At 32.3% G+C, this 71,152-nt stretch overlaps 7 protein-coding genes across 13 annotated transcripts; 6 read left to right on the forward strand and 1 right to left on the reverse strand.

Annotated features, from left to right (window-relative positions):
• Positions 1–6,383: 6,383 nt before the first annotated feature.
• On the forward strand, positions 6,384–9,270 carry LOC107938211 (F-box/LRR-repeat protein At3g03360). Its single transcript, XM_016871293.2, has 3 exons — positions 6,384–7,621; positions 7,896–8,069; positions 8,752–9,270. The coding sequence occupies exons 1-3, from the start codon at positions 6,482–6,484 to the stop codon at positions 9,127–9,129; spliced, it is 1,692 nt and encodes a 563-aa protein (XP_016726782.1). The 5' UTR covers positions 6,384–6,481; the 3' UTR covers positions 9,130–9,270.
• A 2,572-nt stretch (positions 9,271–11,842) lies between these two features.
• LOC107938209 (bifunctional riboflavin kinase/FMN phosphatase) lies at positions 11,843–15,339 on the forward strand. Of its 2 annotated transcripts, none has more exons than XM_016871290.2 (11): positions 11,843–12,062; positions 12,286–12,396; positions 12,701–12,887; positions 12,981–13,111; positions 13,185–13,254; positions 13,381–13,446; positions 13,983–14,137; positions 14,233–14,328; positions 14,549–14,700; positions 14,791–14,874; positions 14,982–15,339. In XM_016871290.2, the coding sequence occupies exons 2-11, from the start codon at positions 12,327–12,329 to the stop codon at positions 15,129–15,131; spliced, it is 1,161 nt and encodes a 386-aa protein (XP_016726779.1). In that variant the 5' UTR covers positions 11,843–12,062; positions 12,286–12,326; the 3' UTR covers positions 15,132–15,339. The 2 variants fall into 2 exon arrangements, with proteins under 2 accessions (XP_016726779.1, XP_016726780.1); XM_016871291.2 differs by having other exon boundaries at positions 11,856–12,062; positions 12,286–12,378.
• A 1,424-nt stretch (positions 15,340–16,763) lies between these two features.
• On the forward strand, positions 16,764–20,968 carry LOC107938210 (telomerase Cajal body protein 1). 3 transcript variants are annotated; one of them, XR_005927151.1, is made up of 15 exons: positions 16,770–17,020; positions 17,107–17,169; positions 17,264–17,319; positions 17,422–17,502; positions 17,607–17,680; positions 17,845–17,927; positions 18,181–18,287; positions 18,365–18,507; positions 18,596–18,643; positions 19,149–19,201; positions 19,541–19,625; positions 19,720–19,786; positions 19,882–19,992; positions 20,177–20,303; positions 20,598–20,968. XR_005927151.1 is itself a non-coding variant. In XM_016871292.2 (14 exons), exons 1-14 carry the CDS (start codon positions 16,821–16,823, stop codon positions 20,239–20,241), a joined length of 1,236 nt encoding a protein of 411 aa, XP_016726781.1. In that variant the 5' UTR covers positions 16,764–16,820; the 3' UTR covers positions 20,242–20,529. The 3 variants fall into 3 exon arrangements, 1 of the variants encoding a protein (XP_016726781.1); XR_005927150.1 differs by having other exon boundaries at positions 20,710–20,927; XM_016871292.2 differs by lacking the exon at positions 20,598–20,968 and having other exon boundaries at positions 16,764–17,020; positions 20,177–20,529.
• Positions 20,969–24,239: 3,271 nt separating this feature from the next.
• Positions 24,240–25,784, forward strand: LOC107938216 (F-box protein SKIP27). 4 transcript variants are annotated; one of them, XM_016871304.2, is made up of 4 exons: positions 24,240–24,570; positions 24,702–25,001; positions 25,104–25,178; positions 25,284–25,784. In XM_016871304.2, exons 2-4 carry the CDS (start codon positions 24,714–24,716, stop codon positions 25,476–25,478), a joined length of 558 nt encoding a protein of 185 aa, XP_016726793.1. In that variant the 5' UTR covers positions 24,240–24,570; positions 24,702–24,713; the 3' UTR covers positions 25,479–25,784. The 4 variants fall into 4 exon arrangements, with proteins under 4 accessions (XP_016726793.1, XP_016726794.1, XP_016726796.1 ...); XM_016871305.2 differs by having other exon boundaries at positions 24,242–24,570; positions 24,691–25,001; XM_016871307.2 differs by having other exon boundaries at positions 24,243–24,563; positions 24,691–25,001.
• A 6,459-nt stretch (positions 25,785–32,243) lies between these two features.
• LOC107938227 (vacuolar protein 8) lies at positions 32,244–34,782 on the forward strand. The gene has a single exon (XM_016871320.2). It carries the CDS (start codon positions 32,827–32,829, stop codon positions 34,552–34,554), a length of 1,728 nt encoding a protein of 575 aa, XP_016726809.1. The 5' UTR covers positions 32,244–32,826; the 3' UTR covers positions 34,555–34,782.
• An 8,788-nt stretch (positions 34,783–43,570) lies between these two features.
• Positions 43,571–46,780, forward strand: LOC107938226 (sugar carrier protein C). Its single transcript, XM_016871319.2, has 4 exons — positions 43,571–44,042; positions 44,143–44,465; positions 45,453–46,082; positions 46,169–46,780. The coding sequence occupies exons 1-4, from the start codon at positions 43,901–43,903 to the stop codon at positions 46,646–46,648; spliced, it is 1,575 nt and encodes a 524-aa protein (XP_016726808.1). The 5' UTR covers positions 43,571–43,900; the 3' UTR covers positions 46,649–46,780.
• A 3,300-nt stretch (positions 46,781–50,080) lies between these two features.
• LOC107938230 (vesicle-associated protein 4-2) lies at positions 50,081–53,567 on the reverse strand. Its single transcript, XM_016871325.2, has 7 exons — positions 52,941–53,567; positions 52,420–52,490; positions 52,134–52,215; positions 51,863–51,981; positions 50,917–50,994; positions 50,573–50,692; positions 50,081–50,472 (listed from the first exon to the last, which is right to left on the reverse strand). The coding sequence occupies exons 1-7, from the start codon at positions 53,200–53,202 to the stop codon at positions 50,413–50,415; spliced, it is 792 nt and encodes a 263-aa protein (XP_016726814.1). The 5' UTR covers positions 53,203–53,567; the 3' UTR covers positions 50,081–50,412.
• Between the last annotated feature and the right edge of the window lie 17,585 nt (positions 53,568–71,152).

Raw genomic sequence — 71,152 nt, forward strand, 5'->3', positions numbered from 1 at the left:
ACTTTTCTTACCATTTCATTTAACCATCTAAATCTTATAATTCAACCTTCACTACCCAAAGTAATATGCATATTCAAGTGACTATATAACACCTATGTACATGCCACCTTTACCCAAAAGAAAAATATACATCACCAAATTTGTGTTGGAGTCGGGAATGTTCTGGATGCTGAACCGGGACACTTGACTTCTACTAACCTGCGCACGGAAACAACCGTACGCTGAGTATGGATATACTCAGTGATATTACCATAATTCAAATTATATCAACAATAGTAAAAACATAAATATTAAAATACCTAACAATTAATGTCATATGTACTAATTCATAAATCAATGTATTTTCTCAAACTTAAATTTATATCACTTATGAATATACATTTCATACTTTTCTCTTATTATCACAATTCCAATTTCAATTCGTAATTCAATTTATTTTTCTCGTTTCAATGCCTCAAATTCACATTTCAATTTTTTCACCCTATTAAAGTAACTCGGACTTTGGCGGATACACAGATCCAACCAAACACACCAATATGGCACCCAGTGCCTCATCGGATAGTTCGAAGTAATAGTTGACACCCAGTGTCTCATCGGCCTAGCCGAAGTAAAGTTGGTACCCAGTACCTCATCGAATCTATCCGAAGAAATATAGTGACACCCAGTGTCTCATCGACTCGAGGTCGAAGTATCCCTGAACACTTCCAATCCTATGGCATGCCAACTATATCCGACTTAGCCCGACTAGTTAATAGGGTATTCAATTCACTTTCTCAATCCTATATCACTTTCAATTCACAATTCAAATCACCAATCATTTTTCAATCAATACGCTTTTCAAATAATTACATCTTCCATAATTCACTTATTCAATTCAATTTGATTCAATTTGCGTCACTTTCATTTTCACTCAATATTCATATAAATTTCACATACTTACCTCAAGTCTTACTTACCATACATAACAATAAAAAAAATTCAGCAATCAATAATAATTAAAATTCGAATTATAGTAATACACACCGTAATTCTCCCGTTTTAGTACTCGATGACTTTCTCCTTTCCTTTCGATGCTGATGCTTCAGGTTCTTTGTTGGCTACGAAAATAATAATTTATAATCATCAATACAACATGATTCAATTTAATTCATGAGCCTAAACATGCAAATTTAACCATTTTAATGTATATATATAATTTCACCATTAAGCTGTCTACTTGAGTCATTGTTACTAAATTATTTATATCTTGAGCTACGAAACTCCAAATTAATATCAGTAAATTTTCCTTAAAACTAGACTCATATATCTTCTAATCATAAAATTTCCAGAATTTTTGGTCTAGCCATTTAATACAGTTTATTCGTTAAATACTCCCCTGTTATTTCATTTGACAGTTCTGACCTCTCTCTACTAAAACTAAATTATCTCATTGTACAGAACTCGAATAAGGTTCTTGTTTATTTATTTTGAAACTAGATTCATTAAGGAGTTCACATATATAAATTACACTCCATAATAATTTTTGTACAGTTTTTAATGATTTTCCAAAGTTAAAACAGGGCATCTCGAAATCACCCCGAACCAGTATTACAAAATTTCAAATATCTCTTGAGTCATCAATTAATTGTTTACACTGTTTCTACTATAAGAAACTAGACTCAATAAGATTTAATTCCATATTTTGTTCATCCTCTAGTTCAATTTATAAAATTTTTAGTGAATTTTGAAAGTCAGACCATTGCTACTTCCCAAAACTGTTTTGATGAAAAATGTTAATAACCAAATTTATAACACCAATTCACACCTTATTCCTATTCAAATTTCATTTAAACTCAAATTTAACTATTAAATTTTCAACATATTTTCTTAATTCCGAATTTTCCTCAATCTAGTCCCTAAAACACAAAACTTATAGCTTACTTTGCAATTCAATCCTTATATCTATTCTAACTTGAATTTCGTTCAATTAAACCCCTATTTCATCATTTTATTCAACATGAACTTTGTTTAAAAACCTAAGAACTTCCAAACTAACAACTTAATTTCATCAAAAACTTGTTTTAAGACTTCTAAAATATCAAAATTATGAGAAAATGACTTGATTGAGCTTACCAATTAACTCCAAGCTTCATAAACCTTATTTCCCCTTTTCTTTCTTCTTTCCTTTCTTTCTCCCCTGTTCTTCTCTGTTTCGTTTGCTTTCATTCTGTTTCTTTTAACTTATTTGTTTCTTTTATATATAATAATAATATAATATAATATAATATAATATAATATAATATACTTAATTATTAAATAAATATATATTTTTTAATCAATAAAATCTTTGATATTTTCCACGTTAAACCGCCTCAGCTATAGGAAATGGTTTAATTTCCTCTTAAGTCCTTCTAATTTTTCTTTAATCTATAATTAAACTTTTACTCTTATTCAATTTAATCATTTTTACTAATTACTCTAAATTAAGCTAAATTTACTTAATTAAAACCTAATTAAACACACTACTAGACTCATAAATATTTTTAATAATTATTTTCGAACTTATTTCACTAAGACGGAGGCCCGATAACACACTTTTCTGGTGCCCACGGATTTTGGGTTGTTACATAGCCCGGACGGGTGATCCTATCCTGATATAGCCCTCCCGAAGAATATGTGTAAAATGGATTTAGCCTGGACGGGTAATCCGAATTAGGGTCTGAATTTAGCCTGGACTGGTAATTCAGATCCAAGCTCATTAGAGTAATTGTCGTTGCAGGGGATTTAGCCTGGACTGGTAATACCGACAATACTCTATGAGTTTATATTACAGGGGATTTAGCCTGGACTGGTAATCCCGCTGTAGGGATGAGGTTCGCGGGAGTGTGCTTTCTGAAATGAAATGTGTAAGCCCATGGTTGAAAGACACCATGGCAACATGATATGAAATGTGTAAGACCATGGTTGAAAGATACCATGGCAACAAGATATGAAATGTGTAAGACCATGGTTGAAAGATACCATGGCAACAGGATATGAAATGTGTAAGACCATGGTTGAAAGATACCATGGCAACAGGATATGAAATGTGTAAGACCATGGTTGAAAGATACCATGGCAACAGGATATAAAATGTGTAAGACCATGGTTGTGTAAGACCATGGTTGAAAGATACCATGGCAACATGACGGGAATGAATAAGACCATGGTTGAAAGATACCATGGCAACCTGACAGAAAATGGGAGTAAGACCATAGTTGAAAGACACTATGGCATCATGTCAAAGATAAATAAGACCGTGGATGAGAGACGCGATGACATCTATTGAACAATTGATATTCAAGTAATATGTATTAGATGACGAATGGTTATATGAAATAGTAGTATGAAATGTTTACAAGAACTGGTAATATGGAAATGTATGTACAAAATAGTTGTATGAAATAATTATGAAGATAGATAAACGAAATAAGAATAAGTACATGGAATATAATTTATGTTAAGTTTGATATAAACTTTACCGGAACAAATATACATAAAATAAATGGAAACGATGGAGCATGAAATATTGATATAATGAAATGATTGATATATACTTATGAAGAAACGGTAAGAGAATGATATGTTTCATGACATGTACATATATGATTATCTTTGATATGTTGATACAAGGAAATTATGTAAGTAAAGACAATTGTTAAACTCAAGCGTGACATGTCGAGAAAATAAGTATATCAATGTTGAATTTATATGAAATATGTGCAAGTATACTAACAATGATGTTGTTTGACGCTTAGACAAGTGTCAAGCTATTGATTGAATGGTAACATGTTTAATTATAAGAAGCATTGAAATGGTAAGTACTTAGATGAAAATATTTAAGATTTTGCAAAATTTTTTATGATCCCGATTTAATTCCGGTTAGTTTTTAATGTATGTTTGGGGCTTCAAGGGCCCAATAGAGAGACGTTATGATTATTTTCAAAATATGAATAATAAATGACTCAGAATTATCTGAAAATGTTCAATAAACTCCGGTAATGCCTCGTACCTATTCCGGCAATGGATACGGGTAGGGGGTGTTACATGGAAAGCTTAAAAACCCTAGCCATGGCTTCCCCCATCCTAATTTCGGCCTCCGTGAAAAAGATGAGTCAATTTTGGCTTTATTTTCCCTTTTTATTTCTTTTAATTACCAAATGACTAAAATGCCCTTAAGGCCTTTCTTTAAAATTTTGTCCTATTCATGCCCATTTTTGTCCAAACGAAATAATTACCATTTAAGGACCTCCTCTTTAAACCCCCATTTCAATCAAGTACTTATGAATTAGAACACATATTTTGCAACTTTTGCAATTTAGTCCTAAAAGTCCAATTAAGCACTTTATCAGTAAAATTACTTAACGATATTTTTACACAATATTTTAATCAATAAATAAACCTTAAAACTTAATCGAAATAAATTTTTTGACTTCAAATTCGTGGTTCAAAAACCATCATTCCGTTTAGGCCCTAAATCGGACTGTTACAATAACTTCTGCAAATAAGCCCTAATAGGCAAATTAAACATGCAATCTATAAAATTTCTTATCAATACTCTAACACATGCATCTAATCACTCGGTAAATCATAAAAATTAATCGAAATAAACTTTTCTATCTCAGATTTGTGGTTTCGCAACCACTATTCCATTTAGGCCCTATTTCGAGATGTTACATCTAGTAACCAGAATTTGGGATTGACTAATAGACTTGCTACCCGAACCTAACTCATTATCGAGTTTTTTCCTTGCTCAACAAGTTACCTTTCACATCCTCAATTGAGAGTTTATTTTTACCATAAATTAGGGTATTCTTGAAATTTTTACATGAATGAGGTAAAGAGCATAATAATAGCTTAGTCTTATCTCCATCATCTATATTAACCTCGACATTCTTCAAATCGTTCAAAAGAGTAACAAATCGATTGATGTGACGCTGAAGGTTCTCACCTTCTTCCGTACTGAATGTGTATAGGTGTTGTTTCAACACTAATCAATTAGTCATAAACTTTGTCATGTATAAAGTTTCTAATTTTCTCCATAAGGCTGTTGACGTTTTCTCTGTAAGCATTTCCTAGAACACATTGTTTGTGAGGCACAATTGAATTGTTAACAGAACTTTCTCATCAAGCTCTTCCCATTTTTATTGCTCTAGATTTTCAAGCTTTTGCCCCGTAACAACCCCTTTAAGTTATTCTAAACTAGAATTATCGTCATCCAAACTTGCCACAAACTGAAATTTGTGATCCTGTCAAACTCCTCAATATTGAATCTCATTGTTGCCATTTTGAATGAGGATCTGTGAAAGTTGAATCATGCTCTGATACCAATTTGTTGAGGATAAACCCAAAAAAATAACGAACAATAACAAAAAGAGAATAAATTTGGGCACACAAATATTTATGTGGAAAACCCTCAAAGTGGGAAAAACTATGTGCAAAAGAGGTATCGAATTTTCACTAAATGAGTAAATAAACGAAAGTACAATATGGAGATAATAAACGTAAATGTACTAAATATATAAACCCAAACCCCGAAAGAAAAAAGTCTTAACTCAATAATGAAATTCTCTCCATAATTACCACAGAACTATCACCAAAATTCATATGCGACTACGTCTTGCCGCCTTCAAAGAAAAGCCATTGCTAAATGGCATATCCAAACAGGGATATAGTGGCCCCTTTAAATAGCCTATGATTAGAGTACTAAAATATCTCTAGAATAATCAGAGTCCAACTGGGAGAAGTAATCCTACTTGAAGTTTAAAATGCGACTGCCAAATTGGAAAACATGTTGTGGCGTGCCAACTCTCATTGTCACAATGTCGATGCCACATTTGTCTGGGATTTACATCGCGATGTCCCGATAAGCCCTACCTGCTCGTCACGACGTCGGGCCCGTGTTGACCTTTCTTTGGCTGTTCGTTGATTGTTGTCTTAAATGTCTACAAATTTCTGATAAATGCGAGGCACACCCAAATAAAATGAGAAATATTTTCATAAGTATCTCGGGGTAAGTGGGATAAGTTTACTCTAAACCCGACCTCAACTATTTTTTAAATTTAATTCACTCTAAATTTGATTTCAAAAATAAATAAAATCGGTTTAAACTCATCCGTTTCAAAAATAAGTATTACGTTAAAGTAACGCTTAATCAAGAAACTTCTTACCACTCTGACTTGACAACTAGGCAAATTTTAGAGGTTTTCTAGAGGGTAAAATAAAACAAGGAATCTGGTATTATTATTTACATTAAATATACAATTCATTTATCCAACCCATATATGACACGTTACTTTGACCTCCTCATGAAAAACCAAGGGCATAAAAGCTTTAACAGGTTCTATTAAAGGGAGAAGAAAAATAAAAGAAATATTTCCTTTTCTTTTATATATTTAAAAAGAGAAAAACATTGAAACTACTCCTCTGTACACTCTCATCTCAGTACTGAGATTAATCAAAAATGGAAGATCCGAAGAGTTTGGTTTCTTCGGAGAAAAGCACCGGTTCTTCGAGCTCGGTTTTGGGCACGATCCAAGGCCTTCCCTATCGGACCACCCAAATCACTGATTCTTTCAATTCGGTTCTAGCCATGATTCAGGGCCTTCACAATCATCATCATGATCATCATCGTTCAAATCGGACCAATCCCAGTTCTCCTCAGTTCCCTTCGAAACAACCCAAATATTGGCCAATTTTCGGTCCTCCCGACGAGGACCTGATTAGCAGTTTACCAGATTCCCTGTTGCAGGAAATCCTTTGTTTTTTACCCATTGAAGACGCTATCAAAACCAGCTTTTTGTCTCGACGATGGAGGTCTCTGTGGACCCAAATGCCCACCCTTTCATTTACTCGTGAATGCTATGCTTCCAAGCACGCTAAACGTGCTGCCTTCGTTAACGAAACGCTGGCGCGCTTCATTGGTCCCAAGATTAAGAATTTCCTCATCAACTTCAAATTCGATGAATTCATGGATGCTTTCTTCGATGAATGGGTCCTTTTTGCTACATCCCACCATGTCGAAAAGCTCTCTCTGCTTCTCGATGGTGGGTTCCTTTATGCCCCGTTTGCTGAGTGTAAACCTTACAGTTTGCCTCAGTTTCTGTACGTGAATTTTTCTCTGAATGAGTTAATTTTAAGACAATGTGTTGTCTTACCCACCAGCCAAGTTTCTTGGCCAAGCCTTAAGGTCTTATCTATAAACTATTCCAGGTTGGATACTGAGGCAATTGAATATGTTCTGTCTGGCAGTCCCAATTTGCAGAAATTGAAATTGCATAACTGTGGAGGGGTTAATCGAATCAGTTCCATGAGTTTGGAGGTTCTAGTGGTGGATGCAATCTATGAGCCTCATGAGAAAAATGAGTTAGTGACACAGATTTCATGCCCAAATCTTCTTTCATTGAGCCTGTCGGGGTATATGTACCGTCGAACATTTAGACTGATGCATGCTTCGTCTTTAACAAAAGCCAATCTGAGTTTTGTGATGACCATTGACAAAAAAGATAAGTATGATTGCACAAAGCATCGGTCCATCTTTAGGGACCTCCTAGAAAAGCTTTGCCATGTTGAGGAATTGACCGTCGGGACTTGGTGCCTTCAGGCAGGTTCACTGGCTCACTATTCTCTGTACATGCATGCTCTACACTATACATATTCAGTTGATTTAACTATGTACAAACATCTTTAAGAGTTGAAAGTCCAAAGAGATCCTCAAAAAGGCTATGAACATTGGGGATTTACCATTCGTTCTTGCTTTGTTGATGTCATGTTGCTTTTCCAAATTGGACTGTCATCGATCAACATGTTTGTTTTCATCTTGATATAGTTCCATTACATTCTAATGATCATTTTTTCCTTTTGTCTTCTTGTGAAAGGTTTTATCCATATGGGAAATAAAGGGCATATCTTCTCCATTGTCAAAACGCCATTGTTTGGTACTGGAAACTGAAATATGTGAATGGGATATTCCTGGGATCGTGAATCTGCTTCACAGTTCACCTTATCTGAAGAAACTGGTGATAAATTTGAATTACTGTGACAACTCTAAGGTAAACATCATCGCTTCTCTTTCATTGAATATATCAGATATGCTGCATATTGAAATATGGGAAATCAATGAACACTAAATAGTGGATTAATGAGCTTGATTCAATCTGATAATGGATTAATGAACATTAAAAGGTTTCCTCATTCAATGCAAGATTTAAGACAAAACCAAGAAATGGCAATAAACTTCAAAGCTTTCTTGTATCCATACTTAACAATCTGAGAACATCTTTTATATGATGTGCTTCAAAAGACATCAGATATTGTCATTCCAATTAAACTAAACTTGCAAGTTATGTTCTTTCTACATGTTTTCTAATTTCATTATATGTTTCCTTCCTATCTTGTTTGAATACAATTTCTGCTGATGTTATTTCTTTATGTTTTCTCATTTCTATTTCTTTTGACAAATATAATGTTTTATTTCTTTTCAAGTTCCAAGCACTGTGAAGTATGAACAATAGGCCCTAAGACTTGGGCCAATTTAAAAGACAAAACAAGAAATTGAAAAAGCCCACTGAAAGTGGGTTTACAACCTAACAATTAATGGAAGATTAGAATTACATGCTCTTTAGAATGCATATTATGATTGATGAAAGACACATAGCACCTAACAACACACACGGTCTTGCTTGAAATTCTCTAATTGTGAAGACCTAATGTGTACTTTTTGTCTGGTTGTAGTTTGAGTTTGATCAGACCTTTTTTGACTCTTATGAATTTGATGGAGTGGAATTCCTGGCTTCAACTAACTGGATTTTCAAGTGTTTTCTGCAAAGTCTAGAGAATATTGAGCTAACTGGTTTCCAATTAAGTTCTTGGGGATCCGAATTTTTAGTGAGGTTCATGAGATTTCTTCTAAACAACACAAAAGTGCTCAAGAAGGTGACTATCTATGAACAGGGTGGCACTCTTCTTGAATCCTGGCAATTTTCTGGACCAAACATGAATCCTGAATTGGAAAGTGCTAAGAGAAACCAGATTCTATTGATCCTGTCAGGTGGCTTTCTCTTAAATGCCAATATCCCAGATCTTAATTATTTCAAGGATTTCCTTTTATAAATCCAGGTTTTATCAGAGTTGGTTCTTTTGATAGATGAGATTTACCAGGATCAGGATTCAAATCTCAACATCTGCAATTTATTTGCCTTTTACAAGTTAGACTAAGTCTCCTTTATACCATAAAAAGAATAAAATTCCTTTTTTCTTTTTCTTCTAAATTACACTATAGATACAGTTTCATTTTCTTTAAAAAAAATAGTAGTTTAGCCTGAACTGTGGAGTTAGAACTCAGAAGAAGCATATCAGGATGCCAAACCATTTCTTGGTATGTTTGTAGTGTTGGACAATGATGGGAATGTTGAACCTTAGCAATATTTTAAAAAAAAAAACTCTTTTTTTTAATTAGAGGGAGTATATTTCTATTTGAAAGCACAAGTATTTATTTATAGTAATTGGTCAAAGAAACCAAAAGAGGGATATAAATTATGAACCAGAAAGAGACGGGCAATAAAAAGGCCAGACAGCAAACAGAAATAGCCTGCCCTGTTGTAGTATTCTTAAAATTCTAGGTTCTGTTGTGACACATCTGCTTGAAGGCTTACGTGGCTTGACAAGTAATTTATTAGCAGAAATCTCCAAGAGAAGCTCCAAATTGAATGAAGCCGGTGGTCTGTTCTGTGATCTTGCTTGTATTTGGTATACTGATTCGTGGTTTTTTACAATGAAGTCATTTTTATTCTTGGAAAATGAAAAATATATATATTTAAAAAAATTATTTAGTTGATAAATTAAAAAAGAAAGAGTTTTGGAAAATGAAAATATAGAAACTAAAAAAAAAAAGGTTAAATCGGAAAATTTGAAAACAAATGTTTTAAAATTTAATTGATGAATATATATTTTTTCAACATCCAAAATCCTAACTTGATTTCAGTCCACACGAATGAAGGAACTTTTTTAACAATAAAATTTATTTTATTTTATTTTATTTTATTTTTATGTGGTCACTTATGTTTATTTAAATTAATTCTATTTTATTATTTAATAAAATATACTTTAACTAATTACTGTTATTTATCAAATTCTGATTTTTGGAAAGCTCACAGCAGAACACAACCAGTATGCCAAGAGATGCTGACTATTGTAAAAAAACTTAGTACTAAAATTTTTCATGATAGAAAATAGTTTTTTTTTTCCTTTTTCATTTAATAAACATATTTTTAGTTTTTAAGAAATTTAAAATATAACTCTTAAATGAAAAAAAAAACCCACAATTTCTTTTTCAAATCAAATGTAGCTTAGATTTGAATTTCAGGTCTTTCCAAATATTTGACACAAAAATCTGAAACTTGGTTCTCCTCTATAGTATTGATGATAAAAGTAAAGTATTGGTCGTTGTCTAATGTCCACTACGGGCATATGTCCGATGCCACTACGAAAGTTAGGCATATGCTAAAGACGAAAAGAGAATATACCGTCTAATATTTTCTATCCACATTCCAAATCCCATAATCTATGTTAGTAACATATTTTATATACTTTTTCTTTTTGCAAATAGTAAATGTATCAATTTGAATTTAAGTTGGGTTCATTTTTATTTATTTATTTTTAGTTATTTAAATTTGAATTGCAACAATGTTACTTGTTGTAAGGGTGTGTTTGCAATGAATTTTATTCAACAAAATCATGTTTAAGTATATTTTAAATATGCTATATATTTTTTTTATTTTCTTGAAAAGATTATTTTCACATTTTTTAAATATATCAGGTTCATGTTATATATATATATATATACAAAACCTTTTTCATTTATTTTAAAACATTTCAAATATATTAGGTTCATAATCTTTTTTACCATTTTCTTTTTCCTTATAGGAAGAAAATAGGTTGGCATTAAAACGAAGAAGGTCGGTATTATAAATGTATATGATGAAAATAAACAAATTTTAGTACTATAAATATATACTATGAAAATAAATAGATTTCACAAAACTAAACACATTAGCCTAATTTTAGGGGTTTGTTTATAATTTAAAAAATTAAGTAATGAATTTAAGATATATAATTTCTTTGGTATATTATTTAAAATTATATTATCAATTTAAAAAATTAAATCATCGAAATATTAAAATAAAATAAAGTGAAAAAAATCTAAATTTAGTATAGATTGTTAACAAATTAAATTTTTTGAATTTTTCAATAAACTATCAACTTGAGATTGAAATATCTAGAAAAGAATATATAGGGACAATTACTGTCTCAATGCCATAAAAAAAACAAAACTTTATTCGTGCTAAAATAGGATTTGTAGAAAGTAGTTAACGATTTTTCTTTCTTTATAAAATACAAACGGATGATGTTAAAATTATACAATAATTTTAATTCAATTTGTAATTTGATATATAAATTTTGATTTAGTGTAATTATATATACAAAAATTTTGATTGTAGTTCAAATGTGTAAGTGAAACTTTAATTTTAATCTAATCATACATATTTTAAAAAATAAGTACGTCAATTTATTTTTATATTAAATTAATATAATTATTTATGTATATAATATACAAATATAAAATAATATTGTATCAATAATTATAATAGTAATATATGAGAGTTGAATTAAATTAAAATACATATATAAAATTACATGGAATCAAAATTTATTTATAAAATTACATATAACATCGAAATTTATATATTCCCTTGAGATTTTTGATGAATTTTTTAGAAGAATATTCCAATAAAGGGAAAAAATATTTCATTTTCTGTTTTATATTTCGTTGACGTGGATTTTTCATATCGAAAGTCATAAAGTTCTCTCCGAGCGACCAGCCAAGGAAAGAAAAAGGCAAAATCCTTACCGAATTTTCTGGCCATTATAAATAACCAGAAACACAGGCCTCCGTGAATTGAACTCACCACCATTAACAGTCGACTACTACACCGCGCCTCCATTTCTTCTTTGACCAGCGCCAATTAACTCTTCAATTTTCTACCGTAAGCTTTTCTTCTGCAAATTGTTTTACTGGATTTTCCTTTAAAATTTATCTTGATATCTAAAAATATAGATAATAGTAATATTTGCAGTTTATCTTAAATTACAGTTTTTTATTTTCCTTTTAATTTGTGAAATTCTGGCCTAAGTTCAATGTTTTTCTTGTTAAGAATTGATCTATTTCGATTTGCAAGGTAATTAATAAGTGCTTCTTTCGCTTTTCAGTGGTAGTATTTCGAGATTAATGTCTGATTGCTGAAACATCGATGGCCAAACCTTTGAAGAAGTTCGTTTCATGTGTTATTCTTGATCTGGATGGTACACTTCTTAACACTGGTAAACTTAATTTCTTCATATTTCTTTGAAATTTTGTTCTTTTCTCTTCTTCTTAACACGTTTTGGGTTTATAGCTTTTCTTCTCTTCCCCCCTCCCCCCCTTTAAATGCATTTTCAGATCACCCGCTTTTAGTCTCAATTATATGAAATAAAAGAATATATGTGCGCACAGACATACTTTTGGGTGCTCCGATTATGGACCCAATTTTAAAATATTTGAGACTATTGCTTTCTTGATGTTTTGCAACTATTTGCTTTTGAGTATTGATTTATATAGTAATGATTTGTTTTACTTTCATGATAGATGGTGTAGTAAGTGAGGTTTTAAAAGGATTTTTGGCTAAGTATGGGAAACAGTGGGATGGAAGAGAAGCTCAAAGAATAGTAGGAAAAACACCATTGGAAGCTGCTGCAGCTGTAGTGGAAGAATATGGTCTTCCTTGTGGAAAGGAGGAATTTCTTGCAGAACTTCAGCCAGTATTCTATGCACAGTAAGTCAGGTTTTATGTGTTTTCTTTTAGGCGTGGAAATAACTTGAACTGGTACAATGTTGAGGCTCTCATTTATGCACTTTGTAATTGTAGGTTGTGCAACATTAAACCTCTTCCAGGTGCCTGTCGGCTACTTAAACATTTGAGTGGTCATGGTGTGCCCATGGCTTTAGCTTCAAACTCTCCAAGGGGAAGCATAGAATCCAAAATTTCTTATCACCAAGGTTTTCTTCATAGGAACTTCTAGTGACTCTTGAATCTCTTATTGGAGCTGTCTACTTAACCTTTACTTTGCAGGTTGGAAAGATTATTTCTCCGCCATTGTTGGTGGTGATGAAGTGACTGCAGGGAAGCCAAGTCCTGAGATGTGAGTTGCATCAGTATATGGTCTGATCTTCTGTTAGATATATTTCTCTAACGTGCAAATAAAATTCTAGCTTTTCTTTTTTGTTTTAGCTTATAAAAGTCTAACACTCTCGATTTCCTATTACAGATTCCTGGAAGCTGCTAAAAGGCTAAATAGAGAACCTTCAAGCTGCCTAGTCATTGAAGATTCTATGTAAGTGGCTTCCACCTTTATTAAGGTTTCCTGGCTAATATGTTCTCTCTTTTGATGATGATCTATTAGTTACACTTCATTTTGTAATAATTTAAGTTAATTTTTTACCCAGAACATGCTCTGTATATTATTTTGCTCCTTGAAACAATTCCTTAATTTTTTATACTAATTGTTCATCTTGTTATTTGCACAAGTATTTAAATGTTCACGATAGCAGCTGGTATTTTTTTTTTTTTTGCAAGAGAAATTATAGCTCTAATTAATTTATATGGAGGACAAAATGAAATGAAAAAGGTAGAAAGAAAGGAACTCTAGCTGTCTCAAATCCCTACTAAATTTCATTGCTCTAGCAGTCCTTTTGGCAACTTAGGAACATTTTGTGCTAGCCGTTAAGTATTGAAAGCATGCCCTATTTTTCCTGACTTATTGTCTTGCAACGTTTAGATGTTTTGTTGTTTTTATTAATTAGCACTAGCAACTCATTAGCATATGACATAGTTTTTTCTTTCACTAATACTGGGAACTTGCATTGCCAGGCCAGGTGTTACAGCTGGTAAGGCTGCTGGAATGGAAGTGGTTGCTGTGCCATCTGTTCCAAAACAAGCGCATCTTTACACCTCTGCGGATGAAGTGATAAACTCTCTGCTTGATTTGCAACCTGAAAAGTGGGGCCTACCTCCATTTCAAGATTGTAAATCTTTTGACACCTACATCTTTGTATTACATCATGGTTAGTAACCTTTACTTGTAAACAATAATCATGAGAAAATGGTGTTGTGATTGCAGGGATAGAGGGAACTTTGCCAACAGAACCTTGGTATATCAGTGGTCCCGTCATTAAGGGATTTGGCCGTGGCTCAAAAGTTCTTGGGATCCCTACAGGTATATAATAAACTGTTTGCTAAGCTAGTCTCTGTCTTTACGCTATTTTGGCCTTTGTGTGGGAAGAAATCACACAGATATCTACCTGTAACTCAGACCCCTAATAACTTAAGAGTCTTTGAGCCATGTTGCTTTGTTATAACATCCAAAGTCTTAGACATTTGTTCATATTTCGTCTGTTTTGCTTCATATCCTGATCTCTTTCGTCTCTTTTTTCCAGCCAACTTGTCACCCAAAGGTCACTCAAGCCTCCTTTCAGAACATCCTTCAGGGGTATATTTTGGTTGGGCTGGATTGTCTACAAGAGGTGTTTATAAAATGGTCATGAGCATCGGTTGGAACCCATATTTCAACAATGCTGAAAAGACTATAGTGAGTGCAATAATAACTTGGATGTTAACCACTGCAAGTCTTATTAATGATTGTTAACTCTTTATTTTCTAAACATGATTCATGCTGCAGGAACCATGGTTGCTTCATGAATTTACTGAGGACTTCTATGGTGAGGAATTGCGTCTTGTCATAGTCGGCTATTTACGACCCGAGGTATAATCCAAAATAGTTAGCATGCCTTTGCAGTTGTCCCCCCCCCCCCCCCCAAAAAAAAAAAAACAAAGTTGTGGTTTTTAGTGACAAGTTTTGCATGCTAACAGGTTAATTTCCCATCCCTCGAAAGCCTGATAGCGAAGATTCATGAGGACAAAAGAATCGCAGAGAGAGCCCTTGATCTTCCATTGTATTCAAAGCACAAGGATGACCCATATCTAAGTAGTTCTTTTCACAGTGAAAGCAACCATTCATGATCTACTGGATTTTTAGTTTTCATTTGGAAAGAAACTAATTCGTGAAAATATTGTTTCCTTCTTTCATGACAGAAGCCATTCAATACGATCACAAGGGCCATCGGCCATTATTTTTAGATTGGATGTTAAAGAGACTATGAACAAAGATCCAAGTTTTCAATGTGTTGTATCAGTCGTTATTGTCATATGAAAATATCATTTCCTCGTCTCCGTGCACGTTTATATACTATTTTCTACATTCATGTACTCATATTCATGTGGCAAAAAGTTCATACTTTTTCTTCCTTTTGATAATCTACTCTGTTCATTATACCTAAATAAAATTTTAACTTTTAGCCCAAATAATTTTAAATGGTATTCAAATAAGTTTTTAAAGCTTATTATAAACCAATATTTTTATCTAAGTATAATAAAAGTATGAGAATTTACTTAAAAATACTCAAAGAGGACAAAAGGGAAAAAAAGGGAGTGTATTGTGGCGAAATATGCAATTCAATTGAAGTTTAGAGGTTTCTAAGCAAACTAAGCCAAAAAAGTCAAAAACCTAGAAGAAAAGTGAGGATAAAATAATATTTATTGTCTAAATTTGACAAATTTTTTTTTCTTTGTTCTTAGAACTTTTTTTTTCACATCAGTCCTTAGTATTATTTTTTAATTTGGTCTTTGAACTTGAAATATTTATTTTTCAATTTGGTCTATGAACTTATATTTATTTAAAGTAAAATGATGTGACATTTAAAGATTACTCTACACCATTACTTGAAAATTTTTAAGAAAATATTTTTTTGTATATTAAAGATTTTATATAAAGTTTTCTGAACTTTTAAGTGATAATGTGATACAATTTTAAAAGTAACACGTCACCAAACATGGACAAAATTCAAGTTTACAGATCAAATTAGAAATAATAACAAAGTTTTAGGACTAATGTGCAAAAAATATTCTGGGGCCAAATTAGAAAAGTTGTCAAATATAGGGATTAACTATTGCTTTATCCAAAAAAAATAGTGGCAGGAGTATAGGTGATCATGGGTTGGGCTACCTGGCTCGGCCCGAAGGCCCGCCAAAAAAATGAGAGGGTTCAGGTAAAAATATAGGCTCGAAATATGGGTTTGGGCAAAAAAAGAGGCCCGTTTAGAAAACGAGCTGGGCCTCGAGTTAAATGTTTTTTGCCTGAGCCCGGCCTGGCTCGAATTATATACTGAATAATTTTTTTTATTTTTAATCACTTTACTTTTTTTTTATTTTCAATTTTAATATAACAACTTTTTATTATATTTTCAAATTGTGTATTGTTTTAAGAGTTATTTTAGTCTCATTTTTTATTTGTTTCTTATTTTAATATTTATTTTTATGTTTTTAAATGTATTTGATTTATTATATTTTTAATTTTTTATTTAATGAAAGAAACTAAAAGAAATTAATATGGGCCGGGCTAGGCTCGAGCTTAATAATTTTATTTTGAGTCGAGCTTGGCTGGGCTCGAGCTTAATAATTTTATTTTGAGTCGAGCTTGGACAAATTTTCAGACTCATGTGTCGAGCCAAACAGGGCCCGAACTTAAAATTTTATCTGAGCCCGACCCGGCCCACGATCACCTATAGGCAGGAGTGGCAAAAAGACGAGACAAGTAGACAACGCCACCCTCGCGGCTCCTCTATCTCAAAGCTGTAGTGTTTTGGCGGCAAAATGGGAGAAGAGGAGCGAGAAGAAGAGATTCAGCTACCAAGCTCCCAAATCGAACCAACGGAAACCTCAGAATCTCCAAAGCAACAGGAATACGAGTGGCCTAAGATTAGATTCAATGTTCCTCCCTACAGAACTTACCACTTTCATAATCAGTTCAGAACTGGTCCCAACCCTAACAATTTTCTCAAAGGCGTCAAATGGTATTTTTCCTTCCCCTTTTTCCACCTTCTCCTATTCTCTTTTTCCCCCATTTTATTTTGAGTTGTATGGGTTTGGTCTTTTGCAGGTCTCCTGACGGCTCCTGTTTTCTCACCAGTTCCGAGGATAATACTCTTCGCCTTTTCTACTTGTATTTTTTTTCTAGTACTTCTTTTTTAGCCTTTCTTTTATGGTTTATTTCTTGTGGATTTTTATTAGTTTTTGTCTTCAAAATTTATTATTAGGCCGGATGATGGAAGCGCTGATCAAATTACTGCATGCTCTTCAGTCTCTGAAGAAGGTAAATTTCTTATGTACTCCTTACAACAGGTTGTATAGGAAAAACCAGTGTGGCTCTTTTTAGATTTAGTTTAACATTGTGGTTTTACTTCTATACGTATAGATTCCTATGCTGCGCAACTTGTTGTGAGTGAAGGGGAATCTGTTTATGATTTCTGTTGGTATCCATATATGTCAGCTTCAGGTGCTTTTCTTATTTTACATTTTTTTTTCAATAAAGTTCTTTAGTTATATTTTCATTTGCGGTTTAAATCTAGTCCTATGCGACTGCCATGTTGTTCAATATAGATCCAGTTACCTGTGTGTTTGCTACGACTACCCGTGACCATCCGATTCATCTTTGGGATGCTACTTCTGGCCTGGTAATTATTCATTTCGATCTCATATTTGCATTTATTGAATGAGATTAATGGTTATCATTGAAAGACTTCAATAAAACTCGATGATTATGTTGTATCTAGCAGCGAGCAGGCAGAGTTTTATTAACCATTTGCATTTACTAAATTTGGTGTCTTAACTTTTACAGCTACGTTGCACGTACCGAGCTTATGATGCTGTGGATGAAATCACTGCTGCATTTTCAGTTGCATTTAATCCTGCAGGGACTAAGTAAGCTAAGACATCCGCACAAAAGCATCATAATTTGCTCAAATTCTTTTCCGTTGAATTTAGTTCATATGTTTTGAGCTTGAAATTTTTCTCTTGAGATTTTTGAAAAATATAAAATTTCAAACTTATGTTTTCTCATGTACCTTGTTATTCCCTTTGGGGAATGCTCCACTTTCAAAGAAGTTTAATCATAACATGGGCATTTTCACTGGCTTCCACTGATATTGCGTTCTTTATTTCTTTATTCTTGTAGGGTATTCGCTGGCTACAACAAATCTGTTAGAGTGTTTGATGTACATCGACCTGGTAGGGATTTTGTACAATATTCAACACTACAAGGGAACAAAGAAGGTCAAACGGGTAATTTTTGAACTGAGCTAGTTAATGATCCCATTGAAGCTAAAGCATATTGTAATGATCTTAGCATTGGACTACAGGTATTATATCTGCAATTGCCTTTTGTCCTACTCACACTGGAATGCTAGCGACGGGATCTTACAGCCAAACTACTGCAATATATAGGGAAGACAATATGGAGCTCTTATATGTTTTACATGGACAAGAAGGTGGGATAACGCATGTAAGTTAGCATTTATTCCAGTCACATGGTTTTATTTATTATATTGGCTAGGAAAGGCAAATGTTTTTCTTTTTCACCTTTGTTTCAGGTGCAATTTTCAAAAGATGGAAATTATCTATATACTGGAGCCCGGAAGGTAACGTTCTCGACATATTCCTCATTCCATATACAACCAATTAAATGAAAAGACAAATTTTGCTTGCCCTTTTCTCTTTCTTCATTCTTGAGTGATACATACAATCTTTGTTGTATAATTAGAGATTATCCCTTTCTTATGAAATAATTGAAGGATCTAAAATGCTTTTTGCTTTTGTATACTTTTATATGATAATAACTTGAAATACTTCTAACTTGAATCAGTCTTTAGAATGCTTGACTGTAGTGTAATTTTACCGGTATCTAAACCACCAAAAGTTAAAGCAGAATCCTTTCCTTGATTGGTTTCAAAAATGCTCCATGAATGGTATTATGATTTGTTATTATATGTATCAATAACTCCGTTTTTTCATTCCCTTCAAACTTTCCATTTTGATGAAAGTTGCTCTAATCATTTAAATTTTCCTGTATGAAAATACCCTAAATTGTAATGGCATCACCCGATGCTTAACATTGACGGTGTCTTTTATCAATTCATCATTTAGGATCCTTATATTATGTGCTGGGACATAAGAAAAGCTGTTGAAGTTGTCTACAAGTAAGTAATTTAATCTTATAGATGCTGCTGCAAACTTCTTTTTTTTTTTTTAATTCTTTTGAAAAAGAAAGCAAAACAAAGAAATATATATGGATTCAAGCAATCAAGTAAAAGAAATTAATTTGAGCACACTCATATACCTCAGAAATGAAATAGTTTTGAATGCATTGAATTTTAATGCCTATAATTTTGTTTGTGGCTTCAAAATAACCACCATAAAAGTGGATATACCAATTTTCGTATGTGGTTTTTAGTCTTCTTGACTGCAAGTTTTAATTTATCATGCACACTTTTAGTGACAAAATTGAAGTCCATGTCTTATTTACACCTTGTTTGCAGGTTATACAGATCATCTGAATCTACCAACCAACGAATAGCTTTCGATATTGAGTGCTCAGGTCGGCATCTTGGTACAGGTGGCCAGGTAAAATTTTGTTTTTCATCCATTACTTCTGATCCAAATTCTAATGTCAATGCATGATTTATACTCTGCTGATTTCTCTGAAAATTATTTCCAGGATGGTCTTGTTCATATTTACGATTTACAAAGCGGACAGTGGGTATCAGGCTTTCAGGCTGCAGCTGGTTGAGCATTCTGCATTTCTTTAGGAAGAAAGTGATTCATTTTTTCTTATCTTGAGAAATGATTGATTTCTTACCAGTTGTAATATAATCTACAGATACCGTCAATGGTTTCTCTTTTCATCCTTTCCTGCCAATGGCTGCCTCTTCATCAGGCCACCGAAGATTTCAAATTCTCGAGGACGACAATGAGGATTTGCAGTTGAGAGGTACTTCCAGTTACATCAATAACTACCTTTCACAAATTCTTGAGGACGTATAACTTATTATTATGGTTTTCACTCACTTGTTCCATTTCACAAGTACTTTTGCACCGTGACAGAATTATGGTGGTGTCTTATTTCATAGACGTAAATGATATCTGTCAATGATGCCATTCTGTATTGGATGTAGGTGAGGAAAATTGTGCTTCTGTTTGGAGTTTCTCGTATGATGTTACTGCTGGAGAACAACCTTGAATGTTGGGTCATTTTGACGGTCAATGGGAACATAGAAAGGGATCCCCCATTTTTGTAACTAGGTGAACATGCAAGAATGTCATTTTCGTAATTATGGTACTTTGTCACATTTAATACAAACATTACGGCGGTTGAGCAAAATGTTTGTTTTCTTGGTTCAAAACATATGCCCATGGCAATGATAAACGCCGCCATTTATAACATTGTTGTGGTGGAATGTAATGTTTGATCTCAAAAGTACTTCACTTCCATTTCCCAAAAATATCAAGGCTCAGAAGTTTTAACTCTTATCAAATGTAAAACAACGCTTTGTCACTGCAAGTCTGGCTTAACTCTTATCTGTGTCTAAAACGCAGGAATTGAAGTCTGACTGATATTTTTGATAATGGGGCGGCTCCTGGAATTCAGAGCCACACTTGTCATAGAAAGAAAAACCAACCTTTTTTATTGATATTTTTTATTGTGCAGCGGCTCGTGGAATTATGAAGCTGACAAACCATCTAAAGATAAACCGGAGAGATGATGTTCATAGTAGATCAACTAGTGTCTTAGTTAACCTGCCTTTGTTTGATTTCCGGGATGATAATCACTTAGGGTGTTGACAGTTCGGATTGAGTTTATGCATGATATTAATACATTTTATATTTGTTTAAGTTTAGTAGGAAATATGAGTTCAAAATTTTGTTCAAACCTATCTATATTTGTAAATAATTAACTGAAATTTATTTAAGACATGTCCATATTATTTTTTAAAAAAAATTAAAAGATATTTTTTTATTTAATATTTGTATATATTTTTATTTATTAAAATTTTATATACATAGTCGCTTAATATTTTTTTTTAATATTTCCACCATAATAGTATTATATATTACTATATTTTTAATTTTTATGTATTATAAATTGCATAACATATATAAATATTATGATGAAAATTATTGCTAATTTTAAAATGGGTCGGGTTGGGCTCAAACTTTGAATTTTAAGATTGAGTTTAATTTATTTTAAAAGTGCTTAATATTTTTGTTCAGATCTTTTCAAATTTTAAATGGGCCTTTGAGCTTAAGTAAATTTTATAGTCTACGAACAGGTCTAATGATGACCTAATAAATATCTTTTCTTGGTTGCCAAACCCCAAAGAATCAAGGAATCTTGCGTTCTTTATAACTCCATTTGATCCTTGTACTATAAACAAATCAAATAAGGTCAAATTGGAACAAAGTTGAACAAAGTTAACATTTGATATTTAAAATTTGATATGAAAATTTATTATTTTTCATTTACAGTTCAACTCCAAATAAAATATTTTATTTGCAGAACCATAAAAAAAATTTCAAAATATAATTTTGTTAAACAGTAAAAGTTATTCTTAAATAATAAATATTAACTTTGTTCCAATTTAGTCTAATTTAATTCCCTTTTATAAAACATGGACTAAATTAATACATTTTAATAGTAGATGAACTAATTTGATCCGATTCTTATAATAAAGGAACTTGCTAAGTATATGCACTTGTAATAAACCAAACAAATATACATATAACTTGTTCTAATTCATTCTCTCTCTACTACAATACAATGAATTGGCCCCAAAAATTTAATGATAAAATCATGATTGTAAGAATCATAGTTGAAAATTGATTGCTCAATCGATATCATAAAATTAAAAATAAAATTAAATTGGATTAGTAAAAAATCAATTTAAAATGCCAAAAAAAAATTATTCCAACTAGTTAAAACTATTTTAAATATTTAATTTTATTATTTATAAAATAAATGTTTCTATTTCTATTTATTTGTGCTTATTAACTTTCACATAGAATTTTTAGATTTACATATATTGTAACACCCCTTACCCGTATTCCGAGCCTAGAATAGGGTACGAGGCATTACCGAACTTAATATGATCAATTATGTAAAAATCAGCCATAAAACTGCTTCTTGCCGTCCAGCCCAAAGAGACCTTGGGTCTATTTCCCTTTTAAACCCTCTTTCTTTTATCATTTAAGCTATTTAATCATTTCCCAAAATTTTGCATTTAATACAATCTAGTCCTTTTTGTTCAATTAACTATCAGAACTTTAAAATTTCTTGACGAAACTTTAATACTGACTTATTAACACTCTATAATTATTTATAAAAATATTTATGGCTTGATTTAAAATTCCCGAGGTCTCGATACCTCGTTTTCGATTCTAATTATTTTAATATTTATTTTTAGCACACTATTCACCACTTCAAAATTTTTCCTAACTTCACATTTAAATTATACTCACTAAATTAATAATATTTCCTACTCATTTGTCGGATTTAGTGATCTCGAATCACTGTTCCGACTCAACTGAAAATTAGGCTGTCACATATATATATATATATATATATATATTATGATTCACCAGTTGAATTACTAGTCTAATTCTCACAACATTGGCCAATAACCACCACTAATCGTCACCTTGGAAGCAATTGACAACCACCATCAAAGTAGCCGACTGCCATCATTGTCTCCAAATCCATTTTTTGCTATTTCTTGTTTTGTATAGTCTAGGGTTTCAATGGATTGAGCTAATCATATTTGCATCAAGCCCCTCTCTCTCTCTATATATATTATAATATTAATATATTTTATATTTACTCAAATGTAGTCTAATCTAAAGTATAGGTCTCAAAATTTATTCAATCTCATCCATATTTATGAATGATTAAATAAAACAAGTTTTAAACTTGTTCATATTATATTTAATTTAATATTTATTTATATGCTTTCTTTTTATTAAAAATTTGAACATAAAACACTTCATATTTTTAATGTTTAGATTATATATTATTATAGATTTAATTTATATAAATTAAATTTTAAATATATAAAAATAAAACATAACAATATATTACATAAAACAAGTCAAACTTGAATTTGAAGTATTGAAATCCAAGCTTGATTCATATGTTAAATGTGGTTAATAATTTTGTCAAAATCTATTTTTGAAATATCATATTTTTATTTAAACCCTCATATTTTATGAATAAACCCAATAATTTCACCATGAAATAAGTTTAATAACAATCAAGTATACTCGTGAGATTTATTCTCGTTGATAACTTATTCCCTCCTCTGATTCTTCCAACTCAACTGAAAATGTTTTCTCTTTTTTTCCTCGAATGTTGCTGCTACTTGATTCTTTTTTATTCTGTTTAATTTATAATTTTGAAATGAATTTTTTTAAAAAAAATTGAAGTATTTTGTAATTTTCTTGCTATAAAATATCAATCATTGATACAATTGGACACATTTGAAATAAATACGAAAGAGTAGTAAGATAGAGAGAAAATAAACAAAGAGAAATAACATTTTTTAAAGCGATTTTACATTTGAAATAAATTAAAAAAAAATAAAGAGCATTCAAACAAACTTTCAGAAGCCTTTATTTTATTTTTAATTTAAAAAAAATATTTTGGGTAAATGGAACCTGAGTTTTTTAAAGTTTAAACCAAGGTAGCTCTTAATTTTCCGCGGAATTCAACGGTAAAAGACTAAATATAAAAAAGAAAATGATAATAATGAGCATGAGTAGAAATAAAAGTAGAATTTTAGAGATTAAGTATTCACGTATGTTGACCGACCAAATGTATAGGAATAGGACCCACCCTTGTTAAATATATGCAACAAAAGCCGTCAGCCTCCAATTTGGGAGAACAAACCAATGGCTGCTGTTAAATCTTTTATTATCGTCCGCCCAATATCGCCAAACTCATATCCACCTTACACGTGCCTCATCTACCCACAGATGAACAAACACCAAAGTTGCTAAAATGAAAGCAGACCGACAAAGCCGACTTGGACCGACCATATCTCCACCATCACCACTCAAGTTGCTTCTCACCTAAGCTAATTTTTCTACACGTGTACATTCCCAACGGCTAGTTTTTCTTTTCTTTTTATTTTTGTTTAACCGCGAAGGCAATATATTAAATTCTCTCTCTCCCGACACGCACGAGGGAGCGAAAATTAAAAAAAAAAAAACCAGAATTTATTTATTTTTGGGGTTAAATAATCCAGTAGGTTCTAGATTTAAATTATTAAAAAAAGCTAAAATCGCGTAGATATTTCTGTTCTTTTTAAAAAGAAAACCGCTTTTTTACCGGAAGTTTACATTTTTAAAGCAACTCTGTTTATAGAAGGCAGTTATTGTTTCCTTTCTTTAGCAGCACAACAATCAGTTCTTTTCTCTTAATTCTAGGGTTTTATCTGATCACTATAATCTAATCCATCAGTTTCCTCTGCCTTTTCTGCTTCTCTAAAGATCCTTTTGTTTCGTTTTGAGGTATAAGGTAGTTTCATTAACTCTTCTTAGATTCTCCTCTGCATATATATATATTCCATTTACTGATTGTAAAATCTAGTCTTTTAAGTCTCTTTTTTGAGTGGGTTTTGATTCTGATTATCTAAAGACTTTTAACAGTTGGAGTTGGATATGGAAATGGCTTTGAGCAAAGTACTCCGTACTTCTTCATTGAACTTGAATCACGGTGGAGTAAATGAGGAGGAAGAGTTACGGTTAGGGTTTGTGAGACGCTCGCTTGGATTAGGGAGGAAAAGGGTCGGCATATCAAATGATATGGAGGATTTTTCGCCTCTTGATTTCTCTGCAACCAAACTTCCACTGTTGAAAAGGCAATGCAGCGAGAGGATAGTCATGATGGTGACGTTTGATGATTACCATGAAAAATCATCTCTTGAATCACTTCCTCAAGATCTTCTTGTAAGTGCTAAAAAAACCCATAGCCTCAATTGTTGTTATTAGTTTCTATTTTTGGATTGAGTTGTGATTAATGAGAAAGATTTTTGCTTTTCCTATCTGCAGATTAGGATTATTTGTGGTGTGGACCATGAAGATTTGAAGCGACTTTTAATTGTTTCCAAATCAATCAGAGAAGCTGTGAGTATAGTAAAATCATTTAATTTGGATTGTACACTGTTCACTTCCTGCTTGTTAAGTATTTTAACCTGATTTTGACTCTGATTGTTCCTTTTCTTTTCTCAGACTGTAATTGCAAAGCAGTTGCATTTTGCTTATAGCACACCAACAAAGGTCAAGGCTTTTCGAACATCCATTGATTTCGAGGAACCAAGTGAATTAGACGAGATTGAAGCTCCAAATGCACCGAGGCAATGGAGGTCTCATAGGTCAATCAACCGGAATAAACTGGCTGATATTTCAGTGGCATTGTTTGCTTGATACGAAGAAGATTGTAAATAGCCTGTAGAAATAGTAGTAGTTGTTGTAGATTAAAAGGGGATTGATTAGTGGATCTGGTTGTCGGATCATTGTACATGGGGTAAGATTCTAGACAAGCAATTTCTTCAAATGTTTCGTTGAAGATACATGGTTGCTTTTTAGCTCGTTTTTGTATCTTTGTGTACATGATAGAAAGAAAGGGGGATTTCAGATTCCGGTGTATTTGTTTGGAGGGCAATCTTTACCCTTCTGATTTGATAAAGTTGATTCTAATAATATAATAAGTGCAGACATTTCCTCGTATAATCTATACTCTTGGTAGATTTCAGTTGCTAGATTTTGTGATAAATTGTACAACTTTGAAGCTGAATCAAAGAGGGGATTTCATGCTTTACTGTTTAATAATGGTGTACAAACACGTCCGTTCCTTACTGATATCATCTGAGGTCTTTCTATAAAAACTGCAGTGCCGGTGCCATTTCTTGAGGAAATGTTGAATGGCTTGCCTTTGATCAAAGACATTTCCAATCTATTTTCTACTGATTTATGACAGACCATAGATTAATGAATGGGAAATGTATTTCTAAATCTTCTTCCTATATGGGATGAACAACTATTGAAGAGTTTGAAATCCATTGAAAATTTTCAAATTTTGACTAAAATTTTGACAAGTAAAAAAGGCAATTAACAGAGAATGAATTGAAGTGTGTGTGAACTGTGAACTAATATGACAGCTATTGGTTGCAAAATTATGGAAATCTTGATTTCAGCAATAAAAAATCAATTGATTTTTAATGCTGGTAATATTTTGAGGAAGGCTTTATAGTTTAGTCTGCAAATTGTCTCTCACTGTTAAATGTTGATAATAAATTTTACCTATCGTTCCTTTCAACAGGCAAAAATTATTTTTATTTGGATTAGGAAAGTGATAAATGGTATTGTTAATGGTAATTTTTGCACAAATTTGGGATTGAGCATCCGTTAGTATTGTCTCTGGTACATAATTTTATTTATTCAAATAAGTTTAGAAAATAATTTTATACAAAATTCGAATCAAAACGAGAATATCTCATTCTTAAATTTTAGGCAGAAGTTAGATCACCAAAAATCAATATCCAATTTAATTGCATTTAAATGAATTCTACTTGCATTATGAAAGTGATGATACTTTTTTGCACAAATTTCAATTGATTGTGGCATTGTTATAGAATCTATTTAAGGGTCCATGTTTAATACAAGTCAAAATGCAAGGGAAAAGGCCTCTTTTTTTAGTGCTTACTTTACCAGCTTGTTAATGCAGAACATCATCAGCCTGATTTGAACTTAAAGAGAATCCGATGTTCTTTTATTTATAGTATAACCAAGTCTTTATCTTTACAATTTAATACATATCTTATTTTAGAAATTGTTGCTAAGATTATGTCATCCCACTAATCTCATTTCTTGCTAGATTTCTTGAGGATGTACTTTGCTTCACATTAGCAACCCCCCATACACTGATTAAAAATTTTGAGATAAATCTTAAAACTAAACATCAACTTTAGTTTAGTTTACTACATGATACATAAGTTTAAAAAAATAAAAATAAACTCTACTTATTTATTTCATTAAAGTTTATGCATTACATTTGTTTGGGTAAATGTACCTGAGATCTCCCTCTATAAGTCCCAATCAAATTAGTCCCTCTACTATTAAATGGATCAACTTAGTCTCTATACTGTCAAAAGTATTAGATAATTTTTAAAGTTATATAGTTTTGTAACTATAATTTTTTTTTTGGAATTGAACAGCAATTGAAAAAAAAAAGATAATTTTCAAATTATTTTCTATACAGTAAATATTGATTCTGTTACAATTTAAACTTATTTGCAAGGGCGTAGCCAGGGGGCTGGCATGGGCCCCGCCCCCTAAAATGGAAAATTTCATTTTAGGCCCTTAAAATTTTTTAAAAATTTTAAATTAGTAAAGATAAAATTACATTTTAGCCCCCCTAAAATTATAAAAATTCAATTTAATCCTTTACAAATTATAAAATTATAAACTATAAAAAATTAAAATTTCATTCGGCCCCCTAAAAAAATTTTCTGGCTTCGCCCCTGCTTATTTGATTCTTTTTAACAGTGTAAAGATTAAAATAATGATTTTAATACTGAAGAAACTAATTTAGTACAATTCCTATAATATAGAGAGTTTTAAGCCATATCTACCCCTAAAATTTTCTTAACCATAAACTTCTCAGAAAGGGAGCATATCTGCAAGAAGCAATTATACCCACATCCAAATTTGATTTACTACGATTTCATAATTGAAGCCCAGGGAAGGGAGCATAGGCTTGATGGGCTTGAAATGCTGCTTATTCAGCTGGTTTCAAAGGAATCAGCCCAATAGAGAGGTCCAGTAAAAGATTTATCACGATCTCATCACTCTTCTGTCACGTAAATTATGATGTATTTGGTGGGTATTAATCATTAATTTGATACTTCAATTCACACTTGGAATTTGATGGCATTATTACTTGGATTTTGGGTTTGGTGAGATGAAACCGTTTAGGTTTTTGTTGCATGTCATCGCAAACAGTCTTGAGCTTCAATCCAATGACACCATGACATAAGCTTTGTTTAAGCAACTTTCTGGTGAGCTATATCTTTCAATTTTAAAGCAACCATAATAACCATATATTGCTATTGGGATCTATATTTGGAGGTCCCATGCATCACGCTTTTTCATTATCTTGCCCTGGAAGTTACAAAAGCTCCATTCCATCCATCAATTATATACAAAATTTGGAAGCTAATTATTGGATCGCACTTGGAAATAAATTAAATTACGATTGTATAGTCAACTAGTCATGTTTTTGCATATGCCACAATTGATGCAATAGCATATAGAGAAAGCAATAAATGGGTGAGAGTTGGAAGGGCTTAATCGCCATGATTTCTGGGTTTCAGCACATGCATGTTTTGATGTTCAATTTTCATTGACTGGTCACACACTTCATGGTCTCCTAGGCCATATGCCTTAAATAGCTACTTGAAATCAAACCCATTTTTGCTTTGCAGGCACCACATTGTGTAGCGGTCTTTATTATGTTTGTTCAAATAGTAAGCACCCCCTTCAGCCCTCAATAGTAGGCTTAAGGATTCAATTATAGAATCCCTATCAATGAATCACATCACCGGTCATTATTAATAGATTTTTCAAATCTGGTTATTTTGAAATTAGATCAAGATGTGTGATTAGAAATTTTATCTTTTATGTCATTAACATGGTTCAACACTGAATTTTTAAGCCAAAACAAGAGAAAAGAATCAACATATAATTGGAAGATTCGACTAAGAAGTGAGAGAAATCAAGCAGACCCAAATGTCTCCATCAACCCAAATTCTGTAATTTTACCCTATTTTAGCTCATTATTGGATCATTTTTCCTTCACTTGTTTTTGGAGTAGATGAGCATGAAATATATTAGTTATCTTTACCTTTCTCTTTGAAGCAAAGGTATATTGTAATTGTGCACTCGTTTAGCATTTTCACTTGTGACCTACTCAAAGGTGTGCCAAGATCATCACTTTCCTGCTTTAGCGCACAATTAATATAACGTACCTAACGCCTCCTTTGGCATTAAACAACAAAAACAGTACAGAGGATTCATTCTACGTCTTTTTACACAGTGTAGCTCCACAAACAGCTCTATCTCCAATAATGGAATAAAGAAAAATAACTTTACAACTAACACACGAAACTAATAAACAAAAACATTACATATCACATAACCATGGTGACAACAAAACAATCAAAGCTTTTGAAAACTGGTTGAAACTAAATCGTAAGAAGAAGCTTAAGGAACTCTTATCTCATTCTAACTGAGTTTACTTATTGGATCTTGTATGATAATGATGAGATGTAGACAAGATAAAAAAATAAAAATAAACCAAGTCCCCACTACTGATAAGGCTGGTGAATATGCAAGTACTCGACGGATTTGACAAGCATTCGGTCCCCCCAAAGGTGATGGGTTGAGGCCATGTGCTTACCCAATTATGCTGTTAAAAGAGGATGAAGAATCATCCAACACTGTTTGGGTGAAACATTCAGGTTTTAATGGAATTTGCCGACTCCCTTTGCTTCTTAAAGAAAAACCCATATCTTTTCTTTAATCAGTTCTACAAATATAGAGTTTAAATTTTGATTAATAAAATCCATCTTAAAGGTTTGTAAAGACTTAGTTATTGTGTAAAGATGTTATGAAAAACATTCATCCGTGACTCGCACAATAATGGGGCACTTTGTCTAGGAATACGACAGTTGTAGCATGGAACTAGACATCTAATCATGTCATGTTTAGTTCATGGGTCATTCATTTTTTTAAAAACATTTCGTTTGTCTTCTTCTAAGGGTTGATATTTTTTGTTTCCTTTGTGCCTCCTCTTTTTTGTGTAAGGAACAGATACCCTAAATTCCTCATCATCTTTTCCTCTAGAAACTTTCATTAATTTTAATGACTGGGATCAATTCCCTTTATGTTATCTTTTAGCATAATATATTCGCTTTGACAAGAACACAGCTCTTTGGCTTTTTCTTCAGCTTCTCTCATAACCCTAAACCTCACCAAGCCTAAAATAAGGATAGAAAAAGAAAGCTATATATGTGACTGCTACTTCAAGGCATCTAACAAAGGGGCTTCACATGGTTTTGAAGTGGTGGAGGGCTTTTTTCTTCTCTTTTTTTTTCCATGCTGAGAATATTGAAAGCTACTTCCTTTTTTTTGTTTGTTTTGGGGGGGGGGGGGGGTTTCTCTTTTCTCACCAAATGGAAAGGGTGTCCTTAGAAATTGGGTGGTCCATAAAGGCTTTGCCTTTATTTGTTTGTTTTGTCTCAAAGCCTTAATCCTGCAGCTTTGTCTCTATTATGGCCTTCATTTACATCTTACTTATTGGCTAATTTGTGGGTTTTAGTAACCAATTGTCCCAATAACTTTTTTATTTTTAATATTCATTCATACAATCATTTTAATAAAAGCCTTAAAAGATAATATTTCGTGAAAGCTACGATTTTCTAAAACATTTCCTTTTGATTTTCATGTGATTCTTAATTAGTATACTTTATTCATTTACTTGTTAAAGAGATAAAGTAAAGTAAGTTTTACAGAGAAGCTTAAGGATTATATGCTTTCGTGGAGTATGTGAATCAGTAAAGAAATCACAAACACAATTTTCACATCATATTCCTCACTATACTCACCCTTTTCTACTTACTCCCTAAAACTAGTTGTCTAAATTTGTTCATAAATCTCTTTAACAATCATGCTTATCATTTGCATTTTTTCAAAGTTCAAAGTGGGAAAGTTTGTAATTTTTTTTTATAGTTTAATATATTAACGATTGATATAATTGTCATTATAATGTGTATAAAAATTTTAATCGATATCTCTACTATATTAATATTAAAATATTAATCATAAAAAATTTAATATAATAAGATAATATACATACACGGTGGTTGAGACACTTCATTTCCTGATTTTAAGATTGTTGTCTATCAATTTTTTACGTATATTTTACATGGACGAATAATTTGGTAAAGAGAGAGGCGTAATTAGTTAAGGATGGAAGGAATTAAATATTGATATAATTAAGTAAAGTTGAGAATGTTGCCAACCTTAAACAAACCATCTCGTGCATTAGACGCAATGTTTTATATTTTAGTGGTTCTGTTAACCCAAGTCTTAAGTCGGATATTAAAATTAGTTAACTGAACTACATTTCAACTAATATTATATAATAATTAACTAAGTTATAGCCATTGTTGTACTCATCTTACAAACTTCCAAACATCTAAGCTGAAGCCTCTCTCACTCAATTCTCGCCTTTTTCGTCTTAAACTCCTCGTTTTAATTATATGAACTTATCACCTGAGATTTAAGTACTGAAACTGAGGTATATCAAATTATATATGAAACTGACAATTTAAGTAATAAATTGAATAACTAACCCAACTCAACTTAATTTATTTTCATGTAGTTTATACAGGTGAAACTCGAACCTAAACATTTTTGGAACATTTGGTTCAGTGAATGTAAAATTAAATTTGATAATAACATTATATGAATGTAAGGTTATTGTCTTATACGGGTAGAATGTTAAGTATGTTTCGTTGCCCGTTTGATCTATTTGATTAGAAGGAAAGATCGATGTTTAGTCGATGGAAAAAAACTAGTTAAAAAGAATCTTTATTATAAAATTTATTTATTTTAACAAGTTTAATTTCTTTAATATATTCTAATCTTAATTTGTATAAAATTATAATAATTTTTATTTTTATTAAGTGAATATATGATATTGAAATAAATTTATAAATCATAATTATGACAACCTTAAATATTTAAATTAAATAAGAGTATGCTCATAAACTAAAATAAATTAAAGAATAGATTGTACATTCAGACATTTTGGTACTAATTAAAAATATAAAATTATGAATTGACTAAAATATGAATAATCTTATAAAATTAAAATCATATTCAACCAACCATTAAAATCTCAAAACATCAACTTTGATCCCATGTGTTAAAAGGCGCGCAAGGTAGATGTGTATGTATTGAAAGTAACGCTTACCTAATACGTCAACAGTTAAATTGAGTAGTAATTACTGCACCATATGATGTTCTGCTGCTCTGAAACGTGATTTTAGTTACCTGCTAATCTCATTTGCAGGTAGATTTCATTAAAGTTATATTCCCAAAAAGAAAAGAGGCTGTATTTGGGGAATAAATTCCTCCTCCTACAAAATATTTACTGCCCACTTGTGATGGCTGCATCCAGATTTTTTGCTACCTAGATTTTTATTCCCAAACAGCTAAAACCCAGAGCTAGAGCTACCCAAGGTAAATCCATTCATATACAATCATCAGAACAGATAAAATACACTGTTGTGTCGTGTCCTTCATCAGACACACATGTCCTTTTAAACATGCATCTTCTAATCTGAATCACATCACTTACTCTGATCTTTAAACATGTTTCCAACTCCCAACAGTCTGAGTTTCAGCCCCTTTTTTTTAACCATGGTTATTATGACAGAAATACCCTTGGCTTCATCCTACTGACTTGTCACTATTATATAAAGTTCCAAAATGTCAGCCCTGTAAATGTACAATAAAGTCTCAAATTTGTTTCGGCTGCAAACATAGAGATAACTTTGAATATGGATAGGGAGTCACTGCCTCTTCTTTCTCTCTCTCTCGTCTTCTGATAAGATCACCTATTTCTTCCTTAGATTCCTTTTGTAAAAGAAAAATAAAATGGGTTTGCTTCAAAATTCGTGATAAAAGATTAAAGAAGACAGCAACAATGGGAGAAGAAGAGCAACACCAAAACTCGACAGAATCTTTCATGGCAATGAAAGCTGGTCTCAGGCAGGCCATTGAGGTTATATCTTCTTTGATTTTCCTTTCTCATTCTATCAAAGTTTTCAGCGTTAAATGGCAGCTTATCCGAAAGAAGCTTGAAGAGTTAAATTCAGGCTTAATGGCCGCTGAAAACTGTGATTCAAGCCAAAACACACGTGTCTTTTCTGGCTTGATCCCTTCCGTTTTGGTCACTGCAAATGAGTGTCATAATCTTGCAAGAAGCTGTGCGGATCTTTCCTACAGTGGCAAGCTCTTGATGCAAAGCGACCTTGATGTGATGATTGCAAGATTTGACAGCCATGTAAAGAATCTCTCTGGGATTTACAGTGCTGGGATTCTGAGCCATGGGTTTGCCATTGTGGTTTCAAGGCCTGGCCTTGGTGCTGGTAAAGACGACATGAGGTTTTACATAAGAGATTTGCTGACAAGAATGAAGATAGGCGACATAGAAATGAAAAGGCAAGCCTTGGTTAATTTATATCAAGTTGTGGATGAAGATGAGAGGTATGCTAAACTCGTTGTGGAAGTTGGTGACGTTGTGAATGTGTTAGTAGGCTTTCTTGATTCACCTGAGATGGAGATTCAAGAGGAGGCTTCAAAGATTGTATCTTTACTATCAGGGTTCGATTTGTACAAGGGGGTTTTGGTTGGAGCTGGGATTATCGGGCCTTTGGTTCGGGTTCTGGAAAATGGCAGTGGGTTGGGTAAAGAAGGAGCCGCTAGGTGTCTTCAGAGATTGACTGTTAATTCAGACAACGCATGGTCAGTGTCGGCTCATGGTGGGGTGACTGCCCTTTTGAAAATATGTTCAAGCGGTGAGTTTGGAGGGGAACTGATTGGTCTTGCTTGTGCGTTGTTGAGAAATCTTGTTGGGGTTGACGAGATAAAGAGGTTTATTGTTGAAGAAGGTGCCATTTCAACGTTCATCAAGCTTGCAAGATCAAGAGATGAAATCGTGCAGATAAATTCAATGGAGTTCCTTCAGAATATGGCTTCCGGAGATGACTCAGTTCGTCAAATGGTTGTTAGAGAAGGAGGGATCCGTGCATTAGTACGCGTTTTGGATCCGAAATCATCGACCTCTTCAAAGACAAGAGAAGTAGCATTGAGGGCAATTGAGAATCTATGTTTCTCTTCACAGAGTTGCATAAACATGTTGATGAATTTCGGGTTTATCAATCAACTGTTCTTCTTGCTACGCAACGGTGAGGCTTCGGTTCAAGAATTGGCACTGAAGGTAACGTTTAGGTTGTGTAGCGCATCAGAAGAGGCTAAAAAGGCAATGGGAGATGCCGGTTTCATGCCTGAACTTCTCAAATTGCTCGATGCAAAGTCATATGAAGTGCGTGAAATGGCAACCGAGGCACTCTCTAGCTTGGTATCGGTCCCAAAAAATCGAAAACGATTCGTTCAAGATGATCGGAACGTAGGCTTTCTTCTCCAGTTGCTTGATCAAGAGGATAGCATATCAGGTAATAAAAAGCTCTTACTTTCTATATTAATGTCATTGACAAATTGCAACAGTGGGAGAAGAAAAATTGCCAGTTCCGGATATCTAAAGAACATAGAAAAGCTCGCTGAAGCTGAAGTTTATGATGCCAAAAAACTTGTCAGGAAGTTGTCTACCAACAGATTTCGTAGTATTCTAAGTGGATTTTGGCATTCTTGAATGTAATATTTTTGTTTTTGTTTTTGCTTACTGTATATCTCTGCATAAGCGTTATGCAAGTCTCATTAACTTGTTTTTACAAATCTTTTAATGTCACTGTATCCTAAATCCTTCTCCTTCGTAAAAAAGAAAAAGAAAAAGAAAAGGAAAAACAGCTTTTGAACAGCTTTTTGTTTTACTTGTAATCATTAGTAATCAAATAAAAGCTGTTCTTATAGATTCTGTAAAGATACTGTGGCATTCTTGTTTGGGAATTACAGATTCATACATATATACATATATATATTAAAATATTGTGCAATTGCAGTTTTATTAGTTAATATATGGTGTAGAAATGGTGGAAAGCAATTGAGGTGCTTGCACATGGGAAAGGCATGAAAATCCAGAATTGGCATGTGAACAGTGGCAATCAAGGTCTTGTCAGCTGCCATCATGGGACAGAAGGGATAGTGATTGATGAAAGTTACTTCTCTATCTGTTTGTGTTATTGCCAGCATTATCTTCTTCATCTTATCATGATTTTTCTAATTCATTAATACCACTTAATATTCTGATATAAAAGCACAGGCTTAGATCGCCAGGCATCAGTTTATTATTAGCTTGAGGATTGAGATATAGGATATAGAAGCATGATAATTGAGAGACAACTGTTTGAGTCAATTGAAAGAGGTTTTGATGGCCTAATGTTGAGGATCTAACCATTTGTAGAGTACACGAATTTAATGGTAATAAGTTAGCCGACTTGGTTTAATTAGGGGTGTGGAGTGTGGACCATGTTATGAATCGAAACTGGAAGTTGAGACCCATATGTTTCACTTAGACTGCTGCTGGCAAGTTAAATGTTTCTTTTTGTGGTTCTGAGAGATGATTTCAATTGCTGTGAGAAGTTGAATCAATGAGCAATGATACCCACCAGAATCCAATGCCAAATGACACCTTGCTCAAGATTTGACTGCTTTCATTTCAATGGAAACCAGCCTCGTTGGCAAACCAAAAGAAATCAACAAATGCTGGTTAAATTTATTTAAACAAAAAAAAGAGGAGGAAAAATCCCAATCAACAAGACTACTTGATTTAGAAGTTGGGACATACAAAATATTCTAGGGAACCATATGGGATGATGAACTTCTCAACATTAATGATCAAGCCATGTAGCTACTGCAAATACACATAGTGTCCATGCTAAAAGAAAGGTTGATAAATGAAATACCTAGTTACTGTATACCAGTAAATATGACGCGGTTAGGAGCGGGTAAGTATTTATTAGCATTTAGGTGATTGAGAAGCAGGGCATCAGACTTTCTGTTCTGGTGCGGCGTACACCACAAGTTGCTTGCTGCTTTTAATTATTACAAGCAAAATTCTCATTTACTGCCACATAGTTTTTAGCACTGGACAAGATCTGATTTCACTTGCCTTTGCTAACATATAGGGATATAATTTGGGCCATGTTGTCGATTGGGAATTGAATTGGAAGAGCCCTTTAAACAAACCATCAAAAGACAAGTAAAACTATATCGGCCCAAAAGTATTGGATCCTATCTCAGATGAGGCAAATCTAGAAAATCTTTTCAAGCTTTAGTTTGTGCTACATTTTTGTTTCATTTGATAAGTGTACCCGAGTCCTAACATTGATTCGTCATTTTCCATGGCTACCGAACATGGTTTAGTAAGTACCCAAGTCATAAAGACTGTTTTCCATGAACCATGTATGCTGGTGAACAAATTGATTGTTATTCCATGTTGAATGACGAATTGTAGGCTGAACTATTCTCCCTGAAATATCATACTTCCAACTCTTGGTGGTCCATGATTTCTATGCACCATCAGTCACTAAGCTGTCAATTTAAATCAAATAAAAATATATTTATCCAAATCCAATTAATTTTACTTGTTCTGCTTGGGAAATTTGGTGAATAAAATAACTAAGGCGACAGCATCAGAAAAAAGAAATGCTGGTGGTGATGGACCACTATTAGTTTTTAGTTATCCTTTTCGAAGAACCAATCAAAGTATCCGATAACATGTGCAAATTTGGGCATGGAATTGAAAATTCAAAGCCAGCCCTTCACTCATAAACTGTCATTTTCATCGATATGCAAGTTTTTGCTGTCCTGCGTTTAATCTCTGCTGTCATGCTTTGCTCATCTATGTAATCTGATTTAGAGTGTAGCATGCGAGTATTTTTAATTTAATATATTTGAATATTATGGAGACTGGAGTAGAGTTGTTTTAATATTCAATGTTTGATTAAAAAAAAAATTTCTTATCCTTTGTTACTATGATGGAATCTTGATTGGGTAGCCAGAGAACAACTTGATCATTTAGGGAGCAAAGCTCAAATTTAACCGACAGTATTGGCTGTCAATGTAAACGTAGAGTGGTTATGTTGGAAGGGGTGAAATTAAAGATTTAATATCTACCTCCAAATCAAAAGTATTGGTCCACTTCATTAATACCGACATTTTATGTATTGTGGCAGAGACTTATCAAGCTTACTTCCTGGTAGAGTTTTCTTCTTACGAATAGTCAATTTTTAGGGTCAAATCCTTCATTTTTATTATATAGAACGCGGTCGTAGTCAGGAAAAAGGGTATGCAAATTGCAAGCCCCTATTGACCATTGTCCATCTACTTCTCAATTTACTTTCATTTTGGCTATATAATATGCACTGCAGTGGTAAATGATGCAACTTTACCATAGGCTAGTCAAGGTTTAATGCAAGTAAAAGTGAAGTCGAAATGGGTAAACAAATCTGTTGTAATTTTAAAATATACACATATGTTGTTGTATTATTATTATTGTTGTTGGATATCCATAAGGAGACATGGAAGAGGTTATGGTGATGTTGAGAAAAGTTGATTCACTCTGCAGGGTGAAGAGTCGGATGAGAGGAGTGAGCTAGGAAGTTAAGGAAGCAAAGGAGGATTTTGAGGACAATATGGAGGCTATAATGCTTGGGGATTTGATCATTTTTTCATCAAGTATATATAGCAGAGGTTTCCTGTTTGGTGGTATTGTCATGATAAACCTGCTATCAGATCATCATTGTGGAATGCATAGGAAGAATATTTGTGAGGAGACATATTGTATAATTCTCTTTGAATTATGGTGTAAAATAGTTAGGTTCAAGTGATGTTTGTTGGCTTAAGGAGTTATATTTTAAATAGAAGAGTAAATATCATTTTAGAGAAAATGAAAAGTTGATTAGAATCAGATCTTTTAAATTATTGATTTTTTAAATGACTAACCGTTAGATACAAAATAGAGAGACATCTCTGGAGTGGCTTGCTGCCATGTGTCCTAGGATGGAGGGTATAACAATTATTATTATTATTAAAGTCCCTTGAGAAGAAAACAATATTAAAATGGGTGATTAAACATGTGTTGGCATGTTCTTTTGTCTTTACATAAAACAGGTAGATTAGTAGAAAAATTGCAATAAATTAATTTAAATGTTGGAAGCAATGACAAGGATATACAATTAATTATAGTAATTATAAAAATGATAATAAACAACAAAAGCAATCTCGTGCTAAAAGAATGAGATGAACCGTCTACTTGCAGAATGTGAACGTTAGCTGACAATTCCAGTAAAAATACTAATATATTTTTTTCCCTTCAAATCTATTTTTCTCTGAAAGCATCCTCAAAAACTACAAAATTCAAGAAAAGGGGTTTATTGATTTTATTTTAGTTTTTTTATGAGGAAGTCAAATCGTGGTATTTTAATGATTAACTTCGTTTTTTTTTAAGAAAAAGATATTCAAGCTCTCACTTTAGTAAAATAAAATTATTTACCCTTGAAAATTGAAAAATATCCACTTGAAATAAAATGTGTATTTTAAATTAGAAAAGAAAGAGAGAGTGAGAGAGAGAGCAAATGGGCCAACATGGTAGTAATTAAATTTTAAAGATGTGATATTGGTTGGCTTTGAAGGAGCAGCACCATCTATTCATTTGAAGCCGAGAAAACCATGAACACCGCAACCCAAGTCGTCGAAATTATTATTATTAAAGCAAATTGACAGCTGAGATCATGTGAACCTAAAAACAATATTTGCTATTGCTAAGCAACGGCTATCTTATTCATATGCCCTTGGTCAATTTGTCATAACTAGCATGGCCGTTAAGTTAGTTTGCATTATTTTCAGATAAGCATAAACCAGCAAAGTAAGACTTCAAATTATAACCAAAAAAACAGAACCCAATTTTCATACTCATCTGCTTTTCTTTTCTTCATATTCCCGTAATGATTCTGACGAGTATTGGGTTGACTTAGATATTGCATTTGGAGCTCTCTTTTCTTCTCTATCTATGCTTATCCCTTTGATGGCCGAATAATGGTAGTAATAATAGTCTTCTTATACTTATCTTAAGTTAATAAAGGAAAGGTTGGCTGTGTTTGACCCTATGTCACCCAACTGGAAAATGCTGTAATTAAGTATACAAATGAAAACCCAAATCAAGAAGTAGGGCACTTTGGAATTGAATCTACTTAATTAACTTTTGAAACCTTTTTTTTAAAGAAAAGAGCTTTATTGGTCGAGTTCGACAATGCTGCATTATTGGGCTTCAAGAATTTAAACGCACAACATTTCATCCAAACTTTACTTCATTTCGACCTTATAATTGTGTTTTCCAGAATACAAATTGACTTGCATTTTAGTTTCAATCGTATATATACTTTACTCCCCAAATTAACTTAAAAATCTCTCATCTTTAATATTTAAAACATAAAGTATATATATTTGCTTAAAGCAAGTCTAGATAGAAAATCAAACTCAAGGGAACCGAACACTACACTGCAGAAATAGTTGGCAAACTACGCACGTGTGAACACAAGTCATTGCTTCATTGGGCTCTCAAACATCAAAAGTCCAACCGGCTTCAAGGATTCATTTTGAACAGGTGCGTGTGTGTGCGCGTGTGCGAGCTTTTTTTGTTTTTATATGTAGCGGTAATTTTAGTAAATAATGGTCTCATTTTACTTCACCAAGTGTTTAGCCCGATCAACTGAATCTTTAAAAAATTTGAGTTATCCTATATAAACCTACTAGCTTTATTTTGTTTATGGTTAATTACAAAATTGATTATTTAATATATCCAATTAAAACTACTAATATACTTGTAACTTATGAAACAAAATTATAATTATTATTTGACCTTTTACAATGTTTTATGTGTCATTTTGATGCCTTTAAGATATTTACTATGTATTTTAAAGTTATGTACATGTGAATATATTTATATTAAAAATAAATTATAATTTTTAAAATATTAAACTAAAAAATCAATATATATATTTGGTGTAATTATAAATTATATTGTACTCTCCACTGAGATTTTGAAAAGATAAAAATTTAAACTTTAAACATAATATTATTAAAGAAGAAACTACAAATCTCAAAAAAAAAATGCTTTAAGGAGGGAATCTCAGTCCTACCCCCACTAGGGGTGTGCAAATTTCGGGTCAGAATTAATTCGGTTAACCGACTAAATTCGATTAATCAGTCGGTTAACCGAATTAATTCGGTCAGGGTCGGTTAATAATTTTTTAAAAGTTTGGTTAACGGTTAATTCGGTTCAAAATCGGCCGGTTAACCGAATTAACCGAATTTAATAAATAATGTTATAATATATAAGTATTCGGTCAGTTCGGCTAATTTTTTGAAAATATAAATTAATAGGTCGATTTAGTTGGTTAATTTTTTATATGTTTTATACTTGTTTTAACCAAATATAATATATATTTCAGTTAATTCGGTTAACCAACCGAATTAACCGAAAAAATTTGGTTCGGTTAATTTTTTTAAAAAAAAATTTGATTTGATTAACGGTTAAGGGTTTAAAAGAGCTGATTAATTTAGTTAATGATAATTAGGATCAGTGATCGATTAACCATTGAACTACCCCTATACCCTACTCCTCTACCCAATCATTCCATGGAAGAAAAAGTTACCCAAGATATTACGGTAGTAACCTTTTGGATAGTGGCTACTAACCAGTAAGAAGTAACCAAGGCATGAGGTCCCCAGCTTCCTATTTGCACCACTTGACTCTTCCTCAGTTTCTGTTTTTCCATTGATTCCTTCCATTCTACTCTATTTGGGTCAAGCCACCCATCTTTGAATGCCCCCACCAAACCAAAAGGATATGGTTGTGGCTTTGGAAAAGTCAACCAATGGTTCATGGTTTACAACTTAGCGGTAACAGAGCCAACGGACGGTGCGTGCAAGCCAATATGCTGTATTGTTAACAAAGTACAGCACTTTAGCTCTCCAGTTGCCAGTTTTGGCAATCCAATGTTTGGGTCACGTCGGCTGTTTTGATGCGTTTGACGTCAACCATTGCTAAAAACAAAACTCCCTCTGCAAAAGAAAAATCGAAAGTGAGAAACGATGAAACCTCCAAAAGGGCACCTCCATTGGTGGGGAAAAAAAATATGTTACTTTCACCACAACTTTTATGCTAATGGGATTTGATTTACTTTGAGAATCTGCAACAGGAAGCCTTGTTTTCACACTTTTTTTCTTTTCCTTTATTTTGTACCTTCTTTCTCTTTTACTGATTTCTGTGCTTCTAGGATGTTTCCAAAGAGAACCTTCTATTCTTCACTTTTGTAAAAAGCACTCATAGTAAAAACCCCATTTATATGCCATTTAACTTTGTTTTGGTACAAAATATATGATTTCCAAGGGTTTTTTTTATTTTTCAAAAAATAATGACTAAACCCTAATTATTGATTAGTTGTTCTTCTCACTTTAAAGATCTTAAAATATTTCATTATTCTCGCTAAAATGATTAGTACACGGGTGATGATTCCTTTTGTAAAATAATTATTTAAAAACATAATCATACACATAATATTCCTGCTAATTTGTCGTTTCATTCTTTTTTCCTCCTCTATCCAGAGCAAAAAAGAGCAAAGAATAAAGAAGAGAAGTACTTGAGAATATATTTATTTAAGATGTATCCAAGTACGTTATTTCACCTCTGCTCAAAATGATAAATTTCCATGAGCCTCCATATACCCAAATATAATTTTCAAATAATCAACTCTTGGATGTATTATTCATTGAAACATCACGGTCAAATGCTTCTAGAAGTGAAATTAGGTGAGCCCCAAGCAAATATTCCACATCTTACACTGTAACATGCATATTCAACGTAATAGAGTTTGATGTCAATGCAATTGGACCACCCAAATCAAACAGTCTAATCTCGGGAAATTTATAATCGAACAATCAAAGCAAAACTAAAACAAGTGAGTTTCGTTTTATTACATATGTCCTACTGTGGTAAGAAAAACAAAACAAAACTAGTTCAGTTGAGTTGAGTTGAAGAAGATACTCCGTTTTGGGAGCTTTACAGTGTGTCTAATCTTATCTCCATGACTTCAGGGGAAACGACACTCACAGCAAAAGTCTTTCGAACACAACAATGAACAAATCTCCTCCAACGTCATCTCAAAATCTTCTCCAACCGAACTTCCCTCAATAATTGCGAAATCACCGCTCCTTTGCTCTTTCCATGCATGGTTAAAAAGATAAGAAATAAGATTCATGCATGGGATAATATCGATTCATTATGGTAAAAAATCGATTTTGCATTTTTTTATTATTTTAAATTTTTTTTATAAATGATCAGATCCAAAAATTTATCATTTTAATTTTATATTAATAATTAAAAATACAACTATTTAATTGATGCGAAATATGTTTCACAATGTCAATTAAGCTTTAGCTCGATTTATATTATTACTTCAACAACAAATATGAGGATACGAGTTATAAATATTTTTGGCATTGCATAAAAAAGTCCAACTGGATAAAAATGTTATTTTCAATCATTATGTTAAAGATATCAAATTGCTTCAAAACTTTATATTCATAAGATGTATAATTATATTGATAAATTTAACAATACAAATAAAATAAAATAAAAAGTAAGAAAAATATATAAAACTAATTTAATTTTATGCTAACTAATACAAGTTAATCACTTCTAATTTATTTATTACCATAATCACTTCTATCAATATTATGTCGATTGAGTCTTTAACTTGATTGGTATGGATATTGTTGCCAATGCAAGAGGATATAGCTTCGAGTCCGTTGAAGTGCATTATCACCCTATTTATGCGTTGAGGAGGAGCTATGAATAGTTTTAGTCATTGTGTCAACATAAGTAGATATGATTAGAAATTATAATGAATTTATTCAAAAAAAAAGATATCAAATATTCATTGAATTTTTTCCCTTAATTACAGAAATTAAAGTTTTTATAGGAAGAGATTCTAAAAATACTTGTTACAAGATTAGCATTATATTAAATACAATAAATAGAGGAAATCTGATATATATGCTAGAAATTATATATACATGTATCATCTATACTCGTAGGTTCTAATAAAGAAAGAAGAATTTACTCGTATATTTGGGGTATTCACATGGAATATAAAAAAGTTGGCTGTAAAGATGTTTAAGCTCACGTTTTATCCGCTTTATGACTTTAGTCCGACGTGACATATCTAACATTATCCGAAGTTGGATAAATAAATATAGGTGGAGAGGCTAATGTTTTTGGCCAACTCAGATTGAATAATATTTGACGTGTTGATTTCAGTTTAATCTTTTCCCAACTGTATGCCACCGACTCCTCCTCTTGAACACAATCTTAATTGTGGTGGGATTTTGTTACCAACACCTAAACTTTGTTTAAGCTACAGTGATATGGACGTATCTGAATGCGGAGTGACATCACCTACCATATCAAGTTTGATTAATAAAGTTGTTTTGTAGGGCCATCAAACGGTGGACATTAAAGGAGACTTTATTTCAAAGAGAATATTATAATATAAAATTACTTTATTTCCGTGAAAAATAAATTTCTATCTTTACTGCCACATTTAACTATTACTAATATTAATTAAAGAAAGATTTTAGCAAAGCCATATCTCATGCACGAAACCTAATAAAACATGACTACTCTTTTGGAGATCAAAAAACATATGGAAGAGTCCCAAAACCAAACATCATCAAAGGCAAACCAAATTTAATTAATTTCCATCTTACACTTAAATAAAAACCATTATCGAATAAATTTTAATTAAAAAATAATATCTTATCTTTATGACAGCTCAACCTTTTTTCCTCAAGTATCGTGAAAATTTATTCTTCTCTCTATATAAACCCCTCTCCTCTTCTAACTCCTCTATCTTCTTTCGCTTGGATTGTAGTATTCGCTTCATCTTTTTATTTCTATTCATCGTCTTTCCCCATCTTTATATTTCTCTCTTCATTCCTGCTTTTTAGTTTACGATTGAAGTAAAGAAAGATCGATAATGGCGGGTGGAGGAGTAATTGGCGTCGGCGGCGGCGACAGCAGGAAGCCGTACCCGGGGAACCTTACTCCTTACGTCACTATAACATGTATTGTTGCAGCCATGGGGGGTCTGATTTTCGGTTATGATATTGGGATTTCTGGTAATGTTTCAAAGATTATGATTTGTTTTTCTTGTTTCTTGGATTGGTTCTTGAAATAGAAACTAATGTTTTCTTTTTGTTCAATGTGGAGTTTTAACAGGTGGGGTGACGACTATGACGCCATTCCTTCAAAAGTTCTTCCGAAAAGTGTGGGAGAAGAAGGAAGCTGATAAGTCGACTAACCAATATTGTCAATACGATAGCCAAACCCTGACGATGTTCACATCGTCGCTGTATTTGGCCGCTCTTTTGTCTTCCTTGGTAGCCTCCACCGTCACCCGGAGGCTTGGAAGGAAATTGTCCATGCTCTTTGGTGGTCTACTTTTCTTCGCCGGAGCTCTTATCAATGGATTTGCCAAAGCTGTTTGGATGTTGATTGTTGGTAGAATGTTGCTTGGTTTCGGTGTCGGATTCGCCAATCAGGTAATTTAACCATTATCTACTCCAAAAAAACTTTTGATTTCGATCTTATATATGGATTTGTTTCTCTCTCCTGTTCTCGGTCAGAGATTCGTATGCTTATTGGGTTCTTAATTCTTACTTGTTCCCCTAAGTTTGAGTTTTTGTTTTGTTTCATTGCAAGTTGTTCGTAGAGAACAAAAAAAGAAAGTGCTCTTTGTAAAGAGTGACAAAAAGTTCATTTTTTTAAATTTAGAATTTTGCAGGGTTTTTTTGTCGTGTAACGTGTCCCTTTGTGTTCCTGTTCCTTGAAACCTGAACTTTTTTTTTCCAGATCTGTGTTTTTTTTTCCTTTGTCTTTTGAGATTGTTCTGAGTATTAAAAGATCAGACAAATATTTGGTTTCGAAAATGACAAGAAACCATGCCTTCACAATGCTTGTTTCAGATCCAGATATGAGCTTCTCTATTCCTTTTCACCGTAAAAAAAAACCCTCTATTCTTTTTCTACCTAAAACTGACCAATCTTCTTCAAGCTTTCATCCCTTGAGATCTGAATGTCAGCAATAACTCACCAGTTTGTCGTTAATAATGAAATACAATAAATGGAGTTACTATTGCTTGAAAACAGTGTTTGTTTGTGTTTTATTATTACTGTTCTCTTTTATTTTTCCTCGGTCAAACGTGTCCGGTTTTTCCTTGTCTGACATCTTCTTTTTCCGCTAAAGTTTACTCCAACTTGAAAATTGAAACAATACGTCCTTATTATAATTTAATAAAAATGGTGGTTGCCTTCTTTCTACAAGCGTGACTTCGATGTGTTGAAAAGAAATCAAGTTATAACTTTTTTTTAATCCAATATATTCACATTGACAACTTGACAAAGCTATGTGGTCCCCGAGAATGACAATTTCTACATTACTTCCTTGCCTAACGTTTAATTTTCTAAACTATTCGTAATATTATAAGTTCAATTTCGACTAACTCTTTTCTTTGGGTCTGATTTTTACAGTCAGTGCCCCTCTACCTCTCAGAAATGGCACCCTACAAATATAGAGGAGCATTGAACATTGGGTTCCAATTGTCAATTACAGTTGGTATCCTAATTGCCAACGTGCTGAATTATTTCTTTGCTAAGATCAAAGGAGGGTGGGGATGGCGCCTGAGTTTGGGTGGCGCAATGGTCCCTGCCCTTATCATCACCGTTGGATCCCTAGTTCTACCTGACACACCAAACTCCATGATCGAACGTGGTCAAACCGAGGAAGCCAGAGCCAAACTCAAGAAAATCCGAGGGGTTGATGATGTTGATGAGGAGTTTAAGGACCTAGTCGCTGCCAGTGATGCCTCGAAGCTTGTTGATCACCCTTGGACCAACTTGTTGCAGAGGAAATACAGGCCTCATCTAACCATGGCCATCTTAATTCCTTTCTTCCAACAACTAACCGGCATTAATGTCATTATGTTTTATGCACCTGTATTGTTCAACACAATTGGTTTCGGGGACGATGCTTCCCTCATGTCCGCAGTGATCACCGGTATTGTTAACGTAGGTGCGACATTGGTTTCAATCTATGGTGTTGATAAGTGGGGAAGGAGGTTCCTTTTCCTAGAGGGTGGAGTTCAAATGTTGATTTGCCAGGTACTTGGATTTTTTTTCACATGAAATTTTACACATCGTCAACTAAATTAAGTTGGTGGTACTAAATTTTTTTATGCTTTTTGCAGGCTGTTGTGGCGGCATGCATCGGTGCAAAGTTTGGGGTTAGCGGGAACCCAGGTGACCTTCCCAAATGGTACGCCATTGCTGTGGTACTTTTCATCTGCATTTACGTGGCCGGGTTCGCCTGGTCTTGGGGACCCCTCGGATGGTTGGTGCCTAGTGAAATTTTCCCATTGGAAATCCGATCAGCCGCACAAAGTGTGAACGTGTCGGTGAACATGATCTTCACATTCGCTGTGGCACAAGTGTTCTTATCCATGCTTTGCCACTTGAAATTCGGGCTATTCCTGTTCTTCGCCTTCTTTGTGGTGGTGATGTCGATCTTTGTGTACTACTTCTTGCCTGAGACCAAGGGTATTCCAATCGAAGAGATGAACCAAGTCTGGAGATCTCACTGGTATTGGTCCCGATTCGTCGAAGAAGCTGATTACTCTAATGGAGGTATGGAAATGAGCAAGGGAAACCATGTTCCAAAGAATGTGTAGACTTCACTCCACCAAACTATGGATTAGTTATTTACTTTTCTCCTCGTTTTCATTTTTAGGTTTTGACATTAGTATATACTATTGGTTTTTAATGTTATTGGATCAAATATATATATATATAAATTTCAATCATACAAGTGTCTTGTGCATTGATTTCAACCTGTAATTGAAAAACAGGAATCTCCACAAATGATTTGAGATATTTGATTAGGAATCTCTATCTGGCAATGGATTTGGATTTTAATTAAAATACAAAATAAATAATTTGCAGCTTCATGCACTTATGTAACCCGATGACGGAATGAAAGGTAGCATTGTTCCTCTGAATTTATGACACATGATAAAACCAAAACTAAGGTGATTCAACCATCACCAAAATTACACCACAACCTGATCCATTTTTTTATTTAATTTAAAAATGGATAATGGATTCCCTCTGTTGATAACCAGGAATCTTTAACACACATTTTAGTTAGTGAATTATTTCTCCATTTCTCTACTTATTTTGTATCTTAAAGATTTCACCTGATCTTAAGATAAGCTTTTTCTTTTTAAATTCTAAGCTTTTTTTTTTTAAATAATCACTTTTGTTTAAAATATTACGTTTTAGTTATTTACTAAGTGGTTGCTTTACTGTTAAGATGACCCTCCAAATAGATTTTAAATACCAACTTGGATATCCTATTCTTACATGGTAATCCAAATTAAATTTATTTAATTAAAAATATATTTTCATCCCAACAACTAAACATTCAATTTAACATTTAAAATCTATTTGGATTGTTACATAAAATCACCGGTAGAATAAACACTTCGTAACATTACATAATATTTCAAACACAAATAATTAAAATATAATATGAGAAAAATAAAAGTCACCCTTTAAAAAAAAAAGCCATAGAGTTGTTTTGCTAATTTCGCATCGAAGATAACATGACAATAAACCTTGTATTCAGTGAAAGAAAAATACACTTGCATTTTGTGACAAATTTAGTGTAAGCTGTCCGTGAGATATGTAAAAGGAAAGTAACGTATTGAAGCTAAAATGGTATTGAAGAAATGAAAAGGGAAGATAGGAAAGGAGAATCACATGATTACGTCGTGGTGAGCATTGGGCAATTTTGTTTCCCCCAGTTAAACACCCAAAACCTTACCTTTTCAATACACAATTTTTTGGATAAGATGGGATTTAATTCTTTTGGTTACTTGTGGATAGCCTGTTTCATTTGATGTTGATTATGGGTCTTGGAATCAGCCTTATGCTATGTTGGGCCCGAATAGATGTTCCTAATTGGAAACGTTCACTAATGTCCTAATCCTAAACTTAAAAAACTACCAATCTGTTCCACACATTGCAAACAAAAGGTTTTGCTTAATATGGAAAACAAATTAAAGAAAAAACAACAAAATTTCAAAAAATACAAATTAAGGACGACAGAGACGATCTTCTGGTTGAATCAGCTGATTGATTATGCTTTTGCAGCAACACAAAGCCATTGACTGACAAAAGAGTGAATCACACTCTATTCATTGAATCACCTACATTTCTATACATTTGATTCAGTCTAATAATATTAAACATAAATGAAAACATTTCAAACTTTGTTTTTCAGATTATGGTTTCAGACTTACTCCCCAATTTCTCAACTTTCATCAAAAGAACAACAATCAAGTGCAATTTTGTTCTTTCTATTATTAATTTTTGCCCTGAGCTTTGTAAACCTGTTCTGCTCTTGGGTAAATCAATTTCCTGGATTAAAGACTTGAAGCAAAATCCATCTTCGTAACATACAGAATAAGGAAAGAGCTAAAAAAACTTGACATATAAGAATTTCTTCATCAGTTTCACTGAAAAAAGTATACATCATATATTGTTTTTTTTTTACAAACCAAAACTTTGGCAGTGGAATCGTTAAGAATCACAATTAAGAAAGCGGTCGTGTCTCTGGATTTCATCGTTTCAGACCACATCAACTATGCCATGGGGCATGGACGGCAAAGACTGTTGGGATTGCCAAGCTATAAGATGTAAAACTGGTTGATATCCCGGCAGTACAGAGGTTAGCTTTGGGTCCAGCAATTCAAGTACATCACTCTCTGAAGAGACTCTTCGCTTTGATTTTTATTGTTTTCATTGGATTTGGCCTTGATGTATTGTCTATCATCTGATGAAGCAGCGGTGGGGAAATGGTTTCCCTTGCTGGCGTTAATAGGCTGTAGACTGGAACTCCATTTGGAGCTGCAATCTCTGCGGCCTTCCACTGCAGCTACACTTGCTGCCATGCAAACTCTACTCAAATAACTCATCTTTTACTAGTTTTCTCTGGATTTGTAGCTTATCCTTGATTCTTGCAAGTGTGTTGAAAAGCAAAGATGGGGGAGCCCTCCATTATATATAGAAATCAATGGAAAATTATCAGTTGGCGAGGATGGTGGTTTCGAGGATCCTGTCATTATCAAAACCGCATGTGGCAAAAGTGGCAACCATGGTTTCTGGGCTTTACCACTGGCGGAAACATCTTTTGTTTCTAATTATTGATTGGGGTCATCCAACTCTAAAGGAATTTGTCGGAATTTGTTTTTATTTTATATTATAATTTTTTGCGAGAAACGTGGCAGCCCCTGAGCGGAGCAGGTAATGCTCGATCGACCTTGTGAAGTACAATTGATGAAACGAAAGTATTTTATTTATGAAGATCGGCCTCTCTGTCCTCACCTTATATTCAACCTTCGTATACTGTAAAACCAGGTAATGAACGTTGGAGAAAACGTTGGAGAAAGTAACTGAAAATGGAAGGGAAGATAGGGCCGAATGGCCGCTTATAGGACCATGACAAACAAAATTTCCTGATTCTGATGAAGCCCAACCAACGCCACTTTTATAAGCAATAACGAAAAGGGCAAGAAACAGCAGCAAAGGAGACGCCATCACCTTTTGTACTTTGTGGTGGTGAATATTCCAAAATCAATTATAATACAGTTGATGGGAGATTCATGGCTTTCTATAACAAAGTAACATCCACCCACTCCAATAAACCTAACCATATTTTAATGTCAATCGTCACCATCTATATAACAAACCAAAATTGTCAGCTTCAACCTTTATACTACAAGACCAGTATACAGTTGATGTAGAATTTATGAATCCCCTTTAAACCATCACAGGCTTGGCGTGTTCTGCCGATCCAAGCCAATGGAAAGCCAACAGTTTATCATTCCCCTTCGAGGTTTCAAGTTGTGGGCGCCTTGGCCCAACCCTACCATACAGTACCAGGGACAGCTGGGATCGGTCCCAATAATAGAAACCTTCTGTAATAACTAAAAAACGATTATCTAAATATGTCCATAAACCAAAAGTGTTCATCTTCGATCAACATCATCAGACATATAGTTAGATGAAGCCACCCATTTCACAAAATGTTAAAAAAAAACTTGAAGACAAATTATGCGAACATTATATAACACTTGGAGATCCTTTTAGCGTATTACATCCCATGAACACGAGTTTTATTCCCTTAGGGGGGGCGACAAAATCACATTTATCTACAAAGCTGATGGTAACTAGCTGAGTTTCCAATTACAGAAAAGTCAAGCTCACGTTTGTACAACAATAGATTACGAGTTTCCTCATCATTCATCCTAAGTACCAAGATGACACCCTTTTAAGGTTAACATTAAAAGATTTGACGGGTATATATGCACGAGATGATCATTATATCAGATTTCAATCACATGATATAAAGCAAATTATGAGAATTGCCACTTTAAGCTGAGTCTACTCCTTCAACCTGCTGTCGAGCTAGGTATCTCTCCCTTCGTTCTTTCTACAAAATAGAAATTGACAGTCTTTTAAGTAATGCATGCCACACAAGTAAATCATCTATAAGCATAATTGACATCAGATGGTTATAAGAAAACTATTACCCATTCATCTATGACGAGTCCTTCCCCAATGATCCTTGGACCTGAATCCTCTGGAGGCTTTTTGCGTGCCTCCAGCGCAGCATCAGCCTCATCTAATTGACACTTCAATTTTTCCAGAGCCTGTCACGAGGCACAAACCCATAAATATTTCGCTAATTATGTGTTCTTCAGTTTTTTTTTTTTTGGAGGGCTATTAGTTTCCTACAGTATTGATACTTTTGTAAAGATTTTAAGCATCAGCATTGTGGAAATTGTTGATATGCAAATGTCTAAAAGCAGAAGCAAAAGTGAATGAAGGCAGATATAGTTTGTGGAAACGGGAGTAACAAGCTAATGGTACTTACAGGACAAGGACGCTCAGGATCTAGGAAAACAACCCGTAGTATTTGTTCTATTGCAACTTGATCCTTCTGCTCATCAAACTGCAAAAACCAGGCACCTAAGATTAATTACTCGACAAAATTAAAAATATCCAACCACAAGAGGAAGGAATACAGATAGGTAGAGAAGCAATCGATCAATAGTATAGATGGTGAAATTTACAATTGTGCATCACGCAATGGCAGAAAGACAACCCAAAATATTATTGAAAAACCGTGCATGCCTCTTTCAAAATTGGCCCAAGATCAGCTTGGAGGAAAAAAAAAAAATTCTCATCCCATCAAGCATGCACATAAGCAGCCTTCAAAAGGCCATTTACAGCAACACCAGGCCATCTTGATGACAAAAATGAAAAAAAGAAAAAATCTGGCTCCAAAGTGCCCCAAAGTGCAGTAGTTTCTTTATGCAGCAGGCACATATCCAGGGGTGGGACTCCCTTCCATTACTTATTTGTCCATTAATTTTCAACACACGAGCACCATTTACATGTATAGGATCTGCCTATGAAGGGTGAAAGGCATACTTATGAAAAGTGGTTAAAAAGTTCAATTGGAAAGTAATGGACAAAAAAACTAATAGAGGAGATCTTAACCCCAAGTCAATAAAAGAACAATGGGTATAGAAATTTGTTCCAGAATGACATTTTATGCTTCAAATTATAAAGCTTTGGAAATAAAAGAATCCAATCTATAGTACTGCAATATTTGTGAGGACATAAGCTACTTATCTGAGAGAAATTTAAGTATCAACCACATAAACTAAATATTATTTGCATCAACAATACAGAATATTACTTCATTTTTTCATCATAAACTCCCCAGCATCTAAACATCCTCAAATTATAAAGTCTTAATTTTTGTTATCCATGTGAACCACACAAAAATGCAGTTTTATGGGAGTTCTACTAACCAGCTCAGGTATGTAGTCCATTGGACCTTTCACCTTAAGACTCATAATTTTAAACTTAACCCTGCTCTTTTGATCCATCTGTTTTTCATTGTTCTCAGGAGGCTCCACGAACTTGAAGACTAGTAAATCCATTCAAAAACAGAAATAGAAATTCATAAGAATGTTTCAAAAGATAAAGAAAAATAAACAAAACAAATATGTCTGCCCAGTGCCAAAGCATGATAAAAACCAGAAGTGAAGGGTATGCATAAGCGTGCAAAAAAACATTTACCCGTTGCTATGATGCTCTCGCCGGGGGCTAGAATGGCACCCGGAGGGCGCATGAAACAGCTCTTTGGTGCAGTTGTTTGAAACTAAACCAACAAAAACAAAAGGACTCATTATGAAATTCATCAAAGCAGTGGGTATAGTATAAAACATTTAACAAAAATATACTTGCTCGTTGTTTTCAGTTCTGTCTCTAACTTACAAATCACTAACATACCAAATAAGGACAATGATGAAAACAAAAACAACAAAGGGAATCAGAAATGTTTCAAAAGTATAATAACGTGTACCTTGAAAGCTGTATATGACTTGCTTGTGTTTTTTATCCTGACTGCGCTCCTCACCTGTTTGCCAGGTTCATCTTGGAAAAACAAACCAAAATATACAATTAAGAATAAGAAAATTGTAATCTGAATGGGTTAAAATTTTAAATAGTATATAATAATGGCTTTTAAATTCACAATCTTCAAATTCGGATGCACTTCTTTAGAAATAAATCAAAAAGAAAAATTCCCAAATTAAGTCAAAATATCCTTATTTTTAGTGGTTCTCATTTCAAAGTTAAATTTGCTTAGTTACAAGTAAAAGGGGTGAAAAAAACTGAAGCAAAACTTCAAAATTATACTCTGCCTTTTATCAGCTACTTTAATTAACAATCTTAAATTTTAGTTGACTTCACTGTCAATTTCCTAAAATAAGGATCATAGTTTTTGCTTTAGCTTTTTGATCAAACAAATGGAAAATCCAAAATCTTATAAGATATAATTTTTGAAGGTCTGGAAAGATAATTTTTTAAAAGGGAAGTACATACATGGAAAATATAGCTTATTAGCTGGATCAAGTTTGAGCCGACGCCGAGTCGGCAAAAGCGACTTTGCAACGGAGGAAACCGAAATGGCAGAGCCGTGATGATTCGATCCTTCGACATGAGGTTGAGTTTGAACGTATAGATTAGACGCTGAGGAAGAAGACGGCGTCGTTCTGGTATTATTCCCGGTTTGGCGAAAAGGCAGCTTAAAAATTCCCCAAACTTTGCCATCGGACGGTGACTTTTGCTCGGTATCTATCGCCATCTCTCTCACAAGCACATGCACGGCACCGTGTGCCGCGTCGCGAAGATTCTAAAACCGAAAAACCTTTGCTGGAATTTGAACCGAGGAACTCTTGAAAAGGAAAACGAAAAGAGAGAGAAAGAGAGAGAGCGCGTCGGATTTCAGGGCAAGAATTTTACTGTATTTGATTTGTAAGCTTTTGAAGTCCGTTTTCCCCATCTTTGGCTTTTTCTCACCTTTACGAAGTTTTACCTTTTGGTGCATGATTAGCGGGGAGTCGAGGAAGATCAATAAAGCTTTTAGAAAACGACACCGTCTCCTGAACGCATGTTTCTCACGGTTGTTTCCTTTTTACCGCTTTTTAAGCTTTTAGAACCACAACGTTGCTTCTTAGTAATTTTCTTTCTAATCATTTGGCTGGTAGCAGCGGCAAATTTTAATTTATTTTAGATCAACGTAAGAAACGGAGTTTGGGTGAGTTGACCTGAGGTGACAAGTAAAAAAGGGGCAGGTGGGATTTTTTTATTGACGCATTTAGATTTTGGATTTGGTTTAACGTCATAGTTAAATGGGATTAGTTTGGTTAATGACAAATTTATTTAGTGATTAGCATACATCACTTTTGAATGATTTGATTTTTGAGAGATACAACTGAGGCTGACTGAACCCTGCTATAATTAAAATTAATTATGCAGTAGTTATGATCGATGGATTGGTTCTTTTTAATAACTAATTTGATTCACCCCTTTCTTTTTTTGTGTGTAAAACCTAAAAAATTAGGAACAAAGATAATGTAATGATCGGGGATTCAATTTGGTGGTTGCGATGCGACATGCAACTTGCGAGTTGACTTAGCGACCCGAATTGAGTTAGTGACGGCCCTGTTCCTTGCCGTGATTGGGCCACCTACCCCCCTTAATCCATTATGCAGAGTAAATAAAAAACACAAGTAACACATGGAAATGAAAATTCACATCTAAAATTTTGATACCGCCAAAATCAAGGTAGACCGAAACTCAAACGAAATCCTTATAGAGCTTGATGACCACATACAATCGTGCAATGTTGATTGAAACCCAACCGCAATATAGGCAGACGGGGGAATCCGATGCCCAACTGGCATAAAGGGGATTAAAATGATGGTCAAAAAGAATTTTACTCTACCTTAATTCAAACAAAGTGAGTCACTTCGAAATTCTTCAAAATTTTCCTTGAGAGATAAAGACTTGTTTTTTTTTTTTTAAGAAATAAAGTTTTTGTTTGGAATATAAATCAAATTGATTTTTTTTTTAATCACACTCTCATTTTTAAACTATATTTATTACAGTGTGATTATTGAATGTAAAGGGAATCTTTGTTGAATTTCAACCAGACAGGCTTCTTCAAGAAACAAAGCTCGACTTTTGTCTTCTTCTTCAGACTTTGTAGGATTGGATATTAATAGGGTTTGATACAGGCTTACATGTAGTGGTAAGTGTGAAGCTAAACTCTATGGCTATTTTCAAACAAAGCAGTATCACGACTAGAGTTATATTGTATTTGCAAGCCTTGATATTATGAGATGCAACTAGTTCTGATGGACTCTTGTACAACGTAAGTACGTATAAAATGCAGATGGATCATGGTCATAGCTTTATCCGAGGATAGGGATACAAAACAATAGGTCCGGCAATTGATATAGGCTAAAGCCATGTATCCTACTTTCCTCCACAGTGTTTTGATTTTTTTAGACGATATTGAGACGTAGGATCACACAGTTTGAATTTATATTAATTGTCTAATAAAAATTTTAGCAACTGTTCTATACAAATTAAGGCAAGTTTTGATTTTTTTTCTTTTTCTTTTTTTTTGATATCTAATAATCGTACGAGCTTTAATTAAATCTACATTAAAGTTGAACTGAATCTCTAAACAAAGAGCAAAGCTCTTCTAACATTTTATTTTTTTTACAAGACTTACTTAAAAAGAAAATCAAAATTTTTACTACTTCTTTGAAAAAGTTTTAATTTTATAAAGTAGAATTAAATTCTACCGAATTTAACATATTTCATAAATGTTTCTATTAAATTATATATTTATCATTAATAAATTAAATCAATTGTGCTTAACTCATAACATGCAAAGGCATCACTAAGGATAGCATACGCCTCAACCCTTCTTGGTTTTGTAAAATTACCTTTCAAATCCTTAAAATTTGTAAACTTTTAGTTAATAAAATAGTAAAAATTGTGTTTTGGCACTCCCCAAAAGTAAGAATTCAATTCCAGCCCCTAATATAAAATTTATAATTTCACCCTACCAACATGCATATTATTGATACAAAGTACAGTAAAGGAAAAGAACGAAGAGGAGATTGTGGTGAATTGAAGGAGGCGATTCTGTAACGCCCCCTTACCCGAGACCATCGCCGGAGTCGAGCACGAGGCATTACTAAACTTATTTGAGCACTTAAACAAATTCGGACAAGCTGTCCAACTGCGTCATAGTTGCTTAAAAATTCATATCTTGAGTTTCGAAACTCGAAATCAAATTCTATAAATTTTTCCTTAAACTAGACTCATATATATATCTACTAATTTTTTTTTTAATTTTTGGTCGGGCCAATTAGTACAGTTTATTAGTTAAAGTCTCCCCTGTTTTAGGGTTCGAGTACTCTGACCTTTGTGTATTACGAATCAGATATCTCCCTGTACAGAGTTTCAATGACTATGCCGTTTGTGTCTAATAAAACTAGACTCAATAAGGAATCTATACATATAAAGCATAACTTCTAATTATCATTGTACAATTTATGGTGAATTTCCAAAGTCAGAATAGGGGATCCAGAAATTGCTCTGGCCCTGTTTCACAAAAATTTAAACTTCTCATAAAATATAACTCATATACCTATTTTGTTCCATCCATATGAAAATAGACTAATAATTCTTCAATTCCATATTTTATTCATCATCTAATTGTATCTCTACTATTTTTAATGATTTTTCAAACTCACATCACTGCTGCTGTCTGGATCTATTTTATGGTAAATTTTGCCTATTTCATGGTTTCCATGGATTAGCTAGCAATTTAGCATATATAACACCAAATATGATCATGATTAGCCATTCCAATGGCTAATCATTACCAAACATTTCCATACCACTCAACATCCATATCATAAGACCATATATACAAAATGATTATAATGCTATACATGTCATACTCAAAATATACAAGCCATTACGCCAAGATGGTATACGGATAGTGTGAGTGGGCCTCCGACCGTTCCCGATTTCCGAGCTGGCTTATCAAAACTACAAGGAATGAAAAGGAGGGAGTAAGCATAAATGCTTAGTAAGTCCATATGAAATTAATAAGCAATTACCAACATGCTTTTAAGATAAAACACCACAATTATACAATTATACATACTCAGCTTAAACTGTTTTATCGAGATACATTTACTAAATAATTTATTTCTGGAGCTACGGAACTTCAAATTAAGTTCCGTTAATTTTCCTTGAAACTAGATTCATATACCTTTCTGCCATAAAATTTCCAGAATTTTTGGTTTAGCCATTTAGTACAGTTTATTCATTAAAGTTTCCCCTGTTTCGCTGTCCAACAGTTCTGATCTCTCTTCACTAAAATTATTTATCTCATAATTCGGGACTTGGATGATGTTCCCGTCTATCCCTCTTGAAAATAGACTCGATAAGGATTTTAAATATATAAATTAAAACTCATAATTATTTTTGTACAATTTCTAATGATTTTCTAAAATCAGAACAGGGAATCTCGAATCATTCAAACTCTGTCTCACAACAATTTAAATATCTTATAACATAAAATCCAATTGCATGCACCGTTTCCTCTATATGAAACTAAACTCATCAGGCTTTAATCTCATATTTATTCAGCCCTTAACTCAATTTCCACAATTTATGGTGAATTTCAAAATATACACTACTGCAGTAACCCAAAACTGGCAAGGCCATATTTATTCATTCACCACTATTATTCACTAAATCCATACAATATCATTTCATCCATCATGGTAAGAACACATAATTATGCTTCATAAGCATAGATCCATAATCTCAATGTCATCAAGTATCAAGAACTTATTCCAAATCGTGTCATTTTCATAGTATTCACCAATTCTTAATCTTTTCGGGCCATTTTATATTTTCGTTCATAATCAAATTAGGGAACGATTACGGAATTGAGTACCTCATTATCACAATGCCATAGTAAAACTATGGTCTTGCACATAGTCATATATCACATACCGAGGCCATAGCCCAGCTGTGGTCTTACACGGATCACATATCACACTGATGCCATATCCCAGATATGGTCTTATATAGTAGCACATATCACACCGATGCCATATCCCGGATATGGTCTTATACGGAAGCACATATCACATTTCTCCGAAGCCATAACCCAGCTATGGTCTTATATAGAAATTACATTTCACATGCTGCCATGGTCCAACCATGGTCTTTTCCGTCAATTCGTCTTAGCCACTGAATGAAAGTACTCAAGTCCGTTGTTCCATTTAATTTGTACTTTTATTTAAATATCATTTTACAATTATCACAGTTTAATGACATTTTATATGCAATAATATACTATATCATTCATGAAATTTTCATTTCAAAACATTAAATTACACATTGCATTATTAAAAATCATATGAACTTACCTCGATATAAAATATTAGCAATCGAGCTTATTCCTCGTAAACTTTATTTTTCCCTCGATCACGACTTGAATCTCGTTTCTCTTGATCTATAATATAAATTATTTCTACTCGTTAGCATTTATTTGATTTCTATTTCACTTCACAATTAATGCTGTTCAAATTTCGAAATTGCACTTTTACCCCAAAATTTACAGTTTTTACAATTGAGTCCCTACTCAATTCACCCATAAATTGAACTAATTTTTCTCAATTAACACTTTATTTTATCATTATAAACTATTTCACAATCTTTGATATTCTGAATTTCAACACCAACATCTAATTCACAATTGTTTTCACAATTAGGTCCTAAATACCATTTTCTATCAAAATGACTTAATAAAACAACCTTAATATGAAATTAGAACTTCAATTTCATAATAATTCATCATAAACTGCCCTTACTCAGCCAGGGGAACTTCCAATTTCATCCACCAAATCAAAAACTAATGAATTAGATGATTGGACCTAATTGTAAAAGTTACAAAAACATAAAAATTACTAAGAAAAAGTAAAAATTGAACTTACATGGTGCAAAAATATGAAAAACCAGCATAGGAGACCTGCTACGGCGTTTCTGGCTGAGAAAGATGAAGAAATGTCTAGATTTTTCAATTACATCATTATTTAATTACTAACTTTTATGCTATTTCTAATTTTGTCCCTTGTTCACATTGTTTTCTTGCTTATTTCATACCCAAACCGTCCAGCCATTAACCTTTGGGTCTAATTGCTCTTTAAATCCATCTTTTTAAATACTTAATCTATTTAATCACATCTTAAAAATTTTGCACTTAGTTCAATTTAGTCCTTTTCACCTAATTAATTACCGAAACCTTAAAATTTCTTGACGAAACTTTAATACTAACTTATTTACACTCCATAAATATTTCTAAAAATATTTATGGCTCGGTTTATGAATTCTAGGTCTCGATACCTCGTTTTTATTCCGTTTTATCTACAACTTCCTATACTACATAATTTCATTTAATATCTAAATGACCAAAATGCCCTTACTACTAAACTTTCCAAAAATTCCATCCATGTCCAATTTTTGTCCATAGACTTACAAATTGGTCAAATTGCTCTGCAAGGACCTCTAATTAATAATCTAATTCAATTTTATGCAAAATGCTTCTAGAACATAAGTTTTGCAATTTATTCAATTTAGTTCCTAATTTCAAATTAAGCACTTTATGCATAGAATTTCTTCACGAAATTTTCACACAATCATGCAATCATATCATAGACCTCAAAATAATTATAAAAAAATTCTTTCTATCTCAGATTTGTGGTCTCGAAACCACTATTCCGACTAGGCCCAAAATCAGGATATTACAGATTCACCTAAATAATTTGAGAGCTGAAGAAAGACAAGCTAACAAAGAGAAGATTATGGGTGCAAGGTAGGCTTGGTTGTAGAGAGAAAGTACTCAAGGATTGCTCAACGAGAGAAAGATCTTTTCTCATGGTTTGGGAAGGCGTTTATAAGAGAGAACCTCTTGTTTGTTTGTATGACATAAGGAGTTAATTATCATTATGGAGTACATGAAAACATGCACAATGGGACCTATTCTATTATTCTTTCAAGCAGTACAAAGTTGTTACGTCTCAATAGTCCCCAAAAAAGTATTCACACTTAAAGGAGTGTTCACATTGAAAAGTGGGTTTTTTTACCATAATAAGTGGGTGGTTGCACACAAGAGGATGTCACTTCTGTCTATGGACAATTTTGTGGTGGGTGACTAATTCAGAAGGTCGAACAATCAAAGACAACTCAATGAATGGAAGGTGAGGAATTGTTCTTAAGTACCTCTAAATGTGTCATGTGTCTAGTCCAAATAGTAGTATAGCACATGTATAACTTTTATGACACTGGAGCGAGAAGACTCTAGAGCTCCCCTTTAACATATGCTGGATCTTTTCTTGGGCAGTTTTTTTGTTTTGGTTTGGATTATTGTTGATTTCATTTGGGTTTTCGTTTATTTTGGTTTTCTTAGTCTGTTTTGTTTTTGGGCTTGTTTTTTAATCTTCTGTTTTATTTACTTTTGGATTTGTTTTTCCGCCCTGTTTTGAATAAAATCTAATGATTATTTTTCAAAAAAAAAAAGTAATGTATGCATTGAAAACCACCTTTTTAATTAAATAATTAAATCAAATCAGCATAATTGACATGATTTATTTATTTTTTTACGCTGCCAATGAAATTTAAATCATTTAAAATTAAATATGTGACACGTAGCATTTTAAAATGTAATAAAATGATAAAAAAATATATATTTTTTAAGAAACATAATGTATAACAATGTTTGAAACCTGTCTATGAAATTAAAAACTTTCCCTATTAATATATTAAATACTAACCAAAAGTTAATAAACATAAACTTTGATATTAAGTTAAATCAAGGTAAATCACATTAAAAAAAAAACAAGTCAATTTGCATTTTAAAGGGCAAGTTGGTATTTCTATTAAAAATTACATTTATTTCTACTCTTAAGTGATGATGTATTATTGTCTACTTCCTTGAATTGGTCTATCCACATTACAATTTTCATCTATTTCATTGTTCATTAAAAAATTCATTCATTTTTTCAGTTAAAAATTCCCTCTATTTTTTTGAATTAGTCCCTCCATGTTAACTTGAGGTATACATGGCACACCAAGTATCACTATCTTGTTGTTGCGTTAGCTTCGTCAAAGCTTAACAATAAATAAGAATGAAAATTTTAACAAAATAACCAATTTCCTCTTTAACCTAACATACAAATATTAGTTTGCCCTTTTTTTTAGAGGGATAAAATGCAACCTAACTCGTGCTATGGGGCTAGCATGGTACTTTCCTAATATTGTGCGGAGTTAACATGAAATTATACTGCATTGCATTCATCTATATTAATATTATTTTTTTATTTTTAATAATTTTATATGTTTTTTATTTATTGAATTTTTTATAATCATCTTAACATTATTTTAATGTTTACATTAGAGTAGTATTATATATTTAGTATAGGTTTATTTTTTTAATGTGTTCTAAATTACATAATGTATAAAAATAATATAATATAAAGTATTATAAACTTAAAAATGTGACGGGCTAGGTTAGCTTCAAGTCTTGAATGCTCAAGCCCAAGTCCAATCCATATTTTAAACGGGTCTAATTTTTTTGCCGAAGCCAATTTTTCGGGCCTAATATTGTTATTCAAACTGTAATACCCCGAAAATTTTTACAGTAAAATATTATCCGTGATATAGTAAAATAAGGAAATAAAGTGACAAAAAAGGAATTTTTGAGTGATGTCAATATTGAGAAGTATATTATGATATATTAATTCAAGAAATGACTAAATTGCAAAGATGAGAAAAGTATTGTTGCACAAGAGTAAATACTCAAAATTTAAGGGGTTGAAGTGTAAATATAAAAAAGTTAAAGGACTAATGGTGCAAATATTTTAAGGGTGGAACGATCTAGAAACCAAGAAAAATTGATGAATTATGACCAAATTGAATAGGTAAAAAATTATGAGGGACTAAATCGCAATTTTACCAAATTAAGTGATGACTCAAGGATGGAATTCTAAAAGATCATGAAGGGCAAAATGGTCAATTAGTAAGAGATAGAATTCTAGAATGTAATGATTATGTTGATGATATTTTAAATTAATTAATTAGATAAATATTATTTTATTAATATTTTATGAGATGTTTATTATTACTATATTATTATTTATTTAGTATAAAAGGAAGGAAAGATGAAGAATTATCAACACATTTCCTTTCCCATGCAAACTAACGTAAGATAAGAAGAAGAAAAGAAGTTTGCTTTCTTTACAATTTAGTCCTTCCACCAAAAATTTATTATTTTCACCTAAAAATTGAAAGAATTTCCATAGCCATCAAGAGAGAAAGATAGCAAGGAGATAATGGGGAGCAAGAATATCAAGTTGGATTCAAGAAATCGAAGCTGGAGGAGAGAGAAAAATCAAGTTAAAGATTGAAGTCAATAAGAAAAGGTAAGTACATCAAGATTTCAATATGTTTTTAAGTTTGTTATTATTGATAAAGCATGGAAATAATGTTATAGTAGAGTTTTCTTACATAAGGTCCTATGTTCTTGATATGTTGGTGAAGAAAAAATAAGAGAAAGTGATGAGAAATGGTGTAGAAAAAGAAAATAAGGATGTTATAACATGGTAATTAATATCTTGTACTAAAACAGTTTTGGACAGCAGCAGTAGTCTAAATTTTAAAAATTATCAAAAATTGTAGAAATCTAATTATATGATGAATAAAATATGAAATTAAATATTATTAAGTCTAGTTTCTTATAGAATAAATTATGTAAGCAATGGAATTCTAAATAATGAGATATGATGAATTTTGTGAGACAAGGTCAGAATGATTTCAGGTTCCCCTGTTCTGAATTTGTAAAATCATAAAAAATTTGGATAAAAATAATTAGGGGCTTAAATTTATATTTTTAGAATCCTTAATGAGTCTATTTTCAATAGAAATAAATATGAACATCATTCAAATTCTGTACAAGGATATAATGAATTTTTAGTGAAGAAGGGTCACAACTGTCAGACAGCAGAATAGGGGTAACTTTAAAGAATAAACTGTACTTATTGACTAAACCAAAAATTCTAAAAATTTTATGGTAAGAATATATATGAGTCTAGTTTCAGGTAAAATTAGCGGATCTTAATTTTGAGTCCTATAGCTCTAGATATAAATAATTTAGTGACTATGACACAGATGGACAGCTTGAATATTTATAAAAGTAAATAATAAAAATTATAGATAATGTTACTTACAAGTGTGCTACATACATCAAGGATGTGGAATGGAGAGGAGGAGGAGGAAAACATATATGAATATTCATTAAGCATGGCTAATTTGCATATTTTAGGCTTAGGGACTAAATTGAATAAAAGTAAAACTTTATGGGTAATTTTGTAAAAATGTCAGAAATGACCAAATTGCATGAAATGGATTATTTTATTATTTAAATTATAAAATTGAATGAAATTATTAATTTAGTTCAAGATCGGGGGAAAACATGTTTTAGGGATTAAATTGAAAAGTGTTGAAATTATGGAAAATTCTGATATTTTATAGAATTCATGGACTGTTATCAATATATATGAGAATAATAGCTGGAAATAAGGATTAAATTGCAAGAATTTTATTTTCCTGACCCTAAGGACGAAATCGTCATTAATTAAATGCATTAGAAGATGAAATGAATGAAAATGATGATCAAATTTATTTATAAAGATCCGGACGACTCAAATATGAGACTTGATCGTGGAAAAGAAAAGATATTGGATTAATGAAATTATAAACACAAACAAGCAATGAGGTAAGTTTGTGTAACTTGAATTGTATTTTAAATACTTGAAATATGTGGTTATGTGATGAAAATATGATTTGAATGTTCAATTCATGATATTTGATGAAATATTGATAATACTCGATATAAATTGAAAATAAATCCCAGTTGAAAGAAAGGAAAATTCGATGGATCTCTGAAAAGGAATTGACGGTAAAAAGGATCTAGCTCGGACGGGTGATCCTATTCTGATATAGCCCTCCCGAAGAATACGTGTAAAATGGATTTAGCCCGGACGGGTAATCTGAATTAGGGTCTGAATTTAGCCTGGACTGGTGATTCAGATCCAAGCTCATTAGAGTAATTGTCGTTGCAGGGGATTTAGCCTGGACTGGTAATCCCGACTGTAATATCCTAATTTTGGGCCTAGTCGGAATAGTGGTTTCGAGACCACAAATCTGAGATAGAAAGAATTTTTTTTATAATTATTTTGAGGTCTATGATATGATATGATTGCATGATTGTGTGAAAATTTCATGAAGAAATTCTATGCATAAAGTGCTTAATTTGAAATTAGGGACTAAATTGAATAAATTGCAAAACTTGTGTTCTAGAAGCATTTTGCATAAAATTGAATTAGATTATTAATTAGAGGTCCTTACAGAGAATTTTGACCAATTTTTAAGTCTATGGACAAAAATTGGACATGGATGAAATTTTTGGAAAGTTTAGTAGTTAGGGCATTTTAGTCATTTGGATATTAAATGAAATTATGTAGTATAGGAAGTTGTAGATAAAACGGAATAAAAACGAGGTATTGAGACCTCGAATTCATAAACCGAGCCATAAATATTTTTAGAAATATTTATGGAGTGTAAATAAGTTAGTATTAAAGTTTCGTCAAGAAATTTTAAGGTTTTGGTAATTAATTAGGTGAAAAGGACTAAATTGAACTAAGTGCAAAATTTGTGAGATGTGATTAAATAGCTTAAGTATTTAAAAAGATGGATTTAAAGAGCAATTAGACCCAAAGGTTAATGGCTGGACGGTTTGGGTATGAAATAAGCAAGAAAACAATGTGAACAAGGGGCAAAATTGGAAATAGCATAAAAGTTAGTAATTAAATAATGATGTAATTGAAAAATCTAGACATTTCTTCATCTTTCTCAGCCAGAAACGCCGTAGCAGGTCTACTATGCTGGTTTTTCATATTTTTGCACCATGTAAGTTCAATTTTTACTTTTTCTTAGTAATTTTTATGTTTTTGTGACTTTTACAATTAGGTCCAATCATCTAATTCATTAGTTTTTGATTTGGTGGATGAAATTGGAAGTTACCCTGGCTGAGTAAGGGTATTTTATGATGAATTATTATGAAATTGAAGTTCTAATTTCATATTAAGGTTGTTTTATTAAGTCATTTTGATAGAAAATGGTATTTAGGACCTAATTGTGAAAAAAATTGTGAATTAGATGTTGGTGTTGAAATTCAGAATATCAAAGGTTGTGAAATAGTTTATAATGATAAAATAAAGAGTTAATTGAGAAAAATTAGTTCAATTTATGGGTGAATTGAGTAGGGACTAAATTGTAAAAACTGTAAATTTTGGGGTAAAAGTGCAATTTCGAAATTTGAACAGCATAAATTGTGAAGTGAAATAGAAATCAAATAAATGCTAATGAGTAGAAATAATTTATATTATAGATCAAGAGAAACGAGATTCAAGTCGTGATCGAGGGAAAAATAAAGTTTACGAGGAATAGGCTCGATTGCTAATATTTTATATCGAGGTAAGTTCATATGATTTTTAATAATGCAATGTGTAATTTAATTTTTTGAAATGAAAATTTCATGAATGATATAGTATATTATTGCATATAAAATGTCATTAAACTGTGATAATTGTAAAATGATATTTGAATAAAAGTACAAATTAAATGGAACAACGGACTTGAGTACTTTCATTCAGTGGCTAAGAAGAATTGACGGAAAAGACCATGGTTGGACCATGGCAACATGTGAAATGTGATTTCCGTATAAGACCATAGCTGGGCTATGGCTTCGGAGAAATGTGATATGTGCTACTGTATAAGACCATATCTGGGATATGGCATCAGTGTGATACGTGATCCGTGTAAGACCATGGCTGGGCTATGGCCTCGGTATGTGATATGTGACTATGTGCAAGACCATAATTTTACTATGGCATTGTGATAATGAGGTACTCAATTCCGTAATCGTTCCCTAATTTGATTATGAACGAAAATGTAAAATGGCCCGAAAAGATTAAGAATTGGTGAATACTATGAAAATGACACGATTTGGAATAAGTTCTTGATACTTGATGACATTGAGATTATGGATCTATGCTTATGAAGCATAATTATGTGTTCTTACCATGATGGATGAAATGATATTGTATGGATTTAGTGAATAATAGTGGTGAATGAATAAATATGGCCTTGGCAGTTTTGGGTTACTGCAGTAGTGTAACTTTTGAAATTCACCATAAATTGTGGAAATTGAGTTACGGGCTGAGTAAAATATGAGTTAAAGCCTGATGAGTCTAGTTTCATGTAGAGGAAACGGTACATGCAATTGGATTTTATGTTAGGAGATATTTAAATTGTTGTGAGACAGAGTCTGAATGACTTCGAGATCCCCTGTTCTGATTTTAGAAAATCATTAGAAATTGTACAAAAATAATTATGAGTTTTAATTTATATATTTAAAATCCTTATCGAATCTATTTTCAAGATGGATAGACGGGAACATCATCCAAGTCCCGAATTATGAGATAAATAATTTTTAGTGAAGAGAGATCAGAACTGTTGGACAGTGAAACAGGGGAAACTTTAATGAATAAACTGTACTAAATGGCTAAACCAAAAATTCTGGAAATTTTATGGCAGAAAGGTATATGAATCTAGTTTCAAGGAAAATTAATGAAACTTAATTTGAAGTTCCGTAGCTCCAGAAATAAATTATTTAGTAAATGTATCTCGATAAAACAGTTTAAGCTGAGTATGTATAATTGTACAATTGTGGTGTTTTATCTTAAAAGCATGTTGGTAATTGCTTATTAATTTCATATGGACTTACTAAGCATTTATGCTTACTCCCTCCTTTTCATTCCTTGTAGTTTTGATAAGCCAGCTCGGAAATCGGGAACGGTCGGAGGCCCACTCACACTATCCGTATACCATCTTGGCGTAATGGCTTGTATATTTTGAGTATGGCATGTATAGCATTATAATCATTTTGTGTATATGGTCTTATGATATGGATATTGAGTGGTATGGAAATGCTTGGTAATGATTAGCCATTGGAATGGCTAATCATGATCATATTTGGTGTTATGTATGCTAAATTGCTAGCTAATCCATGGAAACCATGAAATAGGCAAAATTTACCATAAAATAGATTCAGACAGCAGCAGTGATGTGAGTTTGAAAAATCATTAAAAATAGTAGAGATACAATTAGATGATGAATAAAATATGGAATTGAATAATTATTAGTCTATTTTCATATGGATGGAACAAAACAGGTATATGAGTTATATTTTATGAGAAGTTTAAATTTTTGTGAAACAGGGCCAGAGCGATTTCTGGATCCCCTATTCTGACTTTGGGAATTCACCATAAATTGTACAAATATAATTAGAAGTTATGCTTTATATGTACAGATTCCTTATTGAGTCTAGTTTTATTAGAAACAAACGGAATAGTCATTGAAACTCTGTACAGGGAGATATCTGATTCGTAATACACAGAGGTCAGAGCAGTCGAACTCTAAAACAGGGGAGACTTTAACTAATAAACTGTACTAATTGGCCTGACCAAAAATTGTAGAAAAAAAATAGTAGATAGATATATGAGTCTAGTTTAAGGAAAAATTTACAGAATTTGATTTCAAGTTTCGGAACTCGAGATATGAATTTTTAAGCAACTATGACGCAGTTGGATAGCTTGTCCGAATTTGTTTAAGTGCTCAAATAAGTTTAGTAATGCCTCGTGCTCGACTCCAGCGACGGTCTCGGGTAAGGGGGCGTTACACCGACAATACTCTATGAGTTTATATTATAGGGGATTTAGCCTAGACTGGTAATCCCACTGTAAGGATGAGGTTCGCGGGATAGTGTGCTCTCTGATATGAAATGTGTAAGACCATGGTTGAAAGATACCATGGCAGCCTGATATGAAATGTGTAAGACCATAGTTGAAAGATACCATGACAACCTGATATGAAATGTGTAAGACCATGGTTGAAAGATACCATGGCAACATGATATGAAATGAACAAGACCATGGTTGAAAGATACCATAGCAACATGACAGAAAATGAGTAAGACCATAGTTGAAAGACACTATGGCATCATGTCAAAGATAAATAAGACCGTGGATGGGAGACGCTCTAACATCTGTTGAACAATTGATATTCAGGTAATATGTATCAGATGACGAATGGTTATATGAAATAATTATGAAGATAGATAAACGAAATAAGTATAAGTACATGGAATATAATTTATGTTAAGTTTGATATAAGCTATTACCAGAATAAATATACATAAAATATATGGAAATAATGGAGCATGAAATATTGATATAATAAAATGAATGATATATGCTTATGAAGAAACGGTAAGAGCATGATATGTTTCATGACATGTACATAGATGATTATCTTTGATATGTTGATACAAGGAAATTATGTAAGTTGAGACTATTATTAAACTCAAGTGCGATATGTCGAGAAAATAGATATATCAATGTTGAATTTATATGAGATATGTGCAAGCATACTAACAATGTTGCTGTTTGATGCTTATACAAGTGTCAAACTGTTGATTGAATGGTAATATATTTATTTATATGATGCATTGAATCGGTAAGTATTTAAATTTTTTTTAGTGATCTGCAAATGGTAGTAATGCTCCGAAACCCTGTTCTGGCAGCGGATAAGGGTTAGGGGTGTTACACAAACCTTCTCAAATTTCGGGCAAGTCTTTAGGCCTAAGCAGGTAACCCAACCCATGAACAAGTCTAGCTTCATGTTATATTAATTATTTTGGGGCTAAATTATAGAGTTAAAATTTAAAGTTTTTTTTGTTTCTCCAAGAAAAATGTTTTAATATGTTCCAAGTTATTATACTCTTAGTATATTAGAAATTTAGTCCCCATATTTTTTATTTTTAAGAATCTAGTCCATGTACTTTTCAAATTAAAAAATTTAGGTCTAATTGCTAATATAACAGCCCGTTTTTAGTGAGATCGGAACAGTGGTTTCGGGACTACAAATTCGAGTTAGAAAGAAATTTTATGTAATAACCTGAAATTTATGGGTATCGAAAATCGTATTTTTGGCTTACTGATTTAGAAAATTGGGTTCGTAAATATTTATTAGAAATATTTACGAATGTCAGTTGAGTGATTAATTAGATTTTGGTTAGGTGAATTAGTTTGAAATTAAGGTTAATTTAGTATAAGGACTAGATTGAATAAAGTGTGAAAGTTGAATTATAGAATAAAAAAATGTGAAGGGATTAAATTAGTAAATAAACCAAACAGAAACAAGTGTATGGTACAAATATGGTATATGTGTAATACACATGTTTATACATTTGTAAATACTTATATGTATTTACTTATTATTTAAGCAAATAATAATTATTACTAAAATATAATATAATAATATAATAAAACATAACATAAAATTAAAATAAAATAAAGAAATAAAATGAAAACGAGAGAAAGAAAAGAAAAAAAAAGAAATTAGGATTTTGAAGTTTGAAGTTTAATTGGTAAATCAATTTAGTCCATTTTCTTGTAATTTTGATGTTTTTGGAATCTTACAGACAAATATTACTTGATTTATGTGGAAAATTTGAAAGTTAATAGATTTTTAAATATGATTTATGTTGAACAAATTGTTGAATTAGGGATTTAATTGAATGAATTTCAAGTATGAATTGTTGAACAAATTGTTGAATTAGGGATTTACTTGATTAATGGATTAAATTGTAAAATAAGCTATAAGTTTTGTATTTGAGGGACTAAATTTGAAGAAACTTGAGATTAGGGTTTTACCATGAACATTTGATGGTTAGGGTGAATATGATAGGAAAATGAATAGAAATGAAGTAAGAATTAAGTGGTAAAAGTAAATGAATCAATTAGGATCAAATTGAAATTAATGTTTGAATTTAATAGAAATTTAATTATTTATTGTGAGTTAATATTGTATTAATAGTATAAATTGTTTAATTTCCATAGCTAATGTATTACCGGAGACATCGACAAAGAAAGGAAAAGAGAAGGTTGACGAAGAGTGATCCAAGAATTACGGTTTGTATTTCTATAAACCGAATTTAATAATTAACTGTTGCTTTTATTATTTAATATGTGTGGTAAGTGAAATTAAGGTGAGTTTGATATATTGATGTTGAATTGAATCATTTTGTGTAAGTACGTGTATGATTGTAAAGTGTATTGAATTGAAATGGTTTGAAATTGTATATTGATTGGAAATTGAATTATTTATTGAAATACCCTGTAACCCTCTCTATCCGTATCCATTGTCGGAATAGGTACGAGGCATTACCGGAGTTTATTGAATATTTTCAGATAATTCTGAGCATTTATTATTCATATTTTGAAAATAATCATAACGTCTCTCTATTGGGCCCTTGAAGCCTCAAACATACATTAAAAACCAACCGAAATTAAATCGGGATCATAAAAAATTTCGCAAAATCTTAAATATTTTCATCTAAGTACTTACCATTTCAATGCTTCTTATAATTAAACATGTTACCATTCAATCAATAGCTTGATACTTGCCTAAGCGTCAAACAACATCATTGTTAGTATACTTGCACATATTTCATATAAATTCAATGTAATGACCCGAACTTTAAGGTTATTAGAAAGGTGTATTTTCGGATCATTGTTTCTGAAAAATGGATTAAAAATATTTATTAAAAATATTTATGAAGTTAATCGAGTGGTTAATTAGAATTTTAATTAAGTGAATTTAGCTTAATTAAGAGTAATTAGGAAAAATGACTAAATTGAATAAAGGATGAAAGTTGAATTGTAGATTAAAAGAAAATAAAAAGGGACCAAATAGGCAATTATGCCTAATGTATGAATTTAGGCAGCAAAAGATGGAAGAGTCTAGGATTTTCTTATATTAATTAATTAATTTATTATTATGGTTATTATTATTTAATTGATATTAAGTTATTATATTATAAAATAAATTGAAATAAAGACAAATGTGTGATGATAAAATTGTACAAGTGTAATATATGTATTTGAACACTTGGAATATAATTGTATATTTACTTAATTTTAGAATAAAAGATATTTATTAATTAAATAATTAAATAATGAGATTTTTGTTTGATAAATAAATTAAATAATGACAATTGTAATGAATTTATTGGTACAAATGTGAAATATAAGTGTGTACAATTGTAATATTAGTATTTAATATTAAATAAGATATTTATTAATTAAATAATTATATTATGAGATTTTTATGTAATAAATATATTAAATTATGACAAATGTATGGTAAAATTTGTGACATGTGTAATAATAAAAAATGCATACAAGTGTTAAATAAATATTTGTTATTAAATAGATTTTTAAATTGTAACAGCCAAATTTTTCAGTGGTGTCGGAAACAGTGATTCGAAATCACTAAATTCGACGAGTAAGTTTAGAAATTTTAACAAATAATAATTATAGGCCAAGCGCGAACTTAAAAGAATTATTTTTAATTAGTGAATTTTGCGATTTTAAAATAATTAATCAGATAAATTTGGTTGAAAACGAGGTATCGAGACCTGAGATTTATAAACCGAGCCATAAATATTTTTATAAATATTTATGGAGTGT

Source organism: Gossypium hirsutum, chromosome A05, assembly GCF_007990345.1.
Source record: "Gossypium hirsutum isolate 1008001.06 chromosome A05, Gossypium_hirsutum_v2.1, whole genome shotgun sequence".
Taxonomy (NCBI): domain Eukaryota; kingdom Viridiplantae; phylum Streptophyta; class Magnoliopsida; order Malvales; family Malvaceae; genus Gossypium; species Gossypium hirsutum.

Bases quoted from the DNA above. Each gene is read 5' to 3' on its own strand.
- LOC107938210 (XM_016871292.2), top strand. From the start codon at position 16,821: ATGGGAGAAGAGGAGCGAGAAGAAGAGATTCAGCTACCAAGCTCCCAA. The intron at 17,681-17,844 runs GTAATTATTCAT...TAACTTTTACAG, and splicing joins GGGATGCTACTTCTGGCCTG to CTACGTTGCACGTACCGAGC. The intron at 17,928-18,180 runs GTAAGCTAAGAC...TTATTCTTGTAG, and splicing joins TTTAATCCTGCAGGGACTAA to GGTATTCGCTGGCTACAACA.
- LOC107938226 (XM_016871319.2), top strand. From the start codon at position 43,901: ATGGCGGGTGGAGGAGTAATTGGCGTCGGCGGCGGCGACAGCAGGAAG. The intron at 44,043-44,142 runs GTAATGTTTCAA...GAGTTTTAACAG, and splicing joins TTATGATATTGGGATTTCTG to GTGGGGTGACGACTATGACG. The intron at 44,466-45,452 runs GTAATTTAACCA...TGATTTTTACAG, and splicing joins GTGTCGGATTCGCCAATCAG to TCAGTGCCCCTCTACCTCTC.
- LOC107938211 (XM_016871293.2), top strand. From the start codon at position 6,482: ATGGAAGATCCGAAGAGTTTGGTTTCTTCGGAGAAAAGCACCGGTTCT. The intron at 7,622-7,895 runs GCAGGTTCACTG...TTCTTGTGAAAG, and splicing joins TCGGGACTTGGTGCCTTCAG to GTTTTATCCATATGGGAAAT. The intron at 8,070-8,751 runs GTAAACATCATC...GTCTGGTTGTAG, and splicing joins ATTACTGTGACAACTCTAAG to TTTGAGTTTGATCAGACCTT.
- LOC107938227 (XM_016871320.2), top strand. From the start codon at position 32,827: ATGGGAGAAGAAGAGCAACACCAAAACTCGACAGAATCTTTCATGGCA.
- LOC107938216 (XM_016871304.2), top strand. From the start codon at position 24,714: ATGGAAATGGCTTTGAGCAAAGTACTCCGTACTTCTTCATTGAACTTG. The intron at 25,002-25,103 runs GTAAGTGCTAAA...TCCTATCTGCAG, and splicing joins CACTTCCTCAAGATCTTCTT to ATTAGGATTATTTGTGGTGT. The intron at 25,179-25,283 runs GTGAGTATAGTA...TTCTTTTCTCAG, and splicing joins CCAAATCAATCAGAGAAGCT to ACTGTAATTGCAAAGCAGTT.
- LOC107938209 (XM_016871290.2), top strand. From the start codon at position 12,327: ATGGCCAAACCTTTGAAGAAGTTCGTTTCATGTGTTATTCTTGATCTG. The intron at 13,255-13,380 runs GTGAGTTGCATC...TTCCTATTACAG, and splicing joins GGGAAGCCAAGTCCTGAGAT to ATTCCTGGAAGCTGCTAAAA. The intron at 14,329-14,548 runs GTATATAATAAA...TCTTTTTTCCAG, and splicing joins AGTTCTTGGGATCCCTACAG to CCAACTTGTCACCCAAAGGT.
- LOC107938230 (XM_016871325.2), bottom strand. From the start codon at position 53,202: ATGGCGATAGATACCGAGCAAAAGTCACCGTCCGATGGCAAAGTTTGG. The intron at 52,491-52,940 runs GTATGTACTTCC...TGTTTTTCCAAG, and splicing joins TAATAAGCTATATTTTCCAT to ATGAACCTGGCAAACAGGTG. The intron at 50,693-50,916 runs GTAAGTACCATT...GCCTCGTGACAG, and splicing joins ATCCTGAGCGTCCTTGTCCT to GCTCTGGAAAAATTGAAGTG.